This window comes from Anoplopoma fimbria, chromosome 19 (genome assembly GCF_027596085.1).
Source record: "Anoplopoma fimbria isolate UVic2021 breed Golden Eagle Sablefish chromosome 19, Afim_UVic_2022, whole genome shotgun sequence".
Taxonomy (NCBI): domain Eukaryota; kingdom Metazoa; phylum Chordata; class Actinopteri; order Perciformes; family Anoplopomatidae; genus Anoplopoma; species Anoplopoma fimbria.
In genome coordinates this window covers 22491684-22563772 of record NC_072467.1, presented here as the reverse complement: position 1 = coordinate 22563772, position 72089 = coordinate 22491684, and the positions used below count along the sequence as shown (strand labels likewise).

Sequence of the window (72089 nt, the reverse complement as noted above, 5' to 3'; positions counted from 1 at the left end):
AAATACACACTTGGGGATTCTTTTTGAAAACGTGAAGTCAAGAATCCTTGTTTGAAAGTAATGGTATTCATTAACAATACTGATTCTGCAGAATTTACATACTGACATTCCGTACATTGAACTAAGGTTCCCCCTAACTGGCTGTGTCTGATGCCATTTTGCTACAGAAATATACTGTAGAACAATAACATACAAAATAAGTATACCACTTATCAGTGGAATGGGAAGGATGAGAAGAGATTTATAAAACTTTTGGGAGATAATAACAGTGTCATTAAAAGTGAAAGAATAGTCTAGATGAAAGTTTTAATCAAGCAGTTTGTATATGGTTTGGAATCCCACTTAATGCAGAATCGTACACCAATAGAAACACTATAACCATTTAAACAAAAACAGTTTAATCGGTTAAAAACTTATTAAAATAAAAAAATATATTTTCTCAATCTGCCCCAATGTCTGAATGCTTATGTGTGTTAAAGGCACAATCTTTGATCCAATAAGCAACAAGAAAAGTAGTGCTAGCACCAACAATTTGAACACTTTGGGTCTTTTAAAATGCTGATATTGCATCCGTTAGGTAAACTCTTAAATCATATATGTGATATTTATAGTCACAAAACTACTGGTTTGTCCTTTAATGAAAACAGCATAAAGCAAAGCTTATTTTGCCCTATACACAGTCAGGTGGTCTCTTTGACTACTAGCAATACTTATTATTTTGTTACGTGTACCCATTTTCACTTCCAGTGTGTCAAATGCCTAAATCTAATCTTAAAAAAAAAGGTTAGATTTTATTTTGAAAAGACAATGTCCATGTAACGAGTGGAAACTGACACGCTGTGCCGAACCTTTCTAAAACTGATGCTAGAGGGGGATGTAGAGCTACACAGCCTGAAGGTTAGGAGCATTGGTGGAGAGTGCGTTGCTTGAAACATGATAAAATATTTACTTCCCCCTGCATTCTGTTGTTGGAATAGAAACATGCAGCAATAATAAGAGTTTTCAGCTGAAAAACATTACAGACCACTGTTAATACAGGGCGACGCAGCGTGTGTTTACTGAGCCCACCTTGCCCTATCAATCGTTCAGGAGACCTTTTAATCCTGCTGCTTCCCTGTGGCATTGGCTGGTCTCCAGCTGGGAGCAGTGAGTGTTTATTGGCTTCGGTATCAGTAGGATACTTGTGGTGGCCCGCCTCACCTTTAATTCTGCCATTCATGCCAAGGCTGCGTCAAGCCCCTCTTTGACTTAGGGAACTCTGGTCCAGTGCGAGGCTCCTGAAGCGCAGTGATATGTACAGAATTGTCATAGCGAATCACAACATTGTTGCTACATGATATAGAAGTGGAGACTAAACATATCATAATGATACATCTTTAGTCAAAGATCCAGCTGCACACATTATCGTTCTGTTATAGGGGGGCTCTTTTGTAGTAGGGGCGGCTGTGGCGTAGTGGAGCGCAAGGTAGTTCTCCAATCAGAAGGTCGGTGGTTCGATACCCGGCTTTGGCAGTTGATGTGTCCTTGGGCAAGACACTTAACCCCAAGTTGCTCCTGAAGGCTTGCCATCGGTGTGGACTGGATGTTGCATGAATGTTAGTTAGAGTCTGATGGTGGCACCTTGCATGGTAGCCTGTCATCAGGGTGTGAATGGGTGAATGATATGTAATATACTACTGATTGTAAGTCGCTTTGGATAAAAGCGTCTGCTAAATGACTGACTAGTTCTTCAAACCAATCACAGTCGTCTTGGGCGGTTGAAAAACAGGATGCAGCGTCAATGCCCTATCTACAAAAATAGATACATAGGGGGGGGTGGATGTCGCAGGAAATGGGGTATTGAACACGCGGGTTCAATGAACAGTGACTGAGCAAATTGAAGTGTTAAATTGACCAACTAAGGTTTTTAACAAATACATAATGTCAGAGAAACTTCCCTGATTGGACGACTCATGCTAGGGCGAAAATACGTTGTCACACTGTTTTGGTATTTACACTAATTGGTCCGATGAAGCAGTGTAATTAAAGGTCAAGACTCCCAAAATGAATAGGCTTCAACCCTCTTAGTCGATCATATTAATCCCAGATTGGCCAAATGAGGTTGAGTTATGGCAAGTCTGCATCAATTTTGGGGGATGACATTTGTAAATATTTGTTTCCTCCCTGTGAGAGAAGCGAGAGGGTTTTATTTATTTATTTTGCCAGCAGATTAGTGCTGAGTCAAGACTCGAGTGATAGTCTGAGGCGAGGGAGCGGTGTGAGAAAAAACCCATTACGCAAAAGTGATTATAGTGGTCTGTTATTTGGGAGACCTAGTTTTACAGCGTACATACAGGACCGGGAGGATTTGAATATAAATCAACTGATAGGAGAGGTGACATTATTTTCTGCCTGGCGAGTGATGCAGCAAGGTTGGTTATCCGAGGATAAGTGGGTCTGAGTTTGGCAGCAGATTTTTGGGGTCGTTGTTGCTGTTTTTCTGTGTTGTAGCACGCCCTTCTGAGTCATCCATTCCCTTGGTTCCCCTTTAACTGGGAGTAACTGCTGACCAGCTCTGGGGTGATTAAACTAAACTAGACACTGATAGATTTACACAACCCTTCAAGTTGAACACCATTTCCTTCAAAGTGAATTTCAGTATTGAACACTGCAGTGCTCAAATGTCCTTTTGGTCCAAAGTATGATTTTATTGAAGATATGATGCTTATATTTAATTACATTTTAAAGCCCAAATGTTGCAACATCATGACATCAAATGGAAATATTGTAAATTGTTCCCTGACAGTCATCCTGGCGTATTTTGGCATCATTTAAACATAAGGATCATGAATAGAATTTAAAATAAAGCAATATGCTTATGATCTTTACTGTTGCTTATTCTTAAATGTCAGTTAATCAAAGAACTGATGTATTTCCGACTGTCAGTTTTCTTCCACATAAAAAACAGCAATAACTTCAACAAAATTGTTTTTCCTGGTAGCGTTTTTAAAAAAAGAACAAAAGTGATAGTGATACATGTGATGACATAATGCAACTGTCGCACCTTTTTGCTGTTGTCAAATGTAGCCTGACATGCCATTACAAAGTCCAGAGGGGCAGAGTCCATGATTTGCAGGTCTTTTCTTTGATTGGCTTAAATTTGTTCACCATAGACACTGAGACTGAGCCTCGAGTACCACAGGCACCATTGTTGGAGCAGAAACGGTTCTCAGTCTTGTCATGTTATTACCATCAATCATCGTCTCACTCATCATTGTCAATTGAAATTCGGAATGAAATGCGGCACCGCAGGGGTCTCCTTGTGCGTCAAGATGTCACCTGCTATTTTATTAATAGCCCTTCTGAGGCAGGAAACAGTTCATTTGTGATGGGTCCTCCCATGAATCCCCATGAAAGGCTTTAATATTTGATTGCATGTACTACTTGAGCCATTACTTCAGTATACTTAAGTCACAGAAGAGAAACAACAGTGAACTTCTCGTTGTGCTAACAGGAAAGTCATGCACTTAATGTCAGAGGTACTAAGCCATGAATTAACATTTATACAAACAGGAGTAACCCCTAGGACTGGTAGAGTCAAATCCATTTCATGTTCTTAAACATAAACCAAATGCATTTTGCAAAATGTTTCTCTGGGGGCTGAGAAACTCTTATGGCCCATGTTTTCTTCCAAATGCGATGATATATGCATGGGTTTCTCATGCTTTTGCAAAAAGACTCAAGTCAAAGAACAAGCCAACCTAATTTTACCCCAGGCATCAATAAAAAGTGAAAAATTCTATGGAAACATTAGAAAAAAGAAAACTAAATACAAAATAGAGACAACTGCTCCTTCTTCCTCCCTCCTCTGCCTCCACTCCCATATTCACCTGCTACTGGTTTTACCACTTTTTGCTTTTACTTTACTTTTTACAGTTATTAGTTTTTTTTTTCCACTGCTGAGGATGAAATATTGATCATCATCATCAATCAGTCAAGTCATAAAGGTATCTCTTACAAGGACAGCCAACAGTACAATGGTTGGCTTGGACAAAACTACAAGTGAATAACCAGTGACAAAAATGTTATTCTCATACCATAACTGTTCATCTGCAGCCACCATATTGCTCCTGCAGCTTTTTTCCCCCCTTTCTACATTGTTTGAGACTTCCTGCGCTTATTTTCTGAAGTCCCCGCAATCATTTATATCGTCAAAGAAACTGAAAAAGGTCTTTATGTAAGGAAAACGTAGGTAAGGTACATGAGGATGCAACATACTCACCATATCTTAGAAGGAACCACTTACTTACTTTACTTTTCTTTACTTACTTATCTTACCTGAGGAGTTATTTGAGATTGGGTTCATCTGACAGCCATAAAATTTTAAACTCAGAATGAAGTTGCTAAAGATACTCTCAACGCACTTGTGAATACCGCAAGGCAAAATGCTCCTCTCTTCAGACATTGAACTGTATTGGGCCCTTAGAATGGAAAGTAAACTATTACATCAGAAACTTGGGGAAGAGGCCGGGGTCAGCATGAAGCAACCTGTATTGTTTCTGGCTAGGATCACCAGATAAGTCCTCTTTCAAATTTGAACCCTAAGTCACTTACTTTAAAGGGTAACCTGTTTAATTTCAACCCAGACCATATTTTCTTTGTGTTTTTGTCCAGAATTAATGCCGCAGACGGCAGTCCCTAAACACGCTGTGAGTAAATCGCTCGGGGCAATCACTCCCCGTCAATGTACGCACACTAAATCTGCTTATTTTTTGTAACTGACAGGCTCAGATTGTTATTCTAAGTGTCTGACAACATTATGGAAAGGACCCTACGGAGAAATAAAAACCTTTTTCTTTAACTTTCCTGGCAGTGGCAAAAAAAAAAACCCAAAACATTTACTGGATGTACATTGACAGTGCAGAGTTGCTCCAAGCGATAACATTGCAGCCTTTTTGCTCAACACTGAACCAATTCCAATATTGTTGTCCCCATTAGTCACTTAGACACAAAAACATGGGGAAAAAGGGGTTGGGGTTGAAAAACACTGAAGTAACCCTTTAACTCCCAACAGCCATTTCAGTATTGACCTTTTTCGTAATTGAAATGGCCCTAACCTCAAACACTCAAGCACAAACACCCGGCACACACACCACAAGGGACCCGGCACATTGCTCAGAGTCACGCAATGGGAAACGGTCATAACCCTGGAACTAATAGAGCCAACCAATAGAGAGCTAGCATTTCCCCACCCAATACTTGCCTCCGAAAGTGCACGTTAATGAGATTCTGCTGACACAATGCAGAGGCCAGAGTGAATGCAATATATGTTGTATCCACCCTCTCACAAGTTTGCTTGCTTGGCTGTGTTTGTGCATGTGTGTGTGTGTGTGTGTGTGTGTGTGTGTGTGTGTGTGTGTGTGTGTGTGTGTGTGTGTGTGTGTGTGAGCATTCGCGTTGCCGCTTCAGGGTAGACAGGTAGAAGAAGTTGAATGGCTTTATTTGCTTCTGCCTGTTTGTGCTATCTCTGTGCTCCCCAGAAATAGCTGTTGTATCATAGCTCCATCTGTTTTTAACCTGAAAAAAGCTAAGAAGAAATGACATTCATCCTACTGCTATTAACAGAGCATTACGACACTGTGATTGTGTAGGGTTCGTGATAGGAGAGGGAACTCTGCAAGCTCCTCATTAGTTAAGTAAAAAAGATATATATTTATTTGCTGAGGAGGCGATCAACATTCCAGCCAATAAAATTGTAGAATTTCAACACTTGTGACACCTCTGGTAAGCCCAATTTGAAAAGAAAAAGATTAAAGAAATGCTCTTGTTCTCAGTCGAGTTAATTCTACTGGTTTTGTGTTAAAGCTAATGTTGACAGATGCAGCTCTGTTTGACTGTGTTCCTGACAGACTTTGGATCACAGCGGGTTGTCCGTTCTGGAATGTTGCAAATCAAACAAGACAGAACTGTGGATTTTGTTTTCATTTGATTCGTTGTGATTAATAAGCCATACACCATGTGGTTTTGTGCTAAACTCCGATAGCAGCTGGCAGACTACTTGCAAGGTCAGAGAACAATACTCAGGGACCAGAATCAACATGAAGATGCAGTGCAGATGAAGAAACCCTTTATTTAATTGCACAATCTAAGATGGGCACAATGCACAAATCAACATAGTCAAATGCCCATAGCAGCACCCCGAGGGGTCCAGTATATTCTAAACAATATTGAATTTGGCTGCTTCCTAAAGGTTGCCCAGCATGGCACAGTATAGTCACTGTGACTGGACGACCACAGGTGGAGTATCATGTGAATCATGGAAAAGGAAACGATGCTGGAAATGAATTCAGACAATGAAATCTACAGTAGTGAAACAAAGATTACATGAGAAGCAGCTTTAAATGACAATACAGGAAGGGAGGATGTTTTCGAGCATGGCATAGTGCAGTGACTGCGTAGAGACACTGTAAACACAAAAGGAAATGTGTCATCACCCACAATGCTTTAAAGGGGAACTCCACCAATTTTACACATCAGTTTGTCTGTTTACAGGTCTTGGTGAGTATTACTGTACATGGGAATTAAGTTGTACAGTGTAAACCGCTCAGAGTGATCAAGGTTACAGTGATCAATTCATATGGATCAAAATACTTTGGACAGATATGGAAAAACATTTTAAAACTACACTAGGCTTACATACTTTTTTCTGTACTGGAAAAAGGGCCGCTGTTCATCTGCATGCCCCGCCCACGATGCAGTGATACAAAGCCGGATGAAAAACATCCAAGCATCACCCCGAGCGCGTCCTCAGTGGGGGGGAAAAGGGACGTGAATTGGCAGCGGGTCCGGAAATAGCAAAGCTGTCAGTTTCATTACAATGTATACATCTAAAAAGTATACTAATGTTATTTGATGGAGATCTGCATTAGAAATGACGTAAAGAAAAAATGGTTATCATAAGTATCCACTTTCCCTGTGTAAAGCAGTTTGTGGCTCCATAGGGAGCTGCATAAAATCTGATAAATAAACTTGTAGAATACACTTAAACATAATAAGCTTTAAATTGCCTTAAGGGGCTCATTCTTACAGCAGCCATGTTGCTTTATGGGTAATGCAGGCGCCAGGATTTGACAGCGAAGAAGAATGCTTGGGTTTAAAAACATTATCTCTGAACTGGCTGGATCAGTTTTTATCCTGTTTTTTGCAGTACTCTTTGAAATGAAAATACAGTTCATCAAAGTAACTTGATATAGCTTATACAGACAGAAAGGCACTGGAAGCAGTCCGCATAACTGCAGATCCAGAGAGTACCAAAGAATCTTTTAACATTTTATTTTATATTTCTTCCTTGGCACCAGCACACTGCAGCTGTAGAAGCAAAATGTGGCCCTCTTTGTGGCCACCAGCCCATCATATTTACAGTAAGAACACACTGAAATGTCTAGGGTTTTAGGAAAAAAAAGCAGAGGTTGCTACATTAAAGGCCCCTAATAAAGACATTACATCAGAGCATCAGGGTTAATGGCCCTAGCCTTCAGAGACGAAATGACAGAGAGGGAATATTCTTGGTCAAAGTGGCCACCTTGTTCAAATGAGGCGTCAGATGCAAGCCATTAGCTTCCTGCAAACTTAGACATTTTCACTGTGAAATACGTGAGGGGTTAAAAAAGTGAGCTGTTCGTCATTCGCTTCATTTGAAAACGTTATGTCAAGAAAACAGACGATGTTTAAAAAGTAATGGATTTTTGATGCCCCAGTGGAGCTCTAATGTACAGCAGATGACGAACTATTCCAGCGTGATGAAGACAGTTAATCATGTTGCAAAGCAAAGCTCAAGAGAGGAGGGTGAGGATTTGATTTGACAGAATAACAACAGAACTCTCCACTCCAGTTGCAATGTGTAAAGTGATCATATTTATACATCAGTAAATCCATAGTTGTTTTGAGTATACTATACAGTGAGAAGGAATGGAACAACTGAGGAGTACTGGATGAATAGGTTGAATGAATTTGTGGAGCACAAAACAGAACAAACAGCAAAGAATTACAAAGTAGACACTGACACGGTACCCCTGGGATAGTCGTAAATGTATTCGCACACAGTCACTAAATTATTTCAGGTGTATTCTTTTCCTCACAGCATCCATTAAAAGCTATACTAAAATAGATTCTGGTTTCACAGGTTTTTTTGTGCCAAAGCTTCTAGTGCTAAAATCCAATTCAACGGACACCAAACAGGAGAGGCAGGTATCCCTGTATTCAGCTATACGTAACAACGACAACCGAACATGTTTGGTTATGTATGAAATAGCCCCTTTTGTTCTGTTTTAAGTTTGCATATCATTTTCCCATGACTCATGCCTTTTTGTGACAATGTTAAATGCATGACCAGCATTAAGAGTGCAGGCATTTGAAAATAAGCCAGAGGCACTGGGCTTTGCATTTTTATGTGTGTGACATCAACAAACTTAATGAACGCTGACCATCGCCATATTTGAGAAGCCTTTCTGAATTGTAAAGTGATCTATTATCATACTGTGTTCATATTGGGCAGACTAACATGCCTTAGTTTGAGGAAGTGACGCGTTTGGATAGTTTTTTTTACACTTGGACCATCAGAATTGTACTATCCAACTGTTCACAAGCACATCAACAAGGCACCTGTTTGATAAAGTTACTAGAAAGGATTAACCTGACACACCAGATCTGACAAGCCGTTGCTGAAAACAGTTTGGAAAAGTGCATCCACTTCCAAAGAAATACTTGATGATTCGTTGAACCATCCTTCAATCAAACTATTGCCTAAGTCAATGGAGAGAAGAGGACAAAACATGTGTTCTATTGAGCCAAGCCTTCAGGGTCATTCTTTGCTCCTCTTTCACTGAAGAAATGCTCTACAGGCTCCAACTCGCTTTACAATTCTAAAATACAACACACACATATATATATATATACATACATACATACATACATACATACATACATACATACATACATACATACATACATACATACATACATACATACATATATATATATATCAACCAATCAGAGGCTGTGTTCCTTAGTTAGTGGCAGCTCTGACCTCAAATATATGAGATAGAAAAATGACCTTATATAATAATTATGTATAATATGGAAACTATTGTCAGGGGATCTTAGATCTTGAGTCTTTTGTGTTTTATTTAAGTTCCTTAAAGCTTTTGAAACCATAAGAAAAACACAAATGTAGGAAAATAGTGGGGTGAAAGGCTTGTAGTTGTTATTTAAACAGTTATTTCCATCAAAAACACCCAAATGCTCCATCAGACCGTCTTGGCAGTCCAAGTGTTAACACATCATATATTTTACTTTGTAAAATCTTTAAACACCTTTGAGGCTTTAATTATCATTGATGACTTTCCATACTGCTCTTAAATTTAATTTCATAAATGACCCTTGCTGTATGATACAATAGTGCTTTGTATAGAGGAAAATATAGTGAAGACCTTAACTTAATGTGTGTTCATTTACAGGGAGTCAGAAGCTGAGAGAAATGAGATTAGACCTTTCGGAGCATGCAATCACTCAACGGATCGGCATGGATTCGGCTGTCAACAACTTACTAAAGCCATGGTGGCAGCTATAAAGTGATTGAAATCTCTCTTCACCTCCGAAATGTGTGGTGTTGGTGAGGAGTGGGGGGTGACCCCAAAACCGCTTGAAATAGTGATTACTTTACCAGTGAACACTACGCCCAATACCATTCTCTCACCCTCCTTTACTGTCTGAAAAACAAAAGGATGGGATTTGATTCAGGGCGAGATTAGATTTGTGTGTGGGTGTGCATGAGTATTGTGTGTGTTCCGGTACCAACATGTTTGTGGCGACCGTGTGTTTGTCTGTGCACATACTTTTATGTGTGGCAACATCTTTTACAAGGAGCTCTCATGTCAGGAAGCTATTGTCTGTGCGCTGAGTTGACAGGCGAGGAGCCAAGGCAATGGATGGTGCCCTGCAGATGAAAAAAATAAATAAAAATGGAGCCATTGTTTCAGAGGCCATGAGCAGAATATCTGCAGGGGTCTGAGGCTAAAGCGCTGCTCGTAATAGCTTGTCTATAGCGATACACATTTGTCACATTCTCTCCCTGGCAAAATGAAAACCGGAATGGCTAGATAAAACAAAAAAGATAAAACAGCGTCTACAGTTATTGACCATTAGCTGTATGGTCATTTAATTTGACCATCATCAAGTGGTGGACCTACTGCTTGTATTATATTTGGGAATTGTACAGTGAGTGTATGGGTCCCCCATGAAGGTTATGCATTTCCTTAAATCTTAAATGGTCTTTTTGAATTCCCATCTCTGCTATACACCAATACAATGATATGAATCCTGAAACCTGGTGTGAACATGGTTGAAGTGGAATTTTCACTTAAATGTTTAGCGATAAACGAAAGACCCAAATATTCAATTTATCAAAAGCACAACGTACATTTTAGGATATTAATAAAAGGCTGGATGTTGGCTGTTGGCAATGAGTCCAAAAAAAGTCTACGTTCCACCTTAAGACCCTGTCAAAAGTGAACATGCTGAGTTATTCACAGTATGTTGACAGGTAAATAATGCTCTCTCAAGTCTTTATACAAATTACAATCCGTTGACTCTCAAGGTGAAAGAACAAAAATAATGTCATTCCTCAACCCCCTCTACCTTCCATCATTGTCTGTCATACAGACTTATAGTCCTGATGCTCTTTCTTTTCTCTATAAGATCTTAAACACCCTTAGCACTCAATGCCAACAGCAAAATACCCTGATTTAGACGGCATCAAAGGACCTGTCAGCCACCGATGATGTAATTGGACCTATTTTTCCAAATTACTCTGTCAAGGCTGACACCTTGATATGTTGTTTTGAACTTTATTTTTAAAGAGTGGAAAAGTTCCTTTTAAAATACAGTTTTCATCCAATTTCAGTATTAAATTCTGATGTTATGTTATCTTCAAAGGTCCCATAATCAAGGTTAGCCTAGTATGTAATTCCCAGGATTCACCCAGGTTATACATGCTCAAAGTAATCCAACTGCAAGCCGTTATGTCTCTGAACTCAGAGACAGATTTCAACTATGACTGAGTGGGAATATTGATGGAAACTTTATTCTCCTGGGATTTACATCTGATGTGCAAGTATGAGAAAAACACCATCATGGTCAATAAATTCATCATCCTCCTGATAGCATCTCCCATCAATCAAAGTGAGGAACAAAACACCACATTTCATTCTATGCAGATGATATTTTTCTGTACATATCAGAGATAAAAAAAAAAAAATATGTTTGCTCTTTCTCAGAGTATAAAAATAACGGTTAAGCAGATGACCCTGCCGTACCAGACTTCTCAGTCTGGTCTTACAGAAAAATCTCACCTTCCACTGATGACTAGACAGACCTGTATAATACTTCCAGAAAAAAAACCGGACTTCCTTATGTACAAAGAAGTGTCTTCCATGACATATTTATGTAAAGAGGAAATAATAAAGTTCTTTTAGAAGGCATTTAACATCAGTGCCCCTCTGCGTCTGATACTGGAGCACAGAAGTAGTATTTAGCCTCTCTATGAGACGCACTAGGCTTTCCAATGGGAACCTGAACGCATCAGTATTAGCCAATCTTGGAAACTGAAAAACTAAACAGTGTGAGATAGTCCACATAGGGTGGGTGGGGATGGTGGTTGATGGATCAAACAAACAGAGGACTTCACCCAGGAGACCTCTGTTCATGTCCAGTGTGAAACAAAAAGTCAACGTCCACAATGCATCACATCAGTCATTAATGACCTGATTTGTTTGTAGTTCGTTGGTTGCTCTTTAGTTTCTAGTCTGTCAAGTTTATGTCAAATATGCTCTTTTCCTGACCAAAAGTTGTTTTGATTCCTCAATTTAAACTTTCTGTGAAGACAGACGTTTATTCTGAAAAGACATTTGCCATGAGCATGCATGGTTTTTAGATTCTGTACTAGTATTCCTGCGTTAAATGGAATATTTTGGTGGTATGCAGTTACAAAAGGGATTTATATTGAATCCTTTGCCTTTGATTGGAGCACTAAAAAGTGGATAGGGTTAGTGAGCATTATGATACGCAGCTACAGAGGACTGTGTCTCCACACACACCTAACCTTTGTGCTTGAAGTAAAAAATTGATGATGGATGACATGATATATAGTGTGAAATTGTTTGGAACGAGCTTATGTAAGCACACGCCATATCTTGTTCTACAGGAAGAATTGATTATTGGATTTTGATATAAAAATACAAAGAAATAGATTTTTTTAATGTTAGCATATATTGTTGAATAGATACACAATATAACAAGCACACATTTATAAGTGTGATGTATACAGGATGAGAGTTCTGTTATAAGAAGACTAATACTGTATGATGTTCTAAATGCAATGCTTTTTGTTGTTTGAGCAGAAAGATGAATCATATAATTACATTCTGCCTGCTCTTGAAGTTGAGGAATGGCATCATAGTCCTCACGAAACAGAAATTTGTGTACAAAAAAAACACAGTAAAATACATGTGATAACGTAGAGTACAAGAAGGCAAATTGCACAGGATTATGCAGTCTCATTTTGAGCCTCAGTGATAGATTAAGCCCCAGCATTCAAAGTCATTGTGTTTTGTTCAAGGGTGGAAGTGACTTTGCCAAGACATTGTGAGATAAGAGGCTAACTGTTATTAGTTTAATGGGAATGATAGTCTGCCCAAAGCAGTATGTGCAAGTAGCATGGGAGCATCATCTTTCTTTGCAGTACTTCTTGCACCGCACTGAGGCTGAGTAGCAGTGAGAGTGAAGGTTATGCATTTCCTTAAATCTTAAATGGTCTTTTTGAATTCCCATCTCTGCTATACACCAATACAATGATATGAATCCTGAAACCTGGTGTGAACATGGTTGAAGTGGAATTTTCACTTAAATGTTTAGCGATAAACGAAAGACCCAAATATTCAATTTATCAAAAGCACAACATACATTTTAGGATATTAATAAAAGGCTGGATGTTGGCTGTTGGCAATGAGTCCAAAAAAAGTCTACGTTCCACCTTAAGACCCTGTCAAAAGTGAACATGCTGAGTTATTCACAGTATGTTGACAGGTAAATAATGCTCTCTCAAGTCTTTATACAAATTACAATCCGTTGACTCTCAAGTTGAAAGAACAACTTGATAGTCTGCCCAAAGCAGTATGTGCAAGTAGCATGGGAGCATCATCTTTCTTTGCAGTACTTCTTGCACCGCACTGAGGCTGAGTAGCAGTGAGAGGGGAGAAGCCTGTCAATTGTTTTGTGGGAAATCTAAACCACTGAAGAAAAACGTGTTGCTCAAATGAACACTGGTCTAACAGGACTAGGTCAAATTTGCCACAATTGTTGTAAATAAGGCCTTTCTTATCCCTCTGAAATTTAGGCGATGTTTTTTTTATGTCACTTGGATAGAAAGCGAAGTATTTATTCTTCATTATGATCGTGGGTGCTTGCATGCTGCTCATGGTGCATATTTCTTCATCTTTGTAACCATCACAAAGACTGTCCTCTGGTGCACTGCCACTTGTCTCAAACAGATTTTCATGATCTCGATGACTCATTATCGCGTTGGTTTGACACCTTCGCAACATGTTGGCTTCAAACTGCCCTTCATTAAAAAAGCTTTCATCCAAGGCTGTCATACTGAGAAACCACAATGACCGGCCCTTAACCCCATGCAGTCCCTCAATAATATCCTTTACAGTATGACAGGATGTTATTAGTGTTGGATTTTGAATATGTATTGTGGGTTATGCATTTCAAAAGATAAAACCAGATGTCAGCAATGCCAAATCCAATACGATGCACATTTGGTTGCTGCCTGCAAGCCCATATTACATTGCTTATTCAGGATCTTGGCAATTCAAAACCCATTGAGGGTAGTTTTCCCCTCCAACCTCGCCCCATAAACTGATTTCCATTTTGCTCATTGCAGCAGACGTTTCACATACAGAAGAAGGACAATAATACAAGTTAGGGTAAGACTGTAAGGGTGTGTGACAACGGCTAAATCAATGTATGTGTGTGTGTGTTTTAATGCATGTGTGAGAGTTAGGAAGTGTGCAGCTATTTATAAGGGATTATGTTATTATCTTCTTCACCACAGCTACTGGACCTGTTGGTATAAGACTTCAATAAGTGTATGTTACTCTCCTCTACAGTGCTACAAAATGCTATCCACCATCCAGAGAGCGAGAGAGAGAGAGAGAGAGAGAGAGAGAGAGAGAGAGAGAGAGAAAGAGAGTACAAACACAATACCCTTTAGACAAATGTATTTTTTAATTATTAAAATCAAAATGTTGATCATGTACACTTTATTACATATGTTGGAAAAGCATGTTGCCCCTAATGTTGTTCTTTTGCTCTAATTCAAACACAATCAATTAGAAAAGGATGTTGCTAGTTGAAATGAAAGAGGCACAACATCGTTATGATGTCACAATAGGACAACTGCTTTGCCACATTGAACCGTGAATAAAATAGTGCTTTTACAAAATCAATATTGGTGAACGAGCTCTACTTTGCAAACCGTGATCCAATCCATAAGCATTACTGTCTCATAAGGGATTTGTGTCATTCAGGAAATCTTCATGTGTTTGTGTGCCTGTGTTCGCACAGTGAGAGTGGTATTGCCAGGAAGCCACGAGGAACTGCAAGAGTAAGTCAGAATTGTAATAAGCTCCGGTGCCACTAAAGCATATTCAACTTAAAGGTCAGAAGGATAGGCATTTTGCAAGATGGTGGTAAATCAGAGGCTTTTAGCCGGGCCGCTGCTAAAAAGGCCACGACGGGTAGAGCAGAGAAAGATTGATTGGTGGTGCTGTGGCAATGCTTGTGATGCTTTTACAAACTGCTGGTGAACGCTATTGATTAAGTTGTTAATCCAACCCGACAACTGATGAAAAACGGTAGAGTTTGAACATGTTATGATATGCAAGGGAGGGAAATAACTAAGTATATTTACTCAAGTACTTCACAGTACAATTACGAATTCCAGTTACATTATTTTAGTTTGTTTTAATGTTATTTGACTTTATATGTACTTCAACATTTTGTACATTTTATTGGGAATATTGTAATTCCTACGCCACTACATTTATCAGGTACCTGCACTGTAGTTACAGATTATTATTTTTTATTCTTATTTTAAAAAATCAAAATAAGCTTATGAAATACAATGCATTGGTACTCAAAAAATGTAATTACATGAGCATATTAAAATAAATATTAGCTCTACTGCAGTGCAAATGTTACTACATTAATAATAATAATAATGATAAATATAAATATGTATATATAATATTGTAACCATGACAGAGCCCATTTTGGCTACATAGTGAGTATTATTATTTGTATATGTTAAGTACATTTTCTTGGTTATATTACATACTTTAACTACAACTACTTAAGTAGGATTTTTGAGGAAGAAGTTTCACTTTTAAAAGAGTATTTAGTGTATAGTATAGTGTAAAAAGTACAATATTTACCTCTGAAATGTAGTCAAAGTGTTAAGTAGCAATATATGAAAATGCTCAAGTAAAAGGGCAAGGATCTAAACTAAAAATTGTATACTTGACTAAATGTACAAGTTTATTTCCGCCTCTACTACTTTAACTTAAGTAAAGTATCTTAATACTTCTTCTGCCATTGGATACTTGCAATTATTTTACAGTTGGGTTTTTAGTAAACAGGTAACATGAGCATAACAGCTGTCAGCAGCGGGAGTGTTTGTTTACATATTGAATGACTGTTAATTTCCCCAAAAATCATCAGAAATGTATATTTACAATATGAATCCTCGAGTGAGTGTTTTTGCCAGAGCCAGTTGCCTGATTGCAACTTTGACTTCCACATACCAGGCATAAATATTCCTGAACCGTTAAGTCCTTAAAAAAGCATCACATCAGTCGTGACATTAACCCTCACACCTAGGAGCAGAACGTCTGGGTTTTACAGCTGTCTGAGTTCCTGCTGCGGGAAGTGAGACTGTCCTTGTTGTTGACAGAAAATGAATAAAGAGGGTGGCTAATCATTTGGCTCTACTGCATCTGAGCTTCCTTTCTACTCTGCTGTAAAAAGAGAACATGACATTCCTGTGGCTGTGGCCCCGTCTGCCTCAGTCTGGCTCTGTCCGTGGTGCTGAACAGAATTAAAAGCATGTCACTGGCTGACGCTCTCCATGGTCCTGGAATCACAGCGTGTAACACTGCTGCATAGTATAGAATCTGAACATGCTCACATTACACACCCTCTTGAGGAAAATGTGTGATGTTGGGTTGTAGGAATAAAACTAACTTGCCTTGAATTAAACAGAGAAGTAAGAGTAGAGAGGAAGAGACTTACTTCTGTTTTCATGCTGCTGAAAAGGACAAAAAAAGGAACAAAAAACCAAACTGTTCTGCTCTAAATGTAAATATATTATTAAAATAGCAGATTTTATGTTTATTTCTTCTCAGTAGGAGGGTCGAGCTAACTTCCTCTCATACCAAAAGCTTTCAATAATCCTGTGCTGGGAGGAAAACTTCTCAAAGTTGTGTATGAACTTCACTATAATAGTCAAAAACTTTTCTAATAAGAGACCTTTAAAAAAAAAAACTCACTCACATAAAAAAAAAAAAAAAAAAACAGTTGGAATGCTTAACTGGAAACCCTCTGTTGACGCTTTCACATCCACCTTTGCTGTTGAAATATGTCAGCCCACCTGCAGAGTGTATTTTCCATCCTCAGCCCTTCATAATAAAGACACATCATAAACTATTGTGCTATAAAAGTGGTCCAGTGCAGCCATCTGTTAGAGCCAGCACAGGCTGTACACTTTGGAAACAGTACAGCTGGTAGAACTTTTTCTGGACTATATTTATGTTGTTTACCAACTAAATATCATTAACATCTGTACAAACTAAGGCAATCAGATATTAGTTTTGGCTGATGTAATACTCCAAAGGATACCAAGGGTACAAAAGACCATTTGTCATATTGTCATGGGAAAACATTCATTCCAAACACCGGAATTGAATTTTGGTAAAGCAGAAAAATTATGTTGTGAAGCGTATTGATATCACAATATGAGTGATGCTCATTAAAAGGTGGATTTTATCAATAAAGTTGAATTAGTAGATTGACAGCCTGGCGGGTTAGTATGCACAACCACTTACCTGCTCAACTACAGGGGGAATGATTCAATCATAACAAGGAAATGGTTATTTAATCATCTCATCATAGAACCATTTACCTTTTAGAGTCAAGAGTGACAGACATCGCACACCTATATGGCAAAAGATTAAGGACAAGCGTGCGTGCCAACGTTGAGTAACACAGCATAACAGATTAATTATTGATGGGATGCTTTCAAAGCCTGTGGCGTCACTAGGTATCCATTGTTACCGCCGTTGTTGTTTGCAGCTCTAAGCAGGGAGTAGATGAAGGAGACGAGGCAGGCGGGGGATAAAGACCACGAACTTAGCCTCTCTCCTCCTCCCCATGAAGTGCATACTGCCAAAGCTAATTTAGTCTGTTTTAACCTCATCCTTAACCTCATTCTTTCTTACTGCTACAATTTGGAAGACATTTTGGATTTATTTGTTATGGCACTAAGAACCAGCTATGAATGTTTCATATATGCTCATAAAACAGCTTTTTTTTTAAAGCATGTATTCTTTAAAAAAAGGTGCATAATTCAAAATACAGTTAATTAATGAAGCAACAGACAACTAATATAGCGGAGTAATGTTTACCTGAGCAGTGAATGAAGTCGCTTTCCCTCTGCGTGTTGTAATGCAAGCTTTGTTCATGTAGCTGGGCCATGCATGCCTTTCAGTGCATGTGAGTCTCTCTGTTTTACCCCTCTGGCTAGCAAACTGCCACCCTCTACACTGTTATCAACGGTTACCACTGATAACACCGTTCCAACCTGCAGAGTCAGCGCGGAAGCAAAACATCCCAACCCCCGGTTCCCCCCTCCGGTTAACACCGTTAGCCGATGTTAGCCGATGTTAGCATTGTCCGTCTCGTTAGCGCTGTTAGCTGCTAACTGCCTGCTCTTTGTGGAGAGCTGTGTGGAGGCAATAGACACGCCCCGGATTCCTTATGGAGCGACTTGAATGTCGTATCCTTAAGGAAACATAATGTTTTTTAGAATACAGAAGCTGAGTTTGTATCCGGTTGGGTATAGTTTACTGACTTGGAAAAGAATAAGCCAGCCCCCCTCCCCTTAAGGAACGGTTTCACGGCCAGGCACTGGGAAACAGCTCTAAAACACAGAGAAAATAGCCGGTATTCATAGCAAGGGTGCCTTGGCCATGCGTGAACTGATGCTGATGACATTCACATGTAGCTGCGATGCCTGAGTGGCTTAAGTTGCTCTGAGGGGTCTGTGCAGGGAAGCTCGAGGATGCAGGAAGGACAGAGACACATTTTCACCAGACAACTACTTTAGAGGCATTTTTCTCTGTTGTGAGCGATGAGTGAGAACCTGACTGGAATAAATACACGCGATGAGTGAGTTAGAGGATGTCGGGCATTTGATGAATGATTTCAATGCTCAAGGTACTCTGTTACTAGTAGTTCTAACCACTTGACAAAACTGGAAATGCATCTGTTTCAGCGCTTTTAAAAAGGGCACACACTTTTCTTTACTTTATGTAAAAATCGACAGCAACCAAATATATATTTCAGTTACTTGTACTTTAAATTACATATGGTAATTAGACGTAACTATTCCCAAGAGACCCAAGACATGCAAGTCCCTTTCAGAAACCAGCAAGTGTTCACACGTAGCATCACTTGACTACATAATGACAGTAGTGTCACACATGCAATCTTTACACTTCTTGTTTTTAGAGTCCTCAGCACACTCTGAATCTCTTTATTTAAATAATACTGCAGATACTTCAGGACAACGATTTTGAAAAAGCATTGTTAAACATCTACAGAATAAAAGGATCATAATTCAAATAGCTGTTGTTGACACAGAACTGGTTAGGGAAATGTTAATTTGATCATAAATCATGTTTGAAATATCCCAAATTAAATCACAGAGATAAACAATATGTAAAAAAAATGCAATATGTAATTGTAATGAAAGCAAACAGAATATGAGCCAATAAAAGCACTTTGTAATTGCAGAAATACAAAACATTAAATGAGGTTGCTATTTCAAAAAGGTGGTACTGATGCTAAAAGCAATTTGACTGGATGGATTCATAAAGCAGGTCACCGATTTGTGCTAATTGGAGGTTGTGACCTAAGCCACTCCCTATTTACCATGTAGTGCAACATATTTAATGACAGACATTTTGAGGGTCTGAATTCTGATAATGAATTCCAGCTCTATTTATAGAGATTGTCTCTATATATAGAGAGAAAACTCTTAGAAGGTAGGGTTCCAAAAAGGTCCTTCCTGGAGGTCTAAGGTTCTACCTTGAGCCGTTTGCCTCTGAAGAACCCTAGATCTATCCAATATTAAAGGGACCATATAGGTGAAGAACCACATGGTTCTACTTGGCAAAGTGTAATTGCGTAAAAAGCCCTCGAAAGTCCCACATTGGCATTGAAGAAGTATAGTGCCTAGACACAGCTTTTTCTAACATCACACAATACAATGTAATGCATATTATAGATGTGGAGATTACAGTAATGCAAAAATTACAACAGTCAGTGATGAAAGGGAAAATGATGACGATTATAAGTAAGGGCCAGACATCTCCATTTACTGCCTACCAATGATTAAACTACATTATAGGAAATGACACCAGATACCTGTGAAGATTTTCTCTTACGTTAAAGTGATGGCATATGAACAAGATGAGATCGACTGATGAATAATGACCAGACTCTTGTTGTCTTCCTCCCATCGTTCCATATGCCTTAAATGAATGAATAAGATTCAAATCGTAACAACGAGCGAGTGCAAGTCTTGTTCCACGAATGAAATGAAAACCATCATCCTCTGAAAACGTGCAGCAGATTACTAACTAACTGGGGCCTCCCATGGGTGAGCAGCGGCCTGGCGTTAAGGAATCCATCCCATTGGTTGTCCTTTCACAAACCCTTAGCTAATCAATGAACACCATGGGCAGTGATTACCAATGAGTCCCAACACTCGGCCGCTACAATGCGGTTCAAAACGGACTACATCGATCATGAATTGATCCCGGACCATTTAAGGGGATCCAGTGATGCTGAATTGAGCTCATTGTCATATTTATTTTAAAAAGGACATCATTCTGATTTTGGCATCCCAGCAAAGACAAAATAAATGAGACGGGTGGATTGGGCAAGACATGAGTTTGCTCAAATGAAATATTTACTCTTGCTGCTTTTAAAAGGTCGACTACAATCTGTGACTGATTGTGCCTGATACCCCGTTTAAAATCACAGCAGATAGACAAGGGATCAGATATGAAACATGCATGGCCTGTCTGTGCCTGTGTGTGTGTGTGTGTGTGTGTGTGTGTGTGTGTGTGTGTGTGTGTGTGTGTGTGTGTGTGTGTGTGTGTGTGTGTGTGTGTGTGTGTGTGTGTGTGTTTCTGTCTGCAGTATCTGAAGCCCACAGTGCCATCAGGCTCTCAAAATAGGAACTGCTACTTTCTTATCGACCCCTCTCTCTTCCTCCCTCTCATGCCTCCACTCACTCCGGTCTCAGGGACTTAAATGTGATTTCAATTTTTTTTTTTTTTTTTTTTTTTTAATATGCCAAGCAGCTTGTCGTAGAAAAAACATGTGCACGTCAAATTCAATTGTGTCTCCGTGCGCGTAAACGTCTGTGCGTGTGTGCCAACAGCAGGGGATGGAGAGGCTGCGATCAGTGCCAGACAAATGTGGACAGATAAGACGGTCTAAACACATAGAGATGATTAAACGCATATGGGCACAGCACACACACACACACACACACACACACATAGTTTTACCACACACACACACACAGACTCTTGAGCAGGACACCGGGCAGGGTGCGTTTCCACCGATCATCCCCGTCCCCCCCTCAGTAAGCAGATTGCCTGAGCCCGCTGACGACAGCCAGTCACACAGTGCTGTGAGCGGCTGTGGAGAGACCGCATCAAGGAGCGAGAGCTGCTCGCATCGGGGACGGTGCGTGGGAGTCGTTTTCTCTCTCTCTCTCTCTCTCTCTGTGTCTCTCTGTCTCTGTACCTCTCTCTCTCTCTCTCTACCTTCCCATTTGCGTCGCTTCTTCATTCCCCACACTCGCCATCGGACACCGTGAGTCCAGGGCGCACAGGGAGTCCCATTACCGAGGGAGGATCGCGCCGTGGATGCGTGCTTTGCGTGCGTAATTGCGTGCGTGTGGGCTGCGTGGTGGTGGTGGTGGTGGTGTTTCTTTTTTTTTTGGTTTTTTTTGTAACTACAGCTGTCATCTGAGAAGCCTCGGCACTGCTCGCTGTGGAGGAACTCGTTGGAGAACCAGAGAGAAACGGCTCTTTTTTTCTGGGTTGTTTTTTTTGAAAGCTTCTGAAAGCTGTGTTTCAAGGCGATGGACTTGAGGTAGTGCGTCTCAGTGTGAGTGCTGGTTGGGGGCTGGGAGTTGCCGTCGGGGGGGGGGAGAAATGCGAAAGGATGCTTGGAAGCAGTGAAGGATACAGCAGGTGAGTGTCCGCCGAGGAGCGCAGAGGAGGAGGGGGTGCTGTGGTGTTTATTCTCATGTGGATGCAGTTTAATAATGTGGGCTAAGGCCCTAAAGATGGTTTTTTTTTTAAATTTATTTATTTTTATAGAGAGGATACCCAGAACGCAGCGGTGCCTCTGGGCCACTTTGAAGGAAAAACGTCCCCTCACATATGTGCATTTCACTCCAAACGAGACGCTTTCCTTAAAGCTCCTCGGATCTCATTCCCGGTGTCAAATCGGATGGAATGTCCCTGCAAGTCAAAATCGGTTGACAGGACACACAAAAACAACAAAAAAAAAAAAAAAAAAAAAAAAGCAAAGGGGGACTTGAGCGTGTGGTTAGGCGCGTCCTCTGCAGGTAAAAATGCATCCAATACTCGCACATTCGAGATGGATCCATAGATGTGTGATCCGTGCACATATTTTTTTGGGACAGTGTAATCTGCTTTGTCTGCTCCTTTTCTATGTGTGTGTGTGTGTGTGTGTGACAAAAGGCTTAAGCCATTAATCAAATGTAATTGTCCCGCAAATGTGAGTGTATGTGTGTGTGTTAGAGAGAATGGAGAGTGTGTGTGTGTGTGTGTGTGTGTGTGTGTGTGTGTGTGTGTGTGTGTGTGTGTGTGTGTGTGTGTGTGTGTCTGGCGGGGGGGAAAAAAAGAGGGTGAATTGCAAAATGTTATCTTAATCTAGCCTTTATTTGTCCACGTATAGGCTCTGCTGAGATAACACTCCTCAGTGTGAGGCAGTCGTGATCATCCCCATATGCCATTTTATTCATCTGCAAAAGATGGCTATCTGTGAGATGGGGCAGCGTATAAAAGCAGAGCAGTCTTCTGCTGCAAAGGAGTCGTGCATTTCATTGATCCTCACAAACGACTTTGGATTTTTCTTTTTTTTATTATTTATTTCTTGGAGGTGTGTGTGTGTGTGTGTGTGTGTGTGTGTGTGTGTGTGGGGGGGGGGGTGTTTTCAGCTAGGCAACAGTGATGGGATCTATATATAGCTGCTACTGCACAGGACACGGGGTGAAAACTTGTGTGTGTCTGCGGTGCCACACGCAGCCCGCTGTTTGTTATTCAAGGCAGGATTTGCAGAGAATATTACGAGAGTGGCCCCTGAAATGTACCCCCCCCCCCTCCTCTCACACACACACACACACACACACACACACACACACACACACCCTTTATTTTCCAGCCCTGCCTCTTATAACGACACACCAAAACAGTTGCGGCAGAGTATCAGAAGACTGTGTGATGCTGTGCCCCGCGGACATTCATAAAGTGCTGTAGCTCTATTGGTTATAAATAGCCGGAGGGAGCGGACAGCCAGATAGAACGGGAGCAGCCTCCCGTAGCTCCTCCAGCAGCAGCAGCAGCAGCAGCAGCAGCAGCAGCAGCAGCCTCTCCCGGCTTTATCTGGGCTCACCATCCAAGATGATAGATAGCTGATGCACTTTGGAGATATCAAACAGATGCAGGGGGGGGCAAAGGGCGTGGCACAGGAGGCTTCATATGTGCATTATAGCCCATCCTGAGTTCATTGTTTTCCCCACAGAGAGAATTATCTGCTCTCTTTGTTATTGTGGTTTTCCCTCTGCTTGGTCTCTAAGTCTCTTTGTGGCACTCAATAGTGACCTCTGTGAACCTATAACACCCGATGTTTTCCTTTAAAGCCTATAATGTTCACTACATTCCTGTTGTTGTTTTTCTAACTTCCCTTACAGGCTTACATTTTTTTTTTTTAAATCAGATTTCTGTTAGGTTTTACCTATGGGATGATTGGGATGCTGCTGACTCAATCACGGCTGCCGCGCAACAGCCAGGAGGCTGATGAGGTGTGATCCGCTTTTTTCCCCCCAGACACCCTTGCTGCCTTCATTAAACAAATGTGCAGCCGCTGACCTTGGCCATCTACCAGATGTCAATAGGATACACCTCTGCCCTGCAGTAGGCTACAGGACACCGTAGCAAAGACCCCTCCCACAACATTATGCTGCTGTTGACATCTTATATTGAATTACGAGACGTTGATCAATGTTCGCAATAAGCTAAACCTCTATACAGTGGCCGATATAATACAGAGTATCAGATGTCACAGGGAAATCATGCCTCTCATAACAGCATTAGATTTCTATGAAGTATGGTTACATCTTGGCATGTTTGTAATTCAATCCCTTGCAGAGAGGATGGAATAGCAAACGAATAAGACCAGAAAAAAGGGTGCGTGCGCCGCATTTTAATAACTCGTGAAAGAAATCAGCCTCTCCACGGATTTGTCAGCAGACCGGGGCAGAGGAGCAGTCGAGACAGAGTGGGTGGCGATGGTGTGGACCATCATGTTAGCGCATGATGACTGATCACAAGCTCTCCTTCCCACAACCCACTAAATGACCAAATGGTGTTTGGTGAGCGCGGCTAATGCTGGCTATGTGACGTGTGAGTGCGTCTCTTGGATACACTCACCCTGGGTGTAAAGCCGACACCTACTGCATTGACAAGGTGTTTATTAGCTCCCAGATGTGAGGCCCTGATGCCTACATAATGCTGTGATGACACAGTGCTGGGAGTTTTGCACCCGCGAAGGCAATTATGTTGTCTTCATAAGACCTGGCTGCCATTCCACTTGATGCCACTGCCTTGTTACATGGCTGCCCAGGGCTGGATGGCATGTTTACAAAAGACCCGCAGTGGGATCATAGTAGCTGTTTGATGTGTGGGGGGGGTTCTTGTTCACAAGTCACTGTTGTCCTTGGTGGACGGCTTTTGACATAGATAAGCAGACAGAGCAGCTGCAAGTGCCGTCTGAAAGTCTTCGGCTTTGACAGTGCATTCCCTTTGAGCGTAAGGTTTTAGAGATGCTACAGACACCATACTGTTATCGGAGAACTCTCGAATACTGCCTCAAATATCTGGATCGGGTATCAGTGACAAAGGGTAGAACAGGTATCAACTATTCAATAAATTCTTTTTTTTTGTATTTGTCATTTTTTGTTTTACAAAGTTAATAAGGCAGTTCAAGTTCAGCATGATGTTGCTTTACACATACAAAAAAATGATCTTACAGACTTCCACACAGTGAGGCATACAGCTTATTAATTAAACACTGGTGTATGATGGGTACTCGGTATCGGCGGATATCAAAAGCCCAGGTATCAGCATCAAGACTGAAAAGGTCAGATCTGTGCATCCTTAAGATTTTTCACATGCTGTGGAAAGTATCCCAGCCCAAGCACGTGGCACATATTTAAAAACTGTATCCACAAATATAAAGTGTTACTGTTAGTTTGACTTTTCTTACAACGGTTTAATGGCCTCTGGATGACCCAAAAATAAATCTAAAAGCTCATGCTCTCGGCTCAAATCAAATCAATGCTGCTTCAACAAAGCTTTATTGAATATGTTGAATATGTAAGACGTTGTGACTTGGCCTTAACTTTTAGTGGCTATTTGATGTTTTGTCAGGACTCATTCTAATGAAAAGCTGCAGTAGAAAGAAAAAAAATCGAGAATATCTGAAGTGACCAAAAGAGAGCCTTGATAAAAGGCATGATAAATCAATGTCAAAATGCCATGCATTCACATTAGCCTGTACTGTCCACCTTTAAAGGATCCATGCAAGAAAAGCTCACACGAGTGCACATAATTCTGACCTGCTTCACGGTGTTGTGAAAAAGGTCTTTAGAGAGTTTCTGTAAAAGGTACCTTGAGAGAGTGTTTCCACCCTTTCTGCTTGTGTGAAAAATCAAGGTGTCCACAAAGAAAAGCTGGATTACCACATGTTTTCAAGTGGCAACAACCAGCAGAAATTGATTCTTGGCTGGAGTATGCTTAGTGTACATTGCCTCCATAAGTCTTGATCCTCCTCAGTCGGCATGTAAATACAGCATCAATATGGATTTTATTCTAATATAGCTTGACCACTGCCAGCATTTTGATGATCCCTTGAATTTGTCTCCATCTTTCAACGAGATCATTTTCTAACTCGTGTACATTAAAGCGATGCAAGCCCCTTATCATTACCAAGGTTGGAATAACATCCTGCCATAAACCACCTTTAGTCCCTTGGAGGATGGATCATTAAAAAAAAGAGTCATCGATGGTGGACGAGGTTTAGGTCATGGGTTGGGGCGGTGTTATTTTGCTTACTGAAGCTCTTCACCAACCCTCTGGAGAGGACATTTGTATTCACTGCATAGGGACTAATCAGTGCCTATGCTTGCATCCATGTTGCCAGGCAAACTTATACCCAGATGCCCATCTTATAGAAGATTGTGCGATTGGCATGTATGCCTGTAAATAATATTGGTGGAGGCATTTGTTGCCCTTGAGACAACTTGAGATAGGAAACTAGAGCCTAAACACATGATGTGGCAAAAGGGACTCTTTAACTTGACCTAGCATCAAATGTGATGTTTTTTTGGAGTATGTAGTCCATATACAATGCCTTCCTTTCCATCTGAATGTTCTTCCATTTGATATTCACACATGCATATGTAACTAGAGTCTGAATGAATTGTTTTGCAGTGGTAATGATTGGTTACAAGCTGCAAAATTACAATGTGTGGCATCTGTTCTACTGAAAGCATCTATTCAGACGGTGCTATTCAGTGGCGACTGGAAACCCAATGGTGGGACAACAGAAGCTCCACTTACACAGTCACACTTGAATGGAGCGAATGATATTTTTCCGTAAGTGGGAACAAGATTTGTGTTCCTGCCCCACCTCCCTGATGTAATAGCTGTTAGAACACCCTGTCGAGATCCAGAGATCACTGAGTTCGGTGTTTAGGTACAGCACTAGCACTCAACTCTCAATTCCTCTGTCTAGTAGGCTGACCAAGGATCCACTTAGAAGTGAAGTTGTCATTTAAGCCGGATCCACTGCATGTTCCCTATGATATTAGAGGAACTTGTTCTGTTGCTGTCGCTATTTAATGGCACTCAAAAAGTGCCATTAAAAGCCACCAATCCCATTAGCATTCATTAAGAACACGGTCCCCCCTGTTCAAATGCTGCCACGCTACAGAAAGGCTACCCTCTGTGATACATGGATTAAAGTGTTCTCCGATCATTCAAATATTTGAATGTGTTTCAAGCCCATTATACTCTCCTTTCGTTAGATACGTGTAGGTGCTTTTCATCCATTGACAGCCTGCTCCCATTCATCATGTGATGCAAGACAACAGGGGCCTTTGCTTTGAGGTATAAAAGGGGCAGAGGCTTTTAGTTCCCTAAAACCTCGCTTTCACCTTCTCTCTGGTGTTCTCCCTCGCTCTCTCTGTTTAACTCCCCGAAAAGCCCTCTCTATCCGTCTGTCCGTCTGTCTGTCTGTCTCTCTTTCTCCCTCCCTCGCTCTGGCTTTCTTTCACCCACTCGCTGTCAACGAGAGCAAGGAATGACAGAACATTGTAACAAAGAACTGCTAATACTGTCGATGGAGGAGAGCTAAAGTGCATGGAGGAAACAAGGGGTCAGATTTCAGGTTATCGACCTGACTGGGTGGGTGGCATGAGGACACGTTATTTGCTAGACACCAAGAAGCAGCAATAATCTCACCTACAGATAGACATGGCTGTATCGGTTCTTGTAGAAAAACTGGAACTTGTGCTGTGTCACTGATTGTGTTTACATCTACAATAATGACCTGGAGGCTCTATTTTTTGCATTAGAGTGCCATAATCTGTTTACATTCTGGGATAAGCCCATATCTTGGAAAAGAAATACTCGATTATGTCAGCCTCGATATGCCTATTGTGTGATATATTATGACATATAAACACAATATTCTGAAGATTATTTTTTTTAATCTTACCAACCAGACAGGAGTTCTTGTTGTTTTGTTACCTGAATTCCTATTGAGTCCAAAACATGTTCGTAAAGTATAAACACTGCAAGCATTGAGAATTCCTGAATTATTCAGGGCCCCACTAATAATTATTTTGATTACTTTTTCTATCCAAACATCCTCATTTGCTCTACATCCTTTTTCAAAAATAATGACAAATCCCCATCCCAAGTTTCCACAGCCAAACTAATGTGTCAAAATTGCTTATTTAGTCTGACCAGCAGCCAAAAACCCAGTGTTCAATTTATTATGTAAATAAAACAAGCAAGAAACTCCATATCCAGATATCCATTTATATACATATTACATTATTTATATTTATTATATATTCATATTTTTATGGCTAAAAGGATTTAACATTCATCAGATCTGAAATCAATGTGAATCATGAACTTGAACATCTTGAATCATTTAACATGATTGAATATTAACTTTTATATTTTGTTTTATTGAAGGAGTTGTTTGCCAAAGTACATGACTATATAAGTCAATTGTAGTTATGTACTATTAAGATCAGGATCATTTGACATGTTGAAATGTTTGGCATATCCATAGTTGGCCCATTCTTTTTCCACACTCTTTACCTGGTAGAAATATTGAGCTGGCAGGCATAACATACTGGATCTAACATAAACTCAACAATGAGTTATGAGGTGAGGACAATGTCAATTTCTTAAAGTATGTTGGAACAACATCATCTTAAACCCCAAGGCCACTAGGAAGCCCAAACAATGCCAATGTTATAGCTTATCGCATAGGCTTTTGGGACTTTGCAGGACAGCATACCATGACACATAGCCTCATCTCTAAGCTGAGCTGCACAGTATGGGTGGGGTTGGTTAAGCAGAGAGCCTCATTCAGTCAATGTGTTTCAGCTTTCATAGAGGAAAACAGAATGCAGGGAGCTTCACTCAAGGACAGGGGAAGCTGAATTACCGGCAGAAGGCTTTTGAGATGAATGCCACACCTAAGTGCACATTGCGTTGTGCTTGCATACTTTTATTTTATCCTCTCTGAAAGCAAAGGCTCTGACATACAAGTTTGACAGGTTCAAGTTGATTGATTGCTTATGTATTACCTCTGGAGAGACAGATTCTAACTTTGGCTACAGCAGAGTTACACACGTACTCTAAACGTGGGGTGGGGTTGAGTGATGGCAGTTGAAGCGGTGGAGCAGTGGTGGTGGTGGGTGGATGGGGACTGATGAAAGGGCCTAGGCAGCGATCAAAGGCGAGAAAATGAAATGGCATTTGACCTTGTTGGATGCCGGCGAGTGACGTGCTGCCACAGAAGTGCAAAGTAGTTTGGGAACCTGTGGGAATCGGGGGAGGGAGAGAGAGAGAGAGAGAGAGAGAGAGAGAGAGAGAGAGAGAGAGAGAGAGATCAGGTCTGCAGAGAGCTGATGTGGGCCAAGAGGATGGGCCAGGCAATGTAACCCTTCTATCTCATAACTGATTTCGCAAGGGGGCTATGTTCAAAGGTCTAAAAGGTGCACGGGCAAAAGTTATGGCGATGACAGAATGAGTCAAATTAAGGTATGAAGAAAATAGCATCTTGCGTTACTTGTAGTGAACTATGCATTAAAATATTGCTTCTGATGAGAAGTAATGGATTCAGTATATTGGACTTACAGCAAGCCGTAAAAAGAAACCTAAGGAGTAATCTCCCCTCAACAATACAATCTACCCTCACGATGATCCCGAGGTAGATATGCAAATGCCAAATAAATAATTCAGCTCTTTTGCATTTTCTTCTTCATTTCATTTGCTTGCTCCTAACATGATGGCAATAATGAGTGAAACAACAATGATTTAGGACAGATAATAGCAAAGCATTTACATCATGTGCATTCCGCCATCATTGTTGAATGTCATGATTTTTATTTTATTTTTATGAACAATAAATAAGCAACGATTCATCCGGCAATTTTTGATTTACGGTCAAAATGTCAGAAAATAGTGAAAAACACCTGTCAAAGAAAAGAAGCAAATCCCCACATTAGAGAAAGTACGTGCAGAGAATGTTCGTTATTTTTTCTTAATAACTAATAACTTAATAACGAAACCTTTCAGTTCTAAATGCGACATTTAAATGTCATTGGAATTTGAACTTCTACATTTCAACTGTTTATTTCACTGAAGCACACCTTTTCTGTTTTGTAGCTCTCAGGTAGGATGGTGTTTGTTTGATGATCCACCATTCCTGTTATTTCCCCACCATGCCAACTGTATGGATATGATGGTGTTTAATCATCCAGACTGCACAAATAAAGTTGAAGTTTGATTCAACTGAGAGAAAATCGGGGAAGAATTTCCAGCACAGTTAGAGGTGTTTTGGCACCGTTGGCTTACGTCTCCTCTGTAAATGTCATCCAAGTTACATCACAACAAGGCTAACATGACAAGACTACAAAGATGGAATTCTAAAATGTGCGTCCACAAGCATATCATCCGCCTGTCAGCATGCTTCGACGAAGGCACTGCTCTACGGGGACGCAAAGGGAAAAAAGACAGTCATTCTCATTAATTAAGGCATGAGCGGCAGAACGGATCTCACTTAGTAGCACTGCAGATTGAGGTTGGATGGGCTTTGATATGAGTTGCTCTCAGAATCTAATGAGGTATTCCAAGAGATAGTAATCCACACATATCGTCAATATGAGGGTACAAAAATGTGCCTTTTTAAATCTGTTTTAAGGAGGATTACTTTAAGGATCCAAAGCTGAAAGGAACAAAGTCCAAATGCGTTTTTATTGTAAAAAAAAATAAAAAGAGGGTGCACAAGTGTTGACAAGGGATTTGCAGTGTCTTTGCCAACCCTAAAGCCACCTGCTATTACTACACAGGGTCACCTTGTCATTGATCCATGTGTAGCATGCGGAATACCTAGATTGTCTTTCTAAAAACTGAGATTCGGCTCCCTCTCGTACCCCCCAGGATTAGCGGAGCTATAGTGCGATGTGATTCTTTTCCTTTCGCTATCTTTATGACCTCCTCTCATACTACAGGGAAGCCAAGATAGGGAACGGGAGGATACAAGGACAGCTTAGTCAAGTAATTTTGCCTTTAATTGCGCGAACCTCCCATGAGTGCTATTGCTTAAGTACTCTAAAAAACTGTTGTTGTTGTTTCCTCCACATATTCTTTGATTATATGAAGGTCAGCATTTTCCTCTAAGCTTCTTATGAGAGAATTTGGAGCAGGTGGATTGGAGATGAGACACTGCCGCCCCCTTCCCCCCCCTCCTCGCCCCCCACTGGAGTTGAGAACGAGGGTTACGTAGCGAACTGCCCACTTTTTTTTTTTTTTTTTTTTTTTTCTATCCACTTTACTTTACTTTGAAACTGTCTCCCAAGCCCGTCTCAGCCATCTTATATATACAGTAGTCTTTGTTTTTTTTGTTCTGCTTAGTCCTCATTTCCCAGCCTATATCAATAGCGCCATTATGTGGAGTTTTATCTGGCTAATTAAGGCTTCATCTTTCTGGGCAATCTCTCAGAGGACATGGATTAAACTCCCCTATCTGTGCACTGGAGCCACGGTGGGGTCATCCAGGGCTGCTCCCCTCTCTGTATGAGGATGTTTTAGTGAAATGATAGTCAGAAAAAGAAGAAAATGATAAATATTGGATGCTGGAAATGGGAATTACAGGACTTATTGATGAGATGTGGATCCACTGCAGCTGTTCTGTTGGTGTCTTGTAAACCCTTGAGGGTTGGGCACGTTTTTGTGCATGACACGAAAATTAAAAAATATCTATCTATTGATGCGCTGTGGTATAGGTTTTTGAAATATCGATAGAGTATATTCAGTTTGGACAAACATCTGGGTTTAAGCTCATATATCAGATACAATGTGTAACAAATCATGCTATAACCTATATAGTGTAGATTATTTCCAATGCTTGTATGTGTCAATTGTCCAGCCTATTTCTTCAGCAGAAAGCCACGTTAATCAATATCCCAGCAGGCTGTAGCCTTTGGACAATTCATTTACAATCGGTTTGCATGCTTCAACAGACGCCATTTCGTTTGCATATACAATCAGGTGATTCATTTTGGTTGAAGTAGGGCTCCCGAGTCTCTGTTTGGCAGTGCAGGAACAAGCACTTTATGAATTTCAAATGCCTTGTTGTCCAGGGTCCATTCTCATTATATGTTAGTGTTTAAAGTAAACAGATGAAAGTCTGGTCAGGTCAACGCATTAAAACAACAGGCAGCCATTTAAATAGAGGGTAAACAGGAAGGCTTCAGTGATACAACGTCAACCTGCCATTAATTGTTTGGGAGGTTAAATCTACTATCTTTTGACTGTTCTCACATTGCAGTAGAAAGGAAAATGAAAAACACATTTTGTTTTGTTGTGGTGCTGAAACAGAATCTGCCTCAGAGCTTTGGCTGGCTGCTGTGCAGTTTTTATAATGCAACTGATTTTTGATTAAGCACTTATAAGGCAATGTTTTGCCTGGGCCAACACCCCTGAAGGAGATACATCCTATGTGAGAAAGCTGAAGTGAGCCATACTTTATTTTTTCTTTTAAAAGATGAAATTGTGTCTTTTGATTTCCTTTCTGAACTCCTTTTTCAGCGGATGGACTGTCATCCATTTTAACTATGCCATTTTTGAAGAAAAGAGTGACCCAAGGTTGAGACTAGGAAGTTGTTCTATTGCTTCTTTCTTTTCTTTGGTTCCTGGTGAAATCGTGACAGTGGCTGGATGTGAAGTGCTACATAATGTGGCTGGAGGAAGGTCCTTGAAGTGTTGCATGATTTCTGCTTTTGTTCATTCAATGCCACCAAGCTCTTGCTTGAATAGAAATGGTTGTTGCGGTTCAGGACTGCATCATTAGACATACTTGCAAGAGATATTGAACACTATTTCTCCTAATCATGCATCATTTTGTTTGTTCTGGATTCTGTCCAAGGTGTTTCCTGCCCTCCACCTGATGTATAATCAGTCCTCAGTAGGCACTTTATTCAGAGGACCGGCATTCTTCTACTGTATGTTGAGTGATTTTTATCGGACGTCGATATGTCACGTAATGCTACACCACTGAGTCACATGACAATACGTCTGTAGCCAGCCCTGTCTTCTAGAAATTACCTTTCCATACAACAGAACTTCATTGTGAATTATGTTTCGAGGAAAACTTATTTTGTCATAGATAACATTTGCTTTTGACATATCTAAGGTACGTTTCAAATGAGTCCTCGGAAGTCCTTATAAGGAGGACGGGATGGTGGTTTGCACTGGACTTTCACCCAGTAGACCACTGTGGTGTCCCGTATGAACCAACTGCTCTTGGCGCCTTTACATAAGCAAAAACTTTCGTAGTGTTTTCATTGTATTTTGTTTCAGTAGCAAATATTTTTCAGCCAAAACAAGATTTTTTTTTTTTTTACCAAACCTATCCAAGTAGTTGTATTGCCTAAACCTAACAAAGTACTTTTATAACGTCAACCACATGTTTAATACTGTGAGAGTGCTTTAGTTGTATTGGAACGTCATTTTGAAGGAGACAGGGTTACTGTAGCTTACGTTACCTTAGCGTTAACCATGTGTTACTACTTTAACCATGTGCAAACCTTCAGTGTTAAGGTACTATGGGAAAGGCCGGGGAGCTTTTGCCTAAGGAAAATATTATTGTTGCCAATACATAGATGCTGACATAAAATGATGAATGTTGAAACAAGCCCGGTGTTGTTGGAGCTCCCTCTTGCCAGTGATGGTCTGCTATCTATGCTGTTACTCCCCAACAATCGGCAGCAGCAGTATCCTCTGGTGTTTAATACCAAATGCATCAGTGTGGCATTTTCTGCATCAGGGTCACCTCTCTATCAACTAATTACAGCTCATTTCCTTTTAAAGGCCTCATCGTGAGCTGCAGGGCCAGCTAAGCAAAGAGGACATTTACTTCGCCACACTGGGAGGATGCCAGTCACAATTAAAGTCAATATGGCCCTGAAACGCTCCACACTGTGCACATCGCACCTCCTAGCAGCCGATACGATGTAGCTTTAATGATTCATTATGAAATGAAGGCATGTTTCTGTGTTGACTCCCTTGCTTGAGGAACCAGTGTAGCTTGCGGTAGTCGCAGCTATTAAAGCTTTATCCTACAGATATATAGGGACGAGTTGATATATAGTGGTTGTTCCATAAGCCGGTGTAAGAGCTCATGGAAATAGACGAGCTCTTACACAACACACACAATCTCAGGGCGATTGTCAAATTCACTCACTTCATCTACAGAAAGAAAATGTTCACTCACAAATTGAGTGAGAAAGAGTAACATGTTCAGTATCCCCCTCGCAAAATGTTCATTTACCCTCCCTCCACCTTTGAATTCATTTTGTTGGAGATATTCAGTAGGGCTCTTATATAGAATTTAACAATTTTAACATCTTCACCTTTCAAAAACAGATTATTTCTCAATTGCACTGCTTGAGGACTGCTTTGATTTCCATAAGTACCGTCATTCTAAAATTAAATCTGACACAATGTCTCGGCGAATGCTTATGTGCAATGGAAGAGGTAGGCTTGATTTAGCTGCATAATATTAACTCATCACTCATGAATGATTAATTCTGAGCAAAAAATGTGGATTATTTAAATAAGTTTGGATGCTCCGGGAGGATGTGTAAGAGAGTTGACAGGGGCTTTGTCTGAATTTTTTAACATCCTTCATTCTGGGGTTATGAACTTAATTTGCTCATTTTTTTTTCATAGTGATGCATAGAAACATATTGAAGGTAATCAAAAATAAAACGTAAGAATTAAAAGAAAAATGACTATTATGGTTGGATTCTCTTGTAGTTGTCCTTTAATATTGGATTTAAAATTGTGCATGAAAACCAGTAGATGTCAAATATAGGTGAAGAAAAGATGGATGATTGCATAAGGAAATGTTTTCATGGCTGCTCATCAAAGCAGCGGTGGGGGAACGTGTTTATTTTTCTATGCTCCTTTTGCGTTTTGCACAATAGCCTGTGAATTCATTACAATAATAATGGTGAGACTTCAGTGTTTCTTCCTAATCAGAAGCTTGTGTGTACATTATGCAAGAGAAGGAAAAGGGCTTTTAATTTTGGATCCAAAGGAATTAAATAAAACTATTTTTTCGTTCACAAAAGACAAATATGAATGGTTATTGTGAGCCTTCTACACTATGTAGTACAAACAGTCGCAGTTTTTCTTTTAGTTTTCTTTTTAAACTTCGAAGAATGAGAAGTATTTTGGGCCATTTTCACTGAAGTTTTCATACTCTTTAAAGCTGGTGTAGGTAACATTTGGGAAACCAATTATTTTTCGGAACATTTGATTTTTTTGGTTGCTGTCAAGATTGAAAGAGAATTTCAACACATATAAGGTGACAAAAACAATTACAGATTGAACATTACACATTACTTTGAGCTTTGGAGCTTGTATCTGCTACAAAGTTGACTGAATGCTGTTGTCTGCAAATAGCGATTGCTTGTGTTGCCTAACCAGACATTTTTGCTTGACAAATCACGTCAATAATTAATCATTTATCAAACTTGTCTGTGTTGTCTGTGTTCTGTGAGTCGACTAATCAAAAATTCATTGCAGCAGTAGACGTGAGAACCTTTTACCTTTTTATATCCATATTTATATTCTCTGTGGCACATTGCTTGAAACAGACTTTCTTAAGCACCTCATGAGCCCTTGTTAGTGCTGGTCTCTCAATCTTCCAAACTAAACAAATTGCCAAGCCAGGTTCAGCCCCACACACTAAAAACACTTCTGTCCGAAATATAAAGCCCGATGTGACCTTCATAGGTTATCGTTCCCCCTTCATTTATTGCCATGGCTGCAGTGTTTTCAGTTTTTCCAGTGCAGCAGCAAGTGATGCTCCGGCCCACCGAAGGTTGGCATCTCCTGCTGCGTTTGGAAAAGAGTCCATGTGTAACTGTTCTGCCGCCGTGACATAATCACCTCAAGCCTTGAAGGCTCTGTCAGCAAGTTGTCCCAAACCCAAAAGATCAGGGCTCGGAGTGGGGGACGGGGCATTATGGGACAAAGCAATACACAGACAAACAGAAACAGTGTGTGTGTGTGTGTGTGTGTGTGTGTGTGTGTGTGTGTGTGTGTGTGTGTGTGTGTGTGTGTGTGTGTGTGTGTGTGTGTGTGTGTGTGTGTGTGTGTGTGTGTGTGTGTGTGTGTGTATAGGAAGCAGCCCTCCCGCCTTTGAAGCATTTTCTCTCAGCCTTAGGGGGAAAAAGGAAACCGCTATTCCAGCAGCCCTCTCTGGGGAGCTCAATCGTTCACAATCTGGCTGTTCTGCTTAGTTACTTTCTGTTCCCCCAAAAATCCAAATTTACTTTAGCTTCTATACATATATACATCAGATTTTAAATATGTTGTTTGCTCTTGAAATCTGGTACAGATATATATATATATATAAATATTATCTCAAGTGCCTTAAGCCTGCATTTGTTCTAATAGCCGGCAACTGGTTGCAAAAAATAAATGAGAAAATGACCCTACTTCTCACTTGATTAAATACCTCAGTAAACATTGTAAACATGAGTTTATGGTCTGACGACATTCCCATCAACCTCTGCTGTACTTTGGGTTTAGTGCTAATTAGCAGTTGTTAGCAAGCCACTGTTACATACTAAACTACCGTGGTGAACATGGTACACAAATTATACCCCGTCAGCATTTAGCATTGCTAAGTAGAGCCTCACAGAGCTGCTAGCTATAAAATGATTTCATTGTTGTGTTGTTTAAGAAACAGCAACTTGTTTCCTATAATCAAGTCCCATCATGTCATCAGCAGATAAAGCATTGGTATTTGATGAATATTTCTTAGTTTAAATGAACCTTTGATGCCAAGATCCTTGACAGGCTTAAGAAAACAGAAATATACAGGAAAATCTTATCTCAACATGAATCAAATCAAATATTGTTGCACTATAGAGACACTTTGAAGACATTTGATCAAGGTTATATATCAGCAGAGATTGAATTGGTTATTTTCAGGGCGATAGGAGACACATTTTTATACAACCGCTATTGCAAAATTTGTTATTTCTAATTTGGTACAGTTTGAAATGTTCTCTTTCCCTGGACATGCCGGCTGCATTATAGTTAAGTGATAATATTTGAGCCCACATTACGGTTGTTCAGTAGCTAAATGAAATGAACCGTGAAGGTGTGCACCTGTTTAGCCCTCATCTCCAAAATGCTAATGGGTTTTACCTTAGAGACCGCCTACGCTTAGTTTAGGGGAAATATTATAATGGCTCGATAAAAAAAGACAAGACATTAGGAAAGACATATTATTCATAAAAAACAGTGAGTGAAAACACTTTCATCTGTGATTTTATCGGCATCACTTAGCTTTCTGTATCTTTTAAAAAAAAAAGTTAAGGTAAGTTATGGGGTTACAATATATATAACTGTTAGTGTTATTTGTCAAATCACACACATCATTAATACAGTTAAAAGTTTTTGTGTTTTTCCCCCCAAACAAAACAATTGGCAGGCTTCTTTTCTTCTTTTCTTCTTTTCTTCGGGGGGGATGTTGTGAAAGAAGTGATGGTTCTCATTAGTGAGTGCTGATTAGTGAGCCCTTCCAAATTCCTGCATCCACTTTATAAAAGCCTGACATTCTGGAGGCTGTTCCTCTTTTGAAAAAACATCTCCTTATGAAGCAAAAATGAACGGTGATTCTCTGAACAGAGCTGGGGAGACGTGGCTAATGAGCTTAATAACGATGGAACACCATATAAGGACACACAGGCCCTCTCTCACACATAACGCCCAGCCACATCTGTAAAGAGCTAGCCCAAATTAGCAGCCTGGGTGAACTTGCAATGAAACATGACTTGCAGAGTTTTAACAACCACAATCATTAGACTACTGATCTGTGCACACAGTGTCACCCATTTAGAAATGACTGCCATTATCATTAGCAGTGTGTTTGTTTTATTGAACAAAAAAAACCATCCATCTTCCAGTAAACATCCTCTGGAGGTGAAATCCCACTTATTTTAATGATTTAGGTCCAATTTATTTAATTATCATTTGCAAAGATAATGTAAATGAAACAAAACCAGTTAAACGATCATAATAATTCATTTAATTGATCACTTTCCCTACCACCCACACCACTCAATAAGGTCACAGCAATGGGTCAACAGTTCTTATGGTTTTCGGGATTCAATTTCTAAAGGCTTTTTGAAAAACTTCTATTAACTTTACCATTTTTAACCCGTTCTTACATGTCCAGGATGTAGATTTGAGGAAAATGAATGAATGAAGTAAAACGAATGCAGACTAGTACAACATTTAACCTTCATGAAGTTCATCATTTTTAATATTTTAGAGTCGTAATTAAACTTTGCTCATTTTGGAGGCCATAGTTTATGGTGTTGTTAAATTCCATTGCATTACTATCATCACCTTTAATCATGATCGCTTTTGCAAGACAGACCCGAGTACAGCAGAGAGAAAGAAAAGAAGTGTTGCTTTATATTTTTTTCCCTCATTTTTATAACAAGGATGGAGGATTTAATGACCTATCATGCATCTATCCATGTTTGCATGCTGCAGATAAAAGACTGTTGATGCGTGCCTAGTTCCATATATGAACTTTTCTTATAAAATGTATTCGTAGCTGTGTGATAGAGTTGTGTGATCAGTAAGCAGAGCCCCTGCACAGAAACAGTACATGACCCCTTTTGGAGTTGAAGTTCAGGAGGGACATGTCAACAGGTTTCATTGTAGAGTTTCATCGGGACAACAGCTGGCCACTCTGTTGGAATTCTGCACCTTGTTGCACCAGGCAGCTTCTCCGCCTGGATTAGGGCTTTGCTGTCCATCTGTCGGGCGTCGGCTTACATTTAAGCCCTGCCATTTCACAGGCACAGCCTCAGCCAGCAATCTCACCAGGCGGCTCAGCTTCTCAATGACACGAGGGTAACCTTTCTCTCGAAATTCAGCTCTGCGACATTATAGCACTGTGAAAGTGATCCTACTTGGGGAGCTAAAGGTCACATTTAGCCAAAGTGTGGCTGTCAATTTACATGTTCTGTGTTATAACTCCAAGCTGTTTCTTATCGGCCAGAATTGAACCTATAAGCATCTTACAAAGCAGGTTAATTAATATTATATTTCAAATATCCAAAAGTAGGCATACTTCCCCATGTATTACATCCACTTAAGGAGGATATTGATAATAGCGGAATCTGCTTCCTACAAATTGTCCTAGGTAAACTATCAAAGTCATGCAAATAGTAAACTGTAAATACATTCCCTAGGTGGGTCTGTCCATTCAAGATTAGCTCACCAGCTGACTAAACAGGAACGGGCTTTAAAGGCTTTTAACACTTCGTGCTGCAGATAACTTCAGCATTATCTCAGGGATTTCCCAGAAGCTTACAGGTATTTAACCACGGTATTCAACAAGGCTCAGGAGTGATGTCTTGTGACAGGTAAACTAAAGCTTTCGTACCTATGTTGGATTGTGCTTATTGTGTAGAACTTAATGATGGCAGACAGCCTCATTCATTCATTCATGGAACAAGATTTAGTGGAGCGATAACATGTCGTTTTTGAAAGCTTCGTCAGGACTGAAAGCAATGACAACAACTCACTATAAGTGGTTGCATTAAACCTGTTAAACATGTAGTCACAAGGTTTGAAAAACAGTAAGAGATCTTAGAGAAGAGAAGAAAATATACAACCCTAGGCCATATTACACAGAAATGGAGGCTTGATCTTTTGATTGGGTTGAACGACTGCCTGGTTATACAAAGAAATATGCAATTGCAATTTGATTTTAACTGGGTGCGAGACTCAAACTTTAAATGTTTGGAGAACAAAAAGCTCAAAATTGAATAAGAATTTCCAATAAACTTGACTTAATCACAGCAGCTTGGACTATATGGTAAAACACTTACTTAATGCCAGTTTAATTATGATTGTACATCCACTGATGGCTACTCTTGCACCACTCTGTTATAATAGGGGCATAGGGCACTTATAGATCTTCAGGGTCCCAGTGGATTCTACCTAATAAAAGGTATTAATCTCACTATTTATTGATCCAGTTATTACTGGTCCTGGACTAGTGGGTCCTCGTTTATATTCTTTCTTTTCCTCGACCACATCCTTTTCTTTGAGAATCACGCCCCCTCTCACTTCACCTCAATTAATGTAATTCTCTGGGAGCTTACTTGAGTGATGATTGGTATGAGGAACTGCATTGAGACTACATGCCTGGGAGGAAATGATAAAACCAGATCATTAACAAAACAGTGCTGCGAATGTTTACCCGTGGATGGCATTCTTCATCTTAATGTGTGCCCGTCTTCACTCGTTTCCCTTATTTGCTGCTGAAGCCGTGTGCAATAAAGCTGCCCAGTTTTGAAAAAAATAATTCAAACGGGCACACATTTTGAAGGACCGACTGTAAAAGCTTTGGTGGCGTTTTCTTTCTGATGGATGCTGAAAAAGAATCAGATCAATTACGATGGAGTAATCAAGTGCAGTGTTATTTTGTGGGGACTACGACTCATTGAAAAGCCTAACTGGGGTTCATAACCCGCTGAAGTTGCAGTCGTGGAGCTTTAGCAACAAGGGATTATGATTTGATCATTTTCTTGATTGGGTTTTAGTGTCAGTGGTAATAGAGTTGGACATAATAGCATCTCATTGACTGATATCCGAAATGCAATAGCCACATGATAGATGGTGACAGATGGAATTGAGCCTACGAAAAGGCCACTCCTTTTTTCTGCGTCTTACCGTGCTATACACAGCCCCACACCACTCCATCTCACAGCCCTCAGCACTGACTTGATCAATGTGGGTTAAGGAATAAGAACGATTAAGGATGGCTGGAGGCAGCAGAGCAGATTTGTCTCGGGCGCACCATCATCTCTGCCTGAAATCTCTTGGTTTCACTTGATTACAGATGGTATCATCAAATCTCCAATCTGAACTTTGACCTCAGAGGGAATAAAATGATATTGAGTGAAGTAAATCCAACCCTTAAACCCCCTTTTGATGAGTCTGATGTCTGCTTGTCCATGGATTTAGCGGGGAAAATTATTATTGTTGACCACAATGGTAGGAACATGTCACCCAATGATTAACTGTCAACAATAATATCAATATAATATCACTACCACTTTACTCTAAAGCCTCTATCAGTCCCATGTCATATGGTCCATGGAATCGACTGAAGCACAAACATGTGCACAGCAATGTGTGGCAAGCGATTTTAAAGGCAAATTTAGAGCAAGAGATGAAACTCAGTACCACTGGCAAAATTATACATATTGTGACAACAGCCATCACACATAGACAGGTGTCCCCCAGAGACATGTCTTGGTGAGTGTGAAATAAATGTGAAGGATTTTGTTTCTGTGTTTTCTTTCTTGCACATTGTTATCATGGCAGTGAATTGCAATCCAACTACGCGTGGTTGAACGCTGGAACCAACGTCCTTTAAAGCTGGGATTGGTAATTATGAGAAACTAGGAAGAGTACGCTAGATAATTGAAAAATGTATATATAGCCACTCCCCCGAAATTATCATAACCCCTCATACAATTTTTTTCCCCCAGAATCATCGTATGTTAATCATAGCATAAATATTGCTCCCATGTTCTATTCACTCTATAGTGTAAATTATGCCATAATGGACCTTTGCATACAACGGTAAATACTAAAAGGAAACAATCAATTGTTAATTACATTGTTAGTGGAAGGGTTGGGGGCATGCTAACAGATGGCAGTGGAATGAAATGGTTTGTTTTTTGCTCTAAAACCCTGTATTTATCTCTCTGTATCCAATTCCCTCTTGGGGTGTGGTATATATTTTATCGTAAAGGATTGCATGAGTCGAGTGTCAGCCACAGCACATACATCACCCTTGCCACCATCCGTCTTTAATTGCATCGTCCCGCTACTGCTGCTCCACCCCCTACTGCTGCTCCACCCCCCTACTGTTTTTCTGGGGGTTTTTTTTACTCACACAGCAGATTCAGGCTAGAAATAGGATGTAAATAATAAGGTTGAAATAAGAGTTTATGAAACCAGAAATAATAAGTGTTTATTATGTGTCTGCAACACAGCATGAATTGGATTACAGTCCATGTGGATGTGGTTAACTCCACTTAAAGCTGCGCCATTCACTCTTTATCAGGGGCAATGACATAAAGCATTGGCTGATTTATCGTCTGCAAGGTGTGCAGTGGAAATGGCGTTGGGCACTCAACAGCAGACACAATGAGTGTACAGTGCAAGATGTATGTAGATTGGTGCAATTATTTTGCCTATGATTTTCTTATTTGGATCAGTACTTCCTCTTCTATGTCACATATAGGTCTGGTAGAATGCTGTGCAGTCACAGCAGCTACTTGCATTTGAAATACCCTTTGAAGCTCGTGCAGAAAGGTGAACGATGCAGAATTCAAAACTGTCAGCACTCTCAATTATGCAAGCACATACCTTATTCCTCGTAACCACCCACCTCTATTCATCTAGAGTCTGTGGCATGAATATTGCAGCATGACTCATACTCACTGTTCTGTTAGGAATTGTGCCACACCAGTATGGCTCCTTTTAGCACTTGTGATCATTGAACTGTAGAAAAAAAAGAAAATGGACCCAATGGCCAAAAGGAAGGTGTTTTAACACAAGTTTAGACTGCTGGGCTCCACTTCCACCACATATGAAGTGAAAATGTATATTTGCTAATCAGCCCATAGTTCAGTGATGTCAAACCATGTTATACAACTTCATTTAAATGTGCTCCTATTGTCCATGTTTGAGCTTACGTATTTACAGTTGCACAATCTGCACCTGAATTTCCCTCGTCTAAAAAAAAAGAGCTCAAAGAATTTGGCAAAATGTAAGGTACTCTAAATCATCGGTGTGTCACTTTTGTGAATTTCAATTTATAATAAAATTCTTTCCCTCTTGTCTGTGTCTCCCAAGGTAACCGATAAGATGGCGGCCGGGGAAGCGACTGGGCACAGCTACCTGGTGGCTTGCTGGCAGCCCATTCTGATCCTGATGCTGGGCACCGTGCTGTCTGGCTCCACTACAGGCTGTCCATCCCGCTGCGAGTGCAACGTTCAAGAGCGCTCGGTGATGTGCCACCGCAAGAAGCTCCTGACAGTTCCCGAGGGCATTCCTGCAGAAACAAAACTGCTGGACCTTGGCAAGAACCGAATCAGAACCATCAACCCAGACGAGTTTGCCACCTTTGCCAACCTTGAACATCTGGATCTCAGTGAAAACACGATCTCCACTATTGAACCTGGAGCCTTCAACAACCTTTACGGTTTGCGGACATTGGGTCTGCGTAGCAACAAGCTTAAGCTGATCCAGCTCGGTGTCTTCACCGGTCTGAGCAATCTCACACAGCTGGACATAAGTGAGAACAAGATTGTCATCCTGTTGGACTACATGTTCCAGGATTTGTACAACCTGCGGTCTTTAGAGGTGGGTGACAACGACCTGGTTTTCATCTCTCACCGTGCTTTTCATGGCCTAAGTAGCCTTGAGCACCTGAGTCTTGAGAAGTGCAACTTGTCCTCTGTGCCAACAGAGGCTTTTACCCACCTCCACAGTTTGATCACGCTCAGGCTGCGCCTCCTCAATATAAATGTCATACGGGATTATTCCTTCAAAAGGCTCTATCGGCTGAAAGTGTTGGAAATAGCCAATTGGCCATATCTGGATACGATGACCCCAAATTGCTTGTATGGATTAAATCTCACCTCCCTGACCATTGCAAATGCCAACCTGACCACAATTCCTTATGTAGCCTTGCGGCACTTGGTTTATTTGCGCTTTCTTAATCTTTCATATAACCCTATCCATACCATTGAGGGGAATAAGCTCCATGATCTTTTGCGTCTGCAGGAATTTCACCTGGTAGGTGGCAGACTGGCAATGATTGAGCCCTACTCTTTCCGTGGTCTAAACTACCTGAAGATTCTCAATGTGTCTGGAAACTCCCTTAGCACTTTGGAGGAGTCTGCTTTCCATTCAGTAGGCAACCTTGAAACCCTTGCCTTGTATGATAATCCCCTGGCCTGTGACTGCCGACTGTTATGGGTTTTCCGGCGACGCTGGAGACTCAACTTCAACAGGCAGCAGCCTACCTGTGCCTCCCCTGAGTTTGTCCAAGGCAAAGAATTCAAAGACTTCCCGGATGTCCTGCTGCTAAACTACTTCACTTGTCGCAAGTCTAGGATTAGAGATCGCAAACCCCAGCAGAAATTTGTTGACGAGGGAGCCATTGTTCATTTTGCTTGCCAAGCAGATGGAGATCCTGCCCCAGTGATAATGTGGCTGTCCCCGCAGAAAAAGTTTATCAACACCAAGACAATTGGAAGGCTCTCCGTCTTGCCAGATGGTACCCTCGAGGTTCGCTATGCCCAAATTCAAGACAATGGTACATATGTGTGTATAGCTAGCAACGCAGGAGGAAACGACACCTCCCTTGCTCACCTGCACATTCATAGCTACTCACCTGACTGGCCACACCAGCCCAACAAGACCTTTGCCTTCATCTCCAACCAGCCCACAGAAACTGGTGCTAACGGTACAAGAGCCAATGCCCCTTTCCCCTTTGATATAAAGACGTTGATCATTGCGACCACAATGGGCTTCATCTCTTTTCTCGGTGTCGTCTTGTTTTGCCTGGTACTGCTCTTCCTTTGGAGCAGAGGTAAAGGCAACACCAAGCACAACATTGAGATCGAGTATGTGCCACGGAAATCGGACGCTGGCATGAGCAGCAGCCAAGTGGATGCTCCTCGCAAGTTTAACATGAAAATGATTTAACAGAGCTGTGGAGTTAATTAATTTTGGACAAAAAAAAACAAGACAAATGGGAGAGAAGACATTTTTCTTTCCCCCCCTTTCAAACCTGTGGATCCTGGTCTGTTAACATAGAGTAAAATGTTTTTTTTCCTGACTGAAGCACTAGAGAGGAAGGCAGTTCTTGACTTTCACAAGTGAGAGGGAATGACGGCACATCCAGTGCTAAAGGGCATTGGTGGTTTCTACAAGGCCTGTGGGGGCATTCATTGAAAGTCAAATTTGTCATAAGCAGTTCATACTCCTGTGGATTTGTACTGGAAAAAATATATTGGAAAAGAAAACACTTCAAACAGCCAGAATTCGAGGGGCAGATCATATTTTGGCCATTGCTGTTTTGTGTCTGTATCTTTCATTTAGTGTTTGTTCTTTTTTTTTATTGCCAAGGTTAGATGTCAAGTCATGAATGAGATTTATATGGGTTGATGAGCACATTTATACAAAGTTGATGCATTTGAAACACATCATCATTATACTATGTGCTACATATGGTCTGTTTTCTTTGCAAAAGTGATTATTGTTCTGTAATCCATCAAATGTACAAAATATCTGTGTCCCAATACCTGATTAAAAAGAAAAAACAGCATTACCCAGCAATTAGCAGAAATGCATAACATAGTATGGCACAATTATATTATGGGGACTACAAAACTGTTGTGTTACGTACTATATACAAATTAATAACAATTTCAAAGCTACAAATTTCTAGCCCCTGTCTTGACATAGAAGGTACAATGACGGGTATGTAAAGCAGTTTACATTGGTCATTATGTGACATGAAAGCGGAATATACTAATATAAGTGCTCCTTAACTATGTAGATAGAGTGATATACAGATACATCAGTGCAACTTTTACTATTGATACCAATTCCACAAACTGTTCTTAGAAAATAATGTTTAAACTGATAAAAATAACAACTTTAATTGTTGGAAACTAGCAGCAAATCCTGTTGCTAAATGTGGCTCTTAATATTGGATTTTGGCATTGGGGAAATTCTCTTACTAAGCATTTTGCGCCCGGTATATGGTATCAGTATCAGTGTCACTCATCTCTAATTTTCAGATATAAATTAAACAGTGCACACACATGGATTGAGAGCATGATACAGAAGGAAATGTTAGATGTTGCTGATATGATGGGGCTCCATACCAACAATAGATGCAGCATCTATCATACGGCTTTACCATCCGACAAAATGGTTGCCATAGGTACCTTGATACTACAGTATAAGCGCTTATCCCTGACTTTTTAAAATTGCATTTCAAAAACTGTTATGTACTGGAAATATTTTGTGCTCAACATGATTGTGAGGAATAAAAGTTGTGGTGCTCATGTTTTTTGGATACAATGTGCTCCTCAAGCTGTAGAATAATTTCTTTCATTGTTGGTTATTTTTTCTTGATTGTTTTATGAAATCAATGATTTATTTATGCTGATGCTCCCCAGTCAAAGCCATGCAAATACTCCTTTCCAGGCTAATTTCCAGGTTTGCTATTCCCCGGAAATGTGCAATGTTTGGCAGGGGAGACAGAACTGTGCATAGTATGCTTCCAGTTGGTCCTGCATACAAAATCTGAGGTTACAGCCTTTCCTTTTCAAGTACACACTGTGGACAGCTGGGCTTTGCAAACGTGTGTGAGGATAAAGGCTAAGTTATTTATGATGGATGACATTACAGACAACGACACAGTAATGGGCTGGAAGTATGGACAGAATATGCAGATGGTTGGATTGACACAGATGGTTTCGACCATGGAGCAATCTGAAGCAGCTTTGGTGTAATCCGTTTTGCATAAAGGAAGAAAAAAAAAAAAATCACTGGATATGGCTCATGGTTCTCCCTCTTGCTGATTATGAATGCTCTCTTTGTTCAAAGTGTGGCTACTGTACCTAGCCTTTTTTGATCCTGTTTGACCACGGGATTCTGTTTTTTTTGTTCCTGTTATTCCTCTTTTTTATTTTGACCCTGGACTATATTGAACATGTAGTCCAAGCCAACTTTTTACTAAAACAAAAAAAAAGATACTAAAAAAGAAATCTATGGAAAATAAATTCAATTGTTCTGTGCAATAAAGGTAATATGCAGATTTTTTTTTTTTTAATTAACAAAATTTCGTTGATGTTGAATTGTTGAGAATATGGTATGTTGTATTAAACAATCTATGGACTTTTTTAAACATATGATGGTCTTATCTTGATTTTAAAGTAGTAGTACAAACTTGACGGTCTTATAGCCAAAAATGATAACTGAACATGTGTGGGGTTTGGATAACGTTGGTTTGTACCAATGATACAACAACTACTTCTCTAGGTGCTATAGATATATGGCTTTAAAAACTATTTTACTCCTCACTATTTTAAAATGTTGACTCCATTGATAATTTCACTTACAGGCCATTGTGCCTCAATGATCTTGATACAATTTTAAGTGAACTATTGTATAATACCCCTTTAATGCATTGATACCCAAGCACAAGTTTAGCTGATTTCTTTTTTTATCAGTGACTAAATGATCTATTTATTGTTATTCTTTGATTTAATACATCATTAAATGATGATGCAGACGGAAGGTATTGTATTATCATATGTTTCAACGGTAATTACTTGTTTACAAGGCATTGGTAGTTCACTCATTTACTAGTCAGGCTTCTAAGCATTAATTAACCACCATTAGTAAAGGATCACAAACATTTAGACATGTTTAACAATTATTTTTTTTTTTTTACGCTGTACATTTGTTATTTTAAAAGAGACAATATTGTTAAAGTAATTTGTTACTGAACTTAAAAATTAAACAAAAAAGTAGGTTTAACATTGAATTCTAATTTTATTTTGGGGTGTCTCTTAGCGAAACATGAACCAATTAGGTTACCCTTTGAAGGTTATGGGAAATGACCAGGGATACGAGTAGGACAGCCTAGTTTAATAAAACATGCTGCTGCTCTGCATTAAGTTTGGATCTCTGTCCCATTCCTTTTCATTCCACATCCTTGCCTCCTTGCTTTGGGCTCCATGGGGACTTTTCATGTTCCTTTTTTCCCCCAAGCTGTATCAAAGCATGCTCATTTATCTTCTGACTTGAAAACAGACAGGCAGAATAGAAGAGGCGAGAAGCTATTCTTGAGGTCTCAGAACCCTGGGGAGTAATGGAGACATCCATTGTGTTCATACCTCAAATATTAGATATGTGCTTATATTTCTAGGTCAGGAACAGGCTGATGGATTCTGACACTGCGCGACAATTTACCTCTCCTAAACTGAAAATGAAAACACAGAAACACCTCTGGGTGTTCCTTGCACTCATTCAAATCTATGTGCTTAATGGCATTTTGTAAACACTGCATGTAGGCAAATAAAAATATGAATTTTCTCTTGCCGGTGCCTGTCACACAACTGAAGCATAAGATGCCTAAAATGAAAGCAAATCATCTGAGATTTGGGTTTTGATGTAGAATATAAACTCACGGCAGGGGGGCTGTTTCTTATGTTATCTATATCAAAGCCCTTGTTTAGGTCTATTATTCCACCTCATACTTACTAGATCTAATGCTGCATTACAGACAACTCGAAGGTTGGAATTTCCCCGAGTTGAAATTTGCAAGCATCTAAGTGATAAACGTTCACAACGCAAAACAGTGTAAACTAAAAACATGACAAAATAAAGGTTGTGCAGAAAAGATAACTAATGGATTATTTGCCCTAACCAGCAACTAATAACATTGTGACATATTTCGGCAATGATTTGCACATTCTACTACACAATAGTATGTATTATTTTGATTTAACTGAGGCAAATATACCTAACATTGCCATTTACAATGTGTACTTCCTTTGTTATGTGACGTCAGACAATGGCTTCTTTGTGAAATCAAGGTAGATGGATTTGCACCGAGTTTAGAAGCAGGAACTCTGGCTGTAATGGTGTGAACTTTTTCTAGTACCATGGAAAAATCATATATTAGAAATAATTAGTTAGTTGAATCACTTATCACACAATTTTCTTTTTACATTAATTCATATTAAAAATGAAGTCTGTTAATGATTTTGCAAGTTTGGTTGCAATATAAAGTTGCCATTTACTTGGACATTACATGATTAGCCTTTTCAGTCATCTCAAGCTAAGTACTTCATAGATTTTAAAATGCCAGATGATATCAGACTTACTAAACACACAGTCTTCAGTGCAAAAATGTTCTATAAACATAATTGATGTAGCAATGATGATGTAGGTTACTGTGATGTTTTAATATAAAATATAAATTCAAACACATTATTTGTTTCAAGCACTTTATTGGTGAATTTGTCATTTGTACTTTGTCAAAACTATTTTGTAAATTATTAAATCACTATTATTTTGTAATAAAAAGAAAGAAAAGTAAAATGTATGGATGGTAAAACTGAAGACTTGTGCAACCTCACATGGAGTAGAGTATCTCCTTTATTCTATTCTGTGTATCTTACACTCATTTTTTCATACGGATAAGATTTAAAACAAACATCACGTTCAGTATTTCAGCTTTAATGTTAACATACGGGACCATGTCTACTTCCTACTTTTGACAAATCCCCGAGGCTGAGCAGCTCTTCTAAGGAGTCTGGACAAACAAAACAGTGGCAGTGTCTCGTCTTGTTTCAGCGAAAGTCAAAATCAAAGCAGCAACATCCTTTCAGAAGTGAGAAGCAATGTGTCCGCTTCTCTAGGCTGTAGACTGAATTTTCTCTCTCTTCAGGATTGTCGGGAAAGTGGGCATGACACTTTATTTTGTTAACGGCATCCACTGACTGAATGATGAAGTTAAGATGCTACCATACGAGTCAGACAGCAGCAAAGCCTGCTTTATATCCCTGTTAGCCTGGACAGTGCTCGACTGATTTGATGATTCCAAAGTGAAACTGACCTTCTGTTTACTACAAGAACCTCACTAGCACAGCAGACTCCAGGATTCTACAGTAATCACACAAAAAAGATATAAACAAGAACTTAATGGAGTGCAAAAAGTATGGATACTTTTTTTTTTTCTCCAAATAATTAACTATAGAATGTACCAACCACTGTATGTTATAGTATTTGCTGATTTTTAACATCCTGTGCAAATATATGAATGTGAAAATTGGACCACTAAATATTCAAAATTTGACTTCCCACCAAAGAATTATTAATAATAATAAGAATAATGTTTTCTACTCCCAATAGATTTTCTCAAAATATCCATGAAATTACCATATGATCCGCGCAAAGTATGATTTCCTGGTGGTAGGTTGTCTGTTTATATTCGTGACATAATATTCAGAATATTCATTTTATGTAATGTGCTTTAAGTTGAATAGCGGGTGAGTCTTTGATCTTTCTGGGTTCATGGGTTTACGTCTGGTGTGGTTCCCATGAGGGGACTTAGCTGTTGCTTTGATGTTAAGCAGGCACTTCTGCATAGTCAATAAACACTTCCCCGAGCCCTGCTGCTGCTGCTAAAAAAAAAAAGCCACCTGATTCCCCTCTGTTACTCGCTTTTTGACTGCTTCGCTATTGTTTTACCGTCTTGGCCGGCTCATGGCTATCGAGCACGCACCAGGATGGCTTCCAAAAAACGTGATCTGTTGAGGCCCATTTTTTTTTTTTTTTTGCCTGGGACATATGCCACAGTCCACGTCTCTGTAGGCAACTCAATCTACCGTCCTTATTTATTTAACAACCCCATGAAAGAGTCATGAGTTCCCAATTCGAAAAAATGTGACAGCCAAAAGACTGCATCTGTCTGCTATTAAAACCATCTTTTTGGCAGCCTGTTAAAACCGACTCACTGCTGGTTAATGTCGATACTGAACCTATCACTTTGGGGAGCAGCGGATTGTTTGCGGGGCAGATGTATTACCAAGGTGATTTGGGCAATTATTATCAAGGTAAGTAGGTGAGGGGGGTGAGGTGGTAAGGAGGGCAATTCATCCCAAAATTCGTTTCTATTTCCAATTCCCCTGTGTAAGGCCTGAATATGCCACTGCAAAAATAATTGAGAGCTCAGTTGTTGTTTCACCTTGAAGTGGCTAACCAGTGTGCAAATAATTTGGCTTCTGCCTGCTTGCTTCAAGGACAGTGGGCTGCTGAAATTCGATGGGGCAGCTGAGGCAGGTGCCATGGCGAGATAGACGATGGGATCTGATGAAAACGGCAAATCCAGGCTGCTGCTCCCATTTGTCAGCATTGTTCCAAGATATATGCAGGCGAGTATGGGTTTCATTTTTCATTATTTTCACCATCTGCTTTCTGATATTGTGTTTTGGTTGTCTGGGTGGTTTTTACAGAGGCCCTACCATCGTGTTATCTCAGTGATGCTAAGGTTCATCATATGCTACAAAAATATCACACCTGAAGATATGATTCGTACAAGAAAATTCAGAAATGTTGAGACACCTGGTATAATTTCTCAAAGTTTTACTATAAATTACACCTTGACAAATGTGACGATTTGATCTTATTAGTTGTTGTTGATGTGCCTTATGTCTAAATTTGACATTATTGAATTATTGAAAATGTCTGTGTCACGCTTTTACGGAAATAAGCATTTTTTTCTGTGTATTAAAGGGCCATTCCAGCAAATTTGTATTGTAATTCCATAAAGTAGGTGAACATGAAAGGGACAGATCAAAACAAGAATGGTCAAAATCAATGCAGCAGAGGCAAAGATATACTGTTTTTTTGCATAGTTTTGTACCAATTTACGACAATAATCCCATGTTTAAAACTGTGATCTGGGGGAGAAAACATTTCCCTCAAACTTTAATTGAGACTGCAGTTTAGCGGAAACCTAATTATAAAGGAAACAGGGCTGATCCCAAATGCCATAATGCAGCGTAATGGCATTTTTGTTACCCCCCTCTCCCTTCCCTGTAAAACCCCACTTTTTTCAAACTCAATGCCCCAGTTTTCAACACAGTTTTCATGACTCCAAACCAAAGCCCAGATACCTTGGTGATGTCACTTGTCACAGTCAAATCCAATAAGACTTGACTAATTCAGTCGAGTTCCCCTTTAAATTTCTATTTTTTTGTATAATCACAATTGTAAAGAGAACAAATGTGCAAGAGGTAATCGGCTAGTTTGGCCATAAGTCAATATTTATAATAAACCCAATATGTGTGTTATACATTTAAGACAAGCAGATACTGTACAGGATAGAGGGTGCCGTATGTTGCTCAGATTGTAAAGCCCCTTGAGGTAAATTTGTGATTAGTGGTATTGGGCTATCAAATAAAATGTACTTGTCATAATTGGAAACGTGTAGAAATCTGAGCTAACCTTTATTTTAATTCCCAGGCCTCAACACTAATAGTTTAGTCTCTTCAGCAGCTCACTGATCAATTTAAGATATTACACTGACTTGGATGTTCCGTAAGTAACCTTTGCGGATGTGTTGCAGTCCCAGAGTAGGCAAGAAAAGCAATAATCAAGGCCGTCTTAGTGATCTTGGACTATCTTGGTCACTGCTCAATGAAGATCCATTGGTCCCGAGGGGAATGGGCTATAAACTCAGAGAGAGTCGCCCTACTAATTTAAAACAGTGCTTCCATTTTTTTCTGAATACATTAAATAAAAATATGTATTTAAGTGAATTCTACAGGGAAAGGTATTTGAGAACATTGTATTTCAAAGTCTTTTTACTGTAACTGACAACATTTGTCATGCGAAAAAACTCTGAATTAGCCTTAACAACCCCTGGGCAGTTAATGGAGACTCTTCAATCTCTGACGGCTCGAAATTCCAGAAATAAATAATTCCCAAAACACAGCCGTGCCTAATCAAAGCAATGATTTCCAAATTGAGCACATTCGCATTCATTCATTAAAAATGATATCACCATTATGATCAACTGTGCTCCTTATATTAGATGTGCACATAACTGTTCGTAAGTAAAAGCACTTCATATTGACTGATGTTAATTACAGGCTGTTCTCAAAAAGTACAGACGTATTTAAAAATCGCTTACATTTGCCAACACCATAATTATTATATGGAGTCTGCTTTATGGCATCCAGCAATTTCCTGAGGCAGTTACTAATTTTCTATAGAGGTAATAACTGCACGACGGGGTAACTTCAGCAGATCCATTGATATTCTGAAGTTTCAATGGAGACAGGCTGAACAACACAAAAGGGGACTGTGTTCAATCCAGTCGAGAACTAAATCCCCCGGAGTAAAATAGTGCAGATGTCAGAAACCAGTTGAATGCCACAGCAATGACTTTCTCTTTGCAAAGCCCCGAGGATGAGCCATACAACAATGGCAAGACACCACATAGAGATATTACAAATCTAAGCTGTTTTGGCTTTTTCAACAGTCTCACTGCAGGAGCCCACAGAAAGAATATTCTCTCATTCAATGGGACAGAATTGCTCGGCTTTGCTCAGCTTTCAATTATTTAAAAGGAGTCACAAGGAGAAAGATGAGGGTGAGAAAATCCTGTTTCTCTCACATGACACTGCAGAGGAGAGCCCTTGAGATCAGTTGTCTTATAAAATAATACAGAGTGCTCGAGAATACTTTTATTTTCCTTTTTTTCCCCCTCCTGACTTTCAACCATTCCTTGACTGAAGAATTACTTTGTTATTGTATCAAAACCACATCAATACCAACGCTCATGTATCTCGTTATCAAAAGCCAGACTTTCTACAGAGATTTATTTATTTTTTTACAAATGAACATTCTGATGATTTTCAGTTATTACCACTGCGTGAGCTTTAAAAGGGAAGAACTGCTCTCCAGTAGTCATCATTATGAGATGTCCAGCATGCAGCCAACAAATCCATTTATTACCCACAGATATAAATTACTGTGGTATTCAGAGCCATATCATTTATTATAATATCAGGGCAGCCAGGAGAAAAGTTGGCCCAACTAATTAATGCAAAATTGAATAACTTTTATATATACTGGTTAGAGTGCTTTGTCATTTTGCCAGAATTGGGATACAAATCAAGCTGAATAAATATCCATCTAGAATATTTTCATCCTTGTAGAATTTGTAAAGACCGACAAGATTTCTTTGGCTTAACCTGATTGCCTGTGTTAGAAATAACAACACGAATCACCATTTAGCAACTGACTCTGATTGCAGGAGTGCCAGGATGTCTACAATATATCATTCTAACAAGTAAACATTCTGATCTTTGTCAAGCAACCAAGAAGGCGTCAATAAGGTAGTTTGTTGGTGTTTTTGCAAACTTTAATGAATTAAATCCTACAAAAATGTGATGTACAAATAATCTAAACGACATGGACTATCAAGTAAAGCCTATTGAAAGAACGGCAAGAAACATGTTCTTTTAAACTACATTTAAACTGACGGAAACAACCAATACCAAGAGCTACATATACATACCAGGCAGTACAACTTGAGCTGAGGTTTGAAAAGGAAACACAAAAAAGCAGCTTTAGCAGGCTGGTTCTGCATGTTGCCCAAACACATTACAAGCGTCTGACAACCGTGTTGACTTTTGCTCTTTCACTCAATTCGGTTGAAAGAATGAATGCCCCGTTTTCTATCGCACGTAATTGTTTTTTTTGCAGAGCCTGCAAAAAAAACATAGGGTGTTGAACAAGCTAAACACACAGTTCCCTTTGTGAATGTACATCAACTGCCTGCATTGGATTGATTTTTGCACATGTGGAGGGTGTGTGTGCATGTACTTGTGGAATACATGTGCATCCGTCTGTTTACTGAACACAGATTCACATATTTTCTCTATCTAGTCTCTATTTGTCCAGAGAGAAGTTGCTTGAGCTCTTTTTGTTCTTATTCAGCATCACCTTAATTTAGTTAAGATTGTATTCAAGACTGGGAGCTGCCTACTCACACTCCTCTGCTGTTGGCCTCTGTTTCACTCTGAAAAAGTGTCTCAAGAAACTTTCTCTAACGTTGAGGTCACTGTTGCACCAGCCGCTTTACATCTGACGTGAGGTCGGAGGAACCACCTGGTGTTGTCACCAAAAATTACAGATTGTTTGCAACAAAAAGCCCAATCATTTGATGGTAACAGCTGCTGGCGCACGGTGCACCTCTTTCCACTTGAGGCTTTTGGGGTGAGATATGAGAGAAGACAGCTTTCGCAATTGCTGTTTTGAAACTCGAGACTAATAACACTTTAAATTGCATTAAGAGTTGTGCGATATGGGAAAAAAATATCATATCATTGAACTGTTTTCTTTCTCACTTCCATCATATGTTTCCAAACTACATTACAGTGCTCAAAGGCATCTATGCTGCCGTTGAGCAGCCTTTGGGCCTTCTTCGGGCTCAGTTGTTAGTGTGAATCTGCTCAGCAGGTAAAAAGTGGATGAGCAAGTGTTTGTGTGTGAAGCATGAGTCTGAATCTACAGCAAAACATTGTGTGGGTTCTTAAAAGTTTTGGAAGAACTGTAGCCTGTTGATGATGAGCACGACCACAGAGATGTAACTTCTGACCCCGTTAAGGATGTGAGCCGGTTAAACTGGGAGTCTGAGCCGTTCAAGTTTGCCCTGGAGACAACACATCAGAATTTATACCTCCCGGCTGCATATCTCAGGCTCGGCAATCCGGAACAATGGTACCAGTCAGTGAGGAAGACTCTGTTATCCCATATCCCTTGTTCTGACAGGATCTGTGACACATCCTTCTGCAGAGACCAAGTGCTCCTGGGGTGATTTTACCTGAGGACTATTTTGAAACATTAAAGAGAGACTCGAAGCTCTATGATCTCTGGAACCAAAAAAAGCGGTATAGGCTAGGAGCTTGCTACTGTTTAAACTACAGTGAAAAAACTGGTGTGTTGTTACACTATGGCTTAAGAAACAGGAGCAGATTGAGACATAGTCAAAAAGAAATTAAAAGAAAATTAAAGAAAAGTGCTGGTGCAGTAAGTCAAATATTTGCAAGGTATTTGTGTGTAAATGGTGTAGCAGAAGCACAGGCACAGACAATTCCTGGCTTTTGCAGAGTTGCACACCTGATAAAAAAAAGATGCTGCAGGGAGGGTACGGATTACAAAGACGGGCACTACAGCAGCATGCAGCCAAGTGCTCTATAAAAAAGGGTACGTTTTGTGCAGGTGGGCAGTGTTAAAGCTTCCAAATTGCTGAGTTAACTGCCATGGCTGTGCCACATTTCAAATAAAGGCTGTCCCCAATTTTCATTTTATCTCTAGGTGGACGTTTAAGCTTCTCACTGTATCAAATAAGGCATTACAAGTAGCCCTGGAAGCCGGCGGGCTGATAAACAAGGACATGTGACTTACTGCAACAGCTCATGTTTTAAACAGTGCAGCTATTTGGCAGGATTTCCTCGAGGTTACAGACAGTGTGACTCGAGTGGGAATTAAAGATATCGGGGTTTTTTTAAGCTCGATTCTGTTTTATTTCATTTGATCGACAGTTTGAGTGCCGACGTCTCGGAGCTCTGTCAGGTATTGGGTTTTGTTCTTTAGCAGTTTTGTTTCCAAAAGACAAGGTTTTAGCATATTTGGGGGCACAAGGCTAAATTGTGCTCTGGGGGGGGGGGGTCATTTCTTCACATTAGCAGAACCGCTCATATGTGCCTTATGGGTCAGCGAATAGCACCGATATTAGCCTTCTGGAGATTGAGGCATTCTGTGTGTCACTTGTGAGGTCTAAGGCTTCTCTTAATTAACTTGAATTGTGTCATGTTGCTGATTATGAGTAGGAGGTGTCAACTCCGTTGGCTTTGTTCCCAGGCAATAAACTTGACAACCCCTCTTTTGTCCCTCTTCAGCCCAGCCAGGTTTTTTTTTTTTTTTTCCTTGTTTCCATGGATACTATACACAGCCATTACCAGGAATGGTTGGGCTAAACCAGATTGATCTTGTTTTTGTTAATGAGCTCTGTAAGGGAGAGGACCATTTACTGCAGCCAGTGCAAGACTGAGATATGCAGTTTATGGTTTCACAGATTGAGAGGTCACCAGGACCAGCATCTCCTGATCAGATGGGTGGATGATACATGTTTGGTTCTGCAATGAATATGTTGAATTACAATAACTGAGGTAGCATGTCTAGTAAAGTAAGACAATGCTATAATAGAAGAATAAAAAAAAAACAAAAACAACTGGTGTTACTGCAATAGTAGAAATAAGCATAGAGAATTGCGCTGTGAGTGAGATCTAATTGAAGTGTAAGTGAAACTTCTGAGAAAGTGATACACACCCATATGCTCACATTTATTGTTGCGAGACAGTTGTAAGCATTACATACCTGTTAATTCAATTAAAAAAAGCTTTTTTAACTCCTTTCAGATCAAATCCCCTGCCATACTGTGCAGCTATTTATCAATGTATTAAAAGAATTACAATTAAAAAGATTACAAGCATGAATTTCTTTGTATTTTAATATCAAAATCATCTTTTCTTCTTGTTGAATAAATAAATGCAGTGTGTTTATGTGAGCTCGTACCAACCAATTTCAACAAATAATATCATGACTACAATCAATCTGCAACTTTCAGCGGCGAGGGAGGTGTGAGTGGAGCCACAGTCTTCTGGAGCTCAGCATCTCATCTTCATACAACAGTTTTGGTGATATCTTAGGAAAAGTTACCCTCATTTTTCTTGTGAAAGCCTGCAACATTTGTCAATTTCCGCTCATTGCATGCATATGGCCTGTCCAAAAAAAATATGATGATAAACTGTATATTTCAACCACCCTTTTTTTTAAATTAATTTCATAATAAGTAGCTTATACAAACCTTTCTACTGCACTAGGATAGTGCAAATGTATTGTACTGTCTTGCATCTGTTGCACCTTATTGTGAAGCTCAGAAATAGACCTAATAACTGACACTTGATGGGACTAACAACGTGTAATTGGTACAAATCGCACCCTCAAATGACAACTGTTGGTTACAAACTTATTATCTCGCTGATGCCCTTCACAGGTTGGAACTGTAATATGATTAGTTCACAGCAACCGTGAACTTGGCCGGTTCATAAACTTGCCAGCCTACAGTAAATGATGAGCTAGATTACATTCTGTCAGTCAGAAGCCTGAGGAGGTTTTACAGTATCAGTTTCCTCCTCTCCTACCTCTTGTCTTGCCCCTGACCTTGAGAGAAACGTAACAGAAAACACGTGGGTGGATGGTGGATTTCCGACTCCACCCGTTTAGCTTTGACTCAGCCAATGATATCACGACTGGTTGGAAAACAGCTCTGACTCGGAGTTATGTTTGCATAATTTACACCTCCGATCTGCACGAAATTTAATAACTTAATCCTGCCGGTGTCATCCTCTCCCACAAGTGAACTCACACACACGAAGCACTCATAGCAAATTGCTGTGTATCGTGTGACACCGGCCAATGCCAGCCAACCACAGAAGGCAACCGCTGATATCTAAGCATATTTTTTGACTGATTTTGTTAAACTATGTTGGTTTGAAAAAAAATATATATATATATATATCAAATAATGAATCAACAGAAGGCATATGTAACCATGGTTACACAGTAACAGCAACAGGGATCTCTGAAGGAAGCAAAAACATATTCAAAATATTCTGCCTGCCTTGAAAGAGTTGTTTGTGTACAAAATTGTATCCGTTTAGTGCCTTGAAAGGACTAAATATCATGTTTTTAATGATTAAGATCCCAAATAGAAAGAAAACGAAAACATTTTCGGTTCACTCATGACTCTAGTTGTTCTGTTCAAGCCTGGGCAGCTGTGTGAAGAGTGATATTGAGAGAATCTATTTAATAAAATGGTTTAATAAAAGCTAAGAAAGGTATATCATAGACTCGATTCTCATATTAAAAATAAAATATAACCACTTTTCGTACACATCTGCATGTCTGATATAGATTTCTCTAAACGTATTCGAAAATGTGTCCATCCCTCAGGGTGTGTGCATGGTTATTATACAGGTTGATAACAATTAATTATTTCTGTCTCAATGGGTAATTTACTTTGCAGTCTAATCAAAATAAAATTCCACAGCAAACTTCCTTCTCTGCATTTCCATAAATGACACGAGACATTTACTTGCCTTAAGCACCACCTTCTACCCAGGCCCAACAGTATAATGAATTTATGAGGAATGGACCTTGTTTCTCACCAGAAATGCAGAGCCTGACTTTGCCATTAAAGATAATTAAACTTGCTCAAAGAAATGAGTCGCGGGGAGCTACCGGGAAAGGTCTGATTGCTTGGACCGCATGTTATATAAGTTTAATTCGAAACTAATCTGTGCAAGGTAAATGCATTTGCTCTGAACTTGAGGCCAAATAAAAAAATGTTGCATTCTACCATCAATTATGCTTGTCCACCAACAAGGCCTCTACAATAAGATTGTGGTAAATGTAAAATGAATGGAAAAAGGGGGAATACAGCGTAGCGTTTAAATTACTAACGGTGCAGGAAACAATGGTACAAAGAAAACAATACATTCCTGAGATTATATTGGTATCTACGTCCTTTTACATAATCCTGTGCCAAAGAGCTAGACAAAGTTAATTGGTTAAACACCATGGCATCACAATACTTTGTATACTGGGGGCATTTATTCTGGAAGGATGCAGCAAATCCCCAAGTAGGACTTTAAAGGAATAGTTCAACAATTTTAGTTTTTTCTTACTGAGAGTTAGATAAGAAGATTATTTTTTCTGTTCACAGAACTGTAACTCTTAGACAATTAGTTTAGCTTATCTAATGCTATGCTTAGATCATTTATTGATGAACAATACTTTACCCTTGCAATCAACTGGAAGATATTTCTGTAAATGTACAATTACATTGTTTTACTTTCCTATTTGTGTGTGTATGAAATAAATTAGATACAATTCATACATTTGTCAGCTGCAGAGGTCGTGGTATTGAACTTTAAAGATCCAGGTTTGCTATTTCCCTGTTTCCAGTCTTTATGCTAAGAATATAGAAGAGCCTCCCTGCTTCATCTCAAAGGTGCAGTTGGTAGAATGTGCCGTCATCATCCATCGGTGAGGTTGCAGATTGGAAACAAAAGAAACTCTTCCCGTGAGCCAAGCGTGTAGGAGATCTATGTTCAATGCGGAAAACGCAAATGGCCCCATCTATAACCAGTGTTTGGTTTGTCATTTCTGAGCTACTGTAGGAGCAAAGACCTGCTCTGCATGTAGATACAAACGGCTGATTCTTATTGTTTAGTTTTAGATTATATGCTAAAGAGATCATATTTAACAAAATCAGATCCTATTTCTGCCAATAGATCCCACTAAATGCTCGACTGGTTTCCTTTAATGCACAGAGAGTGGGATGAATCTTTTCTTCTAATTCTAGAAAAATAATACTTTTCCCTTAATTTTTGAACTTTTGCTATTCAGGGCTTGTGTATTCCGGATACAAGCTTTTCTTTTCTAAACTTTCTGTTTTTGTCTGATCTATCTCGACATGAGAAAATACGTTGTGTTTTGTGTAAGAACACAAACACATATTTCCCCATAAAGAATTCACATTTTGGTTTGGATCTTTTTTTGAAGCTTGTACAAAGCATCTGATACACTTTTGAAATTAAAAAATATGATATTATATTTGAAAAAGACAGAAATATGTCCATCATGGTCTAGTGTTGCAACAACCAGTCAAATCTGAATCAGATCAAGCACAGTCTTGCAGAGCGAAGACAACATTGCACAAACCAAACACAGGTTCTTCATCCCCGCTGGGCAATTAGGCCTTTATACTTTCTCTTGCAGTTTTGTGTATGAACAAAGACACACACTTGCAGCACCTATTTATAATTCATGTAGAGAGACCACACAAGACTAACCTTCATCTGTCCTAGAACAATGCATCACTGTATCGCACACATTTCTAATAGCGAAAGCATCTGTTTGATTTGTGTTTTATCACGGCTCAAATTTAACAGCGACATGAAGAAAATTCACAGACTGTGTGTGAGGAGAAATTATAGAAGAAGAGGCAAAGAAGTCTGTAGGTGTTGTTTACATAAGAGAGAGGATGGATGAGCCTCCCTGCATGCATTGTGGGTCGGGGGATTTAATGGATGGGCTCAATGCAGGAAATAGGAAATGGACAAAAAGGATGGATTGTATTGACTCTTTCAGTCACAGATAGAGATCTCCATCACATTCAGACATTTCTGTTTGAAGAATTATCCACATATAAATCCCCCCCCAAATTCCAAGGGGACCAAATTAAATCAATAAAAAATATGTAGAGCAGAGCGAGGCGCTATAAAAAAAAAAAACAGACATGGACAAGAGACTTGGAATAAACACAGAATGAGAGAACATCAAGCAGTCAATTATTCTTTTTTTCCAAGTATTTTATTTTGCTCCTGCTTTTTTTGATTCCTTTCCAAATTGTAGCTATAAACTCAATGTTACCTTTTGTATTAAGCGAAGAGATTATTGAAAAAGGATTAATCATGAATTTTCATTTCACAAACTGTGAACCCCAGTACAGACAACTTGACGAAAAGGAGATACAAGTCTAAGTCTACACATCTCTGAACAACCTGCAATTTGCATAAGTTCCCACTTGCTAGCATATAGATATACTGTCATGTCTAGTTAGCATAAAGGCGAAAGAACCTCCTGAACACCTACGACCTAACAGGGTCACTGATAGGCCAAAGGGGAGCTTGGTTCTTCTGCCTCTTACTCAGAGCCCTTCCTGTGGTTGGGAAAACGGCACCTATGGAAGACCATTTTCATCCACTTTCATTGGTGATTGAAAGTGGATGTAAGTGATTTAAGTGTTGGCCCACAGCTTTCTTAAGAGCTCCTGACATGCATTCATCTGTCCAAAAGCCCCTGGTGTAAATATTCATGCCGTCTGCAACATCTGGTATTTTTCCTCCATGAAAAAACTCCTCTTCAGACAACAATTATCAGTCGTAATGGAAAGTCTCCACTGGTTCAGACCGTCGTGCTTCAGTGGTGTGCAAGCCAGCAGACAGCCAACTTATTCTGGTACCAATGCATGGTACCAATGCACTTATTCTGGTACCAATGCATGGTACCAATGCACTTATTCTGGTACCAATGCATGGTACCAATGCACTTATTCTGGTACCAATGTTGAGATACAGATTCATACAGCACTTGTCTGATGATGGCATACTGCTAAAGGTTCTCTGTTTGATATTCAGAGCATTTATATAGCAGCAAAACACTATTTGATATGTAGAGATATAGATGATTTATGTCTACCTGAGCAGAGAATGAAGCTGCTGTCCCTCTGTGTGTGTGTGTGTGTGTGTGTGTGTGTGTGTGTGTGTGTGTGTGTGTGTGACATGTGTGTGTTTGTGAAAACAGCTGAAAGTTGCAAGTGCTACTTTTTTTTTTTACATATGTGGTTAATTAGCTTATTGTTTCAGAACTACACATTATTTCTTCTTTTTTTCTGTTTAATGGTGCAAGGGATGTTTTCTGCACGACTTCTTCGGTGCTTCTCTCAAGGCCAAAATGACCCTCAGTGGATATAAGTATATTTTGGTCAGAATGTCACATTGAAAGCACACTTAGCTGCTTTCATAAGGATTCTTTCTCAACGAATAATGTTTTGTTAGAATATAATGCTGCCCATGAAGGACAAGGTCTTAAATATTGAAGTGTGTTCTGCATCGCTCTGCTCAGCTTGCTTCAGGACACAATCGGCTCCTCAGTCATTTGACCATCTGAATTCATTCTCCAGTTAAATTAGCCAGAGAAGTTACACGTTAGTGCAATCTGTCTAAACGGACTATGACGTCAACAAAAACTCAACACGTGAGCCATAAAGCGGTGATGTCCAATATCACCGTTTTATGCATTATACAATGCTTTTCATAAAGGGCTGGGTGGCAAATGATATTCTGCGCTGTGCTTTGTGCGGTCGAATGAAATTAATAGCAACGCATTGAGCATGACTTGTTTTTCTTCCAATTACCGGTGAACTAACGTGTTAATCTGAGTTGGCACCTAGGTTTCTCACTCGTGCAAAGGTGTCTATCCCATGTGTTTGTTTTCTGAATTAAACAAATGTGTTTCTCTATCTTGACAGGCATATGCATGAGCGCCTTGCTTTGAGTGCAAGTGGGAGAAGTTCTTCAGAGAGGTAAACACCACTTGCCTATAGGGTTTGACAGAAGATGCCGTGACAGCTTCTTTGATAGGATGCTATCAGCGCACTTCTGTTTCTTTGTGCCACTCCGGCATACCTAAGCTCAAAGCCGCTCTTTCCACCAGTCCGATGTCTGAATAGCTGTGTTTAACTTTATCTGCCTTTAAAATGAAACATTTGGTAAATCTTTGGCATTCTTTTCTCTGCTGTCTGCTGGCACTGTAGTTCAAAGCTTTACATGTTTGTCAAAAGACAAGCTGTTCTCCAAGCTGCAAACACATCGATCTGACACTCATACACCCCCCCCCCCACCCCCCTCCACATCTTTCTCTTCTTCCGATGATACCCTACGGGCCCAAAAGCTCTGCTGCTTCCAGTAGAGTGGTGTGTCTTTCTACTGGCAGCGTGTGTCTGTTGAAACCTAAAAACAGTTGCAGTGCCACCTCTTGTGTATTCTTTTGTATAATGTGCGTCTTTGCATTTAATAGAAATGTGTTGTGGCACCCGCATATCAAGTTTGAGATCATGCCTGATGACTAGTTCTGGTCCAGTACAGTAGCGTTCATATCAGCTCTCTCACGAAAAGCCTCTTCATTACGCTTGGCCTCCGAAACAAATCCAGCAAAAAGGAGAAACCATCCTAAAATAATGATGAGCTGAACACTGACGAACTAAAGTTAGCTCACTTTCTTGTACTTCTGCAGTTTTTCTGCAATTTGAGTATTGTACATACTTTTGGGAAAGCTCTATTTCAGACTAAACAGTCCTAGAGGCCTTTAAGACTGAAAAGAAATGCAAGGGGCGGCTATTGCGGGGGCGAGTTGTTTCAGGTGTTTAAGCAAGGATCCACGAGTAACAGATCGATGAATTTGAACACGTTTCATCTGCCAAAACATTGCACATCAGTTTAAAATGCTTTGCAGCAGGATTTGACTTAGAGCTGGAGCAACACACAGGCATTCCACTTAGGGACCCAGACAGAGGGGCCAAAGAACAGCAACTGCCTACATAATTCAAATATTTTGAAATATATGTTTAACATTATTTATGTTTGCAACATTTGAAATATTTAAAGGCGTAAAAAAAATTCTATATATATAGATCTGGATTGTGATGGTTTGTGCTCGTCGTCATAACATTTTCATATGTATTTCATCTTTTCAATTCAAAATTCACAGAGTTAATTGTGCTTGCGTTGTCATATGATACTAAATATTAAGAAACATGCATCTCAATCATGTAGCATACTGGCACATGATCATTGAATCTCCTTTTCATTAGTAGTGTTTTTTTTGTGTTTTTTTGTTTTTATTGTTTTGTTTACCAAATATAAAAATTTGCATTTAGAAGGATCTAAAACTACAATCTGCCGAGTGTAATCTGTCCATTTAATCCGGTTTTGAGTTTACTACTTTGGAAAGTTATCACGGGGGCAATCATATTATCATCTTTCATTTTTAGACGATCATCACAGTGGAAATACTGGTTGTTGCACCTATTTGATTGCAGCACTTTGCCAAATGAGGGATGTTTTTTTTGTCAAAGCCCTCTGGGTGTTTTGGCAACCCGCCATTTCAGTCCAATCTTGTCTGATTTGAGACACAATATAATAATTTGCACTACATTTGTTTTTGAAATTATATGTGAAGAAATCAAGTAATCTATGCCTGAGCTTTGCTCTGTCAAATGTTTGTAAGGATTCAGAGAAAACTCGATGATTTCAAACTAAATTGATACCAATGCCTGTATAGGATAAGATAAGATCATTTCAACTAAGATCCTGTTTACACTTGGTTTTAAAATGTATCTCGGGCGATCTGATTGGATACGATGTCTAAATCCACTTGCAGAGGTCGGCTGGGAGGCATTTGGACGCATATCTTTTGTAATGTGAATACTAATGCAAGCTGATGCACCCCCGACAAGGACGTAACAGGAAAATGCATTAAAAAAAAGACGTGACTCCTTTTGTTTCTCCTTTTGGTTCTCAAATCATGTAAACTGTTTTGTACACGATTCCTCAATATTTCGAAAAGCCCGTAGAGATATTCAACGAATGTGTCAAACATGTTGGGTGATTTTTTCTTGTTCTTTTAATTTCCAGCAGACTAGGCACAGGCAACGCATTTGGTATTTGCTAAATGGAAATGATAGACGTGAGACATCTGATCTCAAGTGGTCACTGGAGACGCATTCTAATGCCCGGTGTACAAAGGGCCTAACTGACCTTGCAATAGATGAGCGTCTTCCTACCTTGCGTCCAGTGTAAATTGGATTAAAGATAAAAGGAAGGATACACATTCTTTGTAGACGGCAACATGAAGTGACCAGATAACATGGCTGCATTTCTTTTCACTTTATTATTAAATTTGCCATCATGTTCATTTTAGCTCAACATTTGAAGTTGTTTAGTTTTGGCATTACCAATGAGTAACAGGCGGCGTAACCATCGCAGACATCATTTTCCGTCAGCACGGAATTTAATAATAGCATTTTGCTTTTAGCAGTTGACGTTTGTCACAATGATTGTTTCCCCCAATGGATGTTCTGATCTTAATCAGAGTGGTTGTTTGTTTCTCCAACCATGGGGAACAGAAGTCAATGAGGACAACACCGAATGTATTTGAATATCTGAACAAATCTGGTCATATAATGGTCTAAAAGCTGCCTAGAGCTGAAGCAAATCTCTGATAGATCTGCTGAAATCCTTGAGAAAAAAACAAAACATCTGGGCAACTGGTATTTTCTGAAAGACAAGCCTTTGAAGAAAACAAGTGCTTTTGAACCTGCTAAGCGATATCAATCGGTCCTAAGGCAATAATTCCCCAGCCTTCAGCTCTAAAGCTTTTGAATAGCCTTCCCTTTTCTATCAAATGTTCCATTGACACAAGACTCCAATGGCCTTTGGTAAATTATAATCTTTTTTTAATTGCTCATACAAGTTTTGTTCTGTTTCTTTGTTAGATTTTGGCAGGTATTATAATATTTCCTAGTAGTTTTTCATTACACTTTTGTTTTCGTTACTTTTGATGATGATATTTTACTCGCTGTTCTTCAACTTGTTAAACTCTTTGGTCGACTCTGGTTGGTTTTAAACATGCAATATAAACGAACTTGACTATAAATACTATGTATTTAAGCGTTTGGGATGTACATTATTAGGTGTTCTGAATGAATCAGGAACAGGTATCCAAAAAAGCTCATCATCTCATCAGAAATATTAGATAAAAAAAGAGTCACAAAGAATGAATAAATAAGGCAAAACCAAACAAAGCGAGCTTTATAGGAAATCTGTGGTTCAGTTGACGTCAGAATAATAGGCTATTTTCAAGAGTGAGGTTGAGCCTGCAAATGTTTCCCCATATTCCTTCTACCTTTGTCTCCTGGGATGCTGCAGTCTGACAAAGTGAGAGGACAGTAGGACACAGGAGGCCAGCAGGGGAAACAGCAGAAATGTCTGGTTGGGTATATCAGAGCAGTTGCTGGCCCTGGAGACTCACTCTCTGTCCTCCCATGCAATGCTACAATTCCCCAGACTGATATTTCAGTTGTGCATCTCCCCGATTCCCCTGTGTCCCTGATGGAGCGAGTCACTCAGTGAAGAAAATTAAAAAAAAACGAAACATGGAATTACACTGGAAAGTTCGGTTTGGAAAGTAGGTAAACAGAAAAGTGCAACTGCGAGCGCGTCAGCTGAAACGTCCATGCGATGACGCTGGTGATGCGAGCGGACTGCGAGCCAGTGACTGGAGAGCAGCTAGCGTGACCAAAAAACTCTCCATCATTGTCAAAATGCCTTTGAGCAAGGCACCAGATGTCAAGCCGCTCCAAGGTCACCGCACTGAGCGGAGTGTATTTACGGGCAAATGGAGCATGAAGTACTATTCTAGTCTAATGTAGCACGGTTAGCATCCGACAGAGAACATGACACACGGCCTTAAAGCTGGCAAGGCCAATAAGCGGCGCAGGAAACGTTATTCAGTATTTGACTAGACACAGGGGTCCTCTCAGGAGTGTTTAGAAAAAAAATCTCATAAAAAGCCAATAAGCCAAAGACTGGAGGAGAATTCTCTGAGAGGACTGTCTGTGTCACCCTGTAGCAGCGTAGGAGGACTCGGAGCACCGGCTCATGCCAGGCTGAGGATTACTACCTCCACTCCATGCACACACTAATTCACAGCTCAAAAGCTCTCTATTAGATTAAAAAGCACTTTCTGTGTCACCATGAGCCAGATTGCAAGGTTTTTTGTGTGTTCTTTTTTTTTTGCTGTCCAGATCCTCTTCAGATCCCCGTTTATGGCTCACGTTGTTTCGCCGTGTGCTCTGTTCAGTGTTTTGAGAAATGATTCCGAGCCAACTGTGCATCAAAGACTGACAGGAGAGAGACTAAGACATGTGTACTGAATCGAAATTAGGTGAGCCCAGATTGACGGATTATTCTGTGTATCGAAGTGTTGATGCTGATCCTGATCATGGATTGCTGAGATGTAAATATGTGGATTATGTGCAGATTTAGTTTTTTTTTTTTTGTGCGAAAGGAATTCGGGGAACATTTTTAAAGCTAATTTATTTGTTTTCTTTCTGATAGGGAAATCAAGGTAATGATATAACGGGAGTCATTCATGTTTAAGCTCGCTTGATGCTAAACTGGGGAAAACATCTGGCCTGGGCTTTATCCAAAGTTCAGGTGTCTAACACCATTTCTTGTTTGTCCAAAAATAGCTGAACCACGTAAAACGAAAGAAGCTTTAAATAGCAATACCTATTGTTTTAATAAGTCAGCTTTACAGGTGCATGTTGCTATGAGTGTTTTTGGTTTGCCGTTTACAATCTGTCTCTGCCTTGGCAAACCACGTCATGTGATTGATATCAATCCCATCTTGTTTTCAAAAAAAGGCAAATAGCATTATCTGCCAAAATGATAACCTATTTCTTGAAAGTTTTATAACATCACATGTAGCATACTGCATGTCTATTTCTATATGTTGACGTGCACAACACAACAATCCTATGGCATAGATTCAAACAGCCTGGCGTCACTCACAGGGCGTCAAATACCGAAGCTTGGGCAATGGCCGTTGGCGTCTTGATACCGAAGCAGTACGACGGCTTTCAACCAACTCTAATTCTTAACCTATTCAAGTCATTATTTGACTAAGTAATAAGAGCAAGCTAGTCTGCTAAGGGTGGGTCAAACAAACACAGGACTTTCACTCAGGGGCGTAACCTAAAGTTGAATGACTTTTTACACTTTTACTGACGACATCCAACATACAACATGATGTCGAGTCACTGAGTCACATAACAATTGTTCTGAAGCTTAAGTGATGTAACAATAATACTTATTTTATTATTAAAAAATGTTCACAACGTTAACTATGTGTTCCAACATTTTCCGTTACCTTTTCACAACGTAATCGTAAAAGGCTTCTGCCCAAGTGGCAAAATAAGACAATCTGCCTTTAAAATGAATGAGTTATTAGTAATTCATTTAAAGACAGTTTTACCAACTGTGATTATTTCTATATTGAATGTACTTGGACACAATTTGTATTGTATTTCCTTACACAAAGGAGTTATATTTGAGTGAACACAGGCCTCATCACAGCCAGCTCGTCTCAGATTTCTGAAAAAAGGGAGGGCCAAAAAACACAATATGTGCGTAGACACTTTATTTTCTCCAGTCTTCCACGCACATTTTCTAAATCTGGCCCAGAGTATCACGTTACTGACATTTCACAAGAGATTCAGAGCTGCTGTAGCTCAGTGTTGGCTGTTAGGATGTTGGGGAATAGCATTTACTCCTTCCTATCTGGTCACGTAAGAGACTAGACTGCTGTCAAAGTTTGTGCTTGTTATCATCACGTTGTTTTCATTTTTTAGAGCAGCTACACAGCAGTTTGTAATAAGCCAAGTACTCGCTTTCATTATAGCACCATCTTGTTTAACCTGTTTAGCTTTAAATTAAATAGAGAGCACGCCTTTAGATTGTCATCACATCTGTAAACAACATTATTGCATTTGGATTACATAAAACTCCGGGAAAGATAAACACACTGTAATCAACAACAAGTTATTATGCAAAGGAAACGCAATTTGAGGCTTTAATCACCTTGTTGTTGGTATTCGCACCCATGTTTGTTTGCCGAGCAAATCTGTTAGTAGGGTTACAAAAACAGCACGAAAAGCAAATGCTCAGACTGTTTGATCGACACAGTTTGGTCTTCGACATGATTTGAGTTCTAAACCAGTGCGGTTGGACTCAAACTGTGTAATTTGCTTTCGATGCCACCATCAAGGGATTCCACTTGTGATACTGCGCAGCTGATGAGGAGTTTGGTTTTATCTCCCAGAAACATTGCTGCCAGCTATCTGAGACTATGTGTTTTCAAGCTGTCATGTTTTGGGGCCTTTTAGTTGTGTTTGTTTTCCCTGATGTAGGAAGCACCAGGCCACACAAAAACAAAACGGTGAATTGATGAATGTATTTGTTCCATTTATTTTGTTGTTGGTTGAATTCATTCACTGCGTGGTCCAACATTAACAACTGCATACACATCAATTGTTATACATCCAGTATGATGCTCTTCTTCTTACAGGATAAATCCCACCAGTGTTACTCCCCGGTTTAGCTGCAAATAAAACATTTCAATAGGGAGTATAATGTGGAATTTTTTTTTGACCAATTTCAGATATTCAATTAACCAGCAGCCTGAGTTCTGTAAATGTTGCTTTTAGCCAAAATATCATTCCAGACATGTGGTGGGGGTATGACAGCGATTACAGTCACTATTGTGGATTTGATTTGATTGCTCAAAAGTGTGCGTGACTTAGCGAGCATGGATACACAGAGTGCAACAAGCGAGGCAGGATCTACTTTACTTGTGATTCTGACAGCGGCAACAGTTAGGGAAGCTGTCAAGCGGATCTGAACTGGCAGCACAATTGATCCGCCCACAGGTGGCCGGGTGCGGGCGATGTCGGCGGTTGCCAGTATTCTGTGTGCGTCTAACTTAACAACCACACTGTTACAGAGCTGGATACCCTCTATACAGTTGAAAAGAATGGTTTGCTCCCACAGACCATCCACATGGTTTGATCAGAGCTGGAAGTTTTTTTTTTTATGATTTACAGGAACATGTAAGATATATCTGATCATATTTAGATAATCCAAATTGCTTTTTTGACATATTTATCAGATATGGTAAATATGGTATATGACCAGGAGGTGGCTGCATATTTTTAAAAAATGAAGTTCCCATACAACAGAATATCAATGTTAATTACGCTTGTAACACGCTTGTTGTTTTTGTAATAATACACCCTTTACGTATATATTAATATACGTGAGTAACTTAAATAACATAACCAACGTACTTGTTTTAAGCTACACAATTATTACTACATTACAATAATAATTACCAGTAGATTACTACATGTTAGTAGTTTTCTTGCATATCTGTTTTTGTTTTGTTTTGTTTCATTTTACATCCTTAACCACATGTTTAAAACTCCAAGCGTGTCCCAAGAGAAAATATGTTTCCCTTGAAATGTAATTGCAATCGAGTTGTATATGAATGCAATTTTGTAGAAGACACGGTTGATTTGATTTCACCAGGTTTTTGAGTGCACAGCAAGACACATATTTCAGTGTTTGAATGTTGCTATCGACGTGTAATTCTCCTCTCATTCGTTTCGATTTTAACTTAAGACTTTGTTTTGCCCGAACTTTAAAGTTAATATTTACCATCCTTGTGCCGACTTCCCCTGCAGCTGGGTCTTTAGAGAGAAGATTGAAATCAATCTACCCCTGATGAGGGCAGAGGAGGTTGGCATCTTTGGCATAGCAGACTTAAAAGTGGAGACGCTCATCAACACCAGCTTCCAAAAGCTCAAATGGTTCAGTGCTTAGAGGAAGTACTGCATCAACAGAAGAGTGCTGAAAACCCACTTCAGATTTGGATGCGGCTTTGGATGACAGACTGGCGGCGTTTATATCTGGGTCCCAGATTCTTAGTCGGAGCCTCCTGTCCTCCCCGGTGATTTTCTCCTCCCCTTCTCCCAGTTAATAATGCTGCACATTATTTTCCCATGCAGATAGCCACAGAGCGTGAAATCAATTTAAGAGCAGAGGAGTGCGAGAACAAACTCAACTGGAGAGGAATGTCTGAATTTCAATATTTTCTCATTTAATAAAGCGTCCATGGGCTCTCTGTGATTTAATAAACAATGCACAGGGAGGGCAGGGGTGGGCACAAGGTAAGGGGTGAGTCGTCCTTCCTGACAAATTTGTTTGAGGTGAAGGCTGTAAATAAGAAAATATTTGGAATTCACTGAACCTACTTTTGCTTTATGCATAAATGATTGTATTGTTTCATATATCAACAGCCTTCAGATCCATTTATCTTCCTCCTTTGCTAATTTCTAATCATTTTTACTTTGATAGAAAAAAAAATCAACAGTGGAGGAGGGGGAGTTTTTGTCAGTTACTAAAAGTTCATTAGTCATTTACAGGCAAGTTCAGCAGAAAGGTCCAAAACAAGTTATTTCTTTGTTATTGAACCCAGGTGGTGTTGCCTGTGGCAGGCAGCGACAGAACGAGTGGGAGAGCTGAGGAGCAAGATGGTGGAGGCGGGTCACATCGTGGAGATCACTGAGCTGTGCCCACAATAGGCACCGAACACCGACCATAAATAAACCACCTTGACAAGACAGCGCCATTTGTCAACATTAAGCTCTTGTGAGGCGAAAACCAGATAGTCGAGCCGAAAACAATGTTGCTGAGGTGCTGGAATAAATCTCATAGATTTGTGTCGCCTGTATATTTAATATAAGCATTTTTTTTTTTTTGTTACATGAAAATGTGCAGCCCTTAATGCCTAGACTGAGGTTAAGGACCTATATAGCACAGTGGAGTCCAGGATTACTTGTAAAGCTTTCCTGCAATGTGTGTCGTTAGATGGGATTATCTCGCAGTTTAATCCTTAGCGGTGTATTCTTCACTTGTTTGCATCTATAAATAGTATTAGTAGCATTCAAATGCTGTTGTATGTCAAAGATAAAGAAAAGGTATTATATTATGCAAGTACAGATAAAAGTATTCTAAAAGCTGTGCTAATGTATCTTTTTTTTTTTTAATGGCATCGTGTTATTTAAGCCTCTGAAGTCTAGAGGAAAGTTGTCCTGCATTACAGTCAACCATAATGGCTGCTACAGTGAACGAAAAGGTGAATTCAACCAAACAAAGAAAACAACAGCATGACATTTAATGTGCATGCTGAGCTTTTCTTCTGAACCCCAAAAAACAACTTTTCGATCAGGCGGAACGGCGGACAAATAAGTGATCATCGGTTGAATTTCACCATCTGGGTATTAGATTATTTTAGCTCCAACTGCTGGACTGTTTACCGAGACCTCGGCGGACCAAAATTACATTTTCCTTTCTCCTTGACTGGATTACCCTGCAGCGCAGCGCACTGTCAATACTTTACATGTAATGAACAGGTAGTGAGAGTAGAGTGCGATCAATCCTCTTTGTTCTTTTTCCTCGTCGGATTGGATTTTAAGCTCGGTCATTTGGCAGATGCACCTCACCTCACCTCACCCCACCACCACCCCCA

General features: G+C 39.8%; 1 protein-coding gene across 1 annotated transcript; it reads left to right on the top strand.

Annotated features, from left to right (window-relative positions):
• The first annotated feature begins 39091 nt into the window (after nucleotides 1-39091).
• On the top strand, nucleotides 39092-44354 carry lingo1a (leucine rich repeat and Ig domain containing 1a). Its single transcript, XM_054620615.1, has 2 exons — nucleotides 39092-39106; nucleotides 42495-44354. The coding sequence occupies exons 1-2, from the start codon at nucleotides 39092-39094 to the stop codon at nucleotides 44352-44354; spliced, it is 1875 nt and encodes a 624-aa protein (XP_054476590.1).
• Nucleotides 44355-72089: the final 27735 nt, after the last annotated feature.